Source organism: Melanostigma gelatinosum (genome assembly GCF_949748355.1).
Source record: "Melanostigma gelatinosum genome assembly, chromosome: 12".
Classification (NCBI taxonomy): Eukaryota; Metazoa; Chordata; class Actinopteri; order Perciformes; family Zoarcidae; genus Melanostigma; species Melanostigma gelatinosum.
Genome location: NC_136645.1, coordinates 26,589,378 through 26,661,466, shown reverse-complemented (window position 1 = coordinate 26,661,466; position 72,089 = coordinate 26,589,378). Strand labels below are relative to the sequence as shown.

Genomic DNA, 72,089 nt, shown 5'->3' with positions numbered 1-72,089 from the left:
TTTCACTGTGCGCCTGCATGAACCGTAACACTAACAGTAATTAACATCTAACAGTAGAAACGTAAGTCACAGAACTAGACATTTCACTGAGAACCGTAAACACTAACAGTTTCCGTTCTAACACTAGGGAATTAACAACTACTGGGAGTCGCACTCATTAGAGAGAATGAGCAACGAGAAATCCCCCATTCCTGGAGCTGTAGCTCCAGAAGACACCGCATTACGAGATGCGGTGGCTGATGTCCTCGGACTCACAGCAAAGGAAAGAGAGTACTTTGCAAAATACACTGCTGTCCTATGCGACGAGCAATTAGAGCAGCTGGTGGCTTATGTAAATAACCCAGCAGGTAACAGAGAGCGCCTGATTCAGAACGTAATCGGCGAAATACTGCTCATCTACCATCAGAAAATGCAGCTGCAAGCTGCCCGAACCCGGGCACAGAGCAACGAGCAGCAACGCGAGATCTGGACACTCCGAACAGAGGTTCAGGAGTTGTCACGTGACTGTAGAGCCCTACAGTCAGAAAATAGTAGCCTGCGCAGTGACCTCAGAGAGGTCAACCTAGAACTCTCTAAAGCATCAGAGAGTGATGACAAACTGAAAGCGCTTCAAGGTATTCCAGCAACCCCGGTAGGTACTGCTACCCCCTACCGAGCCTTTCAGCCCAGTCATTTCTTGGTCTCGGCTCCCTCATTCCCCGAGACCCGAACCACCTTGCATTTCTTGAAGGCGACATCCCCAACCAGGAGGAGAGAGGACCAACACCAGGTCCTAGTCGGCCCAGGTGGCTTCAAAACCACCTCAGGCGAACGCAATCCTCCACGCAGTTCACGCGCGCGACAAGAACTGACCCCATCCCCCTCAGGGAGGGAGGATGATAGTCGTTACCACCATCGCGAGTATGGAGACTCAGACGACTCGGACGGCCCAGGCCCCATCAACCTTGGAGGCCTGCATACTCGACAGATTGAGTCTCTGGCAAAAGACGTAGATCGCTTCAATCCCGATAATCACGACTCGAGCATCGATGACTACCTAAGGGAGATCGATCGCTGCCTCCTCGACCTATCGCGCCCCTCATCGCGCGAAAAGCTAAAGCTAGTGTGGAAAACCACAGCGCGAAGCACCCACGCTTTCATTGAAACGCTCCAGCCGAGCATCCACGACCGCTATTCATCCCTTTGTCACGCCCTTAGGGAGGAGTACTCCCTGTACACCGACCCAGCTTCTGCCACCCTCGGCGCCTTTGCCATTTCCCAGGAAAGGCTACAGTCTCCGAGAGACTACTTCAGGCGTTTGAGATCTGCGTACTTCCAAGGACGTAACGCCCCAGGTCTAGAAGAAGACCATGCCTTCAAGTCGCTATTCTTGCACAATCTCCACGACAACGTGAGATACGATGTTACTATGCACTGCAGAACGAGTAACCTCACCATGCCAGAGATTAGGAAATACGCGCAACTTGCATGGGAGACACGCGGACGGCCGACAAATCGGTACGAAGACACCGCCATAGTCTTAGGCATCCAACAGTCGAGCGACTCCGACCTAGCGTCGGAAGACGACGAGAGGACTTGGCCTAGCGAGCCCTGGTCACCCCCGAGGAACAGACGACCCTGGCGGTCGAAAGACCAACGGAACCAGGGGGGTGAAAGACGCCCTCAAGGGCAACCCATCAGGTAACGCTGACTCGCAGCCCACCTGACTAAGCCGAGTGACCTTTCCCCCTGCTGCCAAGTCGACGTGGTAGGGGGGGGGAAGAGAACTCAGCACACTTCCGGAAACGACCACTCCCATTTCGCACCTCGTTCTTCAACCTTCTTGGGCGACCTTGTTCGCAAAGGCAATGCCCGGTATGTATAAATCTATACATATTTTTCAGTCTTACTGGGGGGTCATAACACTCTTGCTCTACCCGACTCCGGGTCAGAAACGAGCCTCATGTGTTCCCCCACCTTTTCGCATACACCTCTAGGGTGCCACAACCTTAGAGGCCCTTCGAGCACCCAAGCTCGTAAGATCTTTCGTCAACTAAGCCTTCTTCTCCTGCTCTGTCAGCATGATCCACCTCCAGCTTGTTCCACGAAGCCACCGCCTTCTTTCAGCCGAGTCATCGCCCGGGCCTGTCAAGTCGCCAGTGCCGTAGGTAACTGAACTTGACCTGTGCGCCGGACCTGTCTCCATCTCTAATTAGGAGGGTGGGGGGAGGGAGATATCACCAGCCCGCCATGACACACTCCAGAGTGAAACTGTTCGCGACGTTTCCCTGAGTGCTGACGGTAACGTGGGATATCCGCCCTCGCCACTTGAACAGCGTGAGGGGGGTGGGATCTCTGACAACAGAAACTTAGAGAGATGCACTTCACAGGAAGTACACTCTAATCTCGCCAGTGCCGAAACCAACCGGCAGAAGGGCAGCTTACTATTGACTACTAACGTTTAACTGCATGCTCCAACTCACCCTGTAGACATGCACTAACCGCTAACACAGCCAACTTCAACCAGAACAGTTGCATGACCTGAAACGTTCATTGCGACTGTAAACTGATGCTCCACTCTCATAGAGAACTCTTTGCATGCTTTATAGACTCTACCAGAAGTAACCAAAGAAGACATAACCTCTGCCGTAGCAGTCAGATTTAATCCAGGACCTCATCCGAGAAGGCTCAGCTGGCAACAGCTGGAGCAGCTAAAGACCAGCCTAGCTAGTCAAACTAGCCGTGCTAATGAAATCTGTAAATCTGCTACCACTACTGTTATGCAACCCTCACAGGTACCTCTGGCCTATAGTCTTGGCAACGCAACTCCAATATCGATAGATTCTAAAACTTAGACACAGGACTCGCTCTAAATCTACCGATCAGAGAGAGATAGACGCACATATCATGTACCAATAGATCCAGAAGCGACAGACTAACTGGATTCCCTCCTATTCATAACACCACGTAGCCAACCTACGACTGCTCCACCGACGGACTCCAGTCCTGTCTAGGAGTTGAACCAGTAACCACTGTTTGCCCCTCACCTGCTTCTTGTCTTTCTATTCTTTCCATCTCTCTCTTTTGTGTTTTGTTTTGTTTTATTTGGGTTGTTACTTTCTTTGACACTATGCCGCAATGCTAGATTATCACAACATCATAATAGCGATTGAATTATTTGGGAATAATGTTTTGCTCACCTATGATTTGAATTGTGTATGATAGTAGATGTAGGTAGAAGTAGTTAAAGTCATCTGCCCAGATGCCACCTTAGTCATCTGCCCAGATGCCAATGAACTCTGAACTTGAACACCATGAACTTGACCAATATGAACCTTGAACTCTGAACTTGAACACCATGAACTTGACCACTATGAACCTTGAACTCTATGAACAATGAACACTGCCTGTTTTAACCACTGCTTTTGGTCTCAGGAACACTTGGACTGTCTCACCTCTTCAGGTTTCCCCACCACATGGATGCACATGCCAGCCCTTGGTTTGCTCTAAAGACCGAAGCCAACATCTCGCTCTTCAGAACAAAGGGGGGATGTTGGGCTCTGACCATGTGGCTTAAACATGTGCTGTGGACAAAGAAAATCAGGCCTTAACTTTTTCAAGCAAAGGTCTCATCCTGATTTGTAGTTTGAGGAGAGCAAAGGGATTTCACACTCAGGTGTGAATTCCCCCCCCCCAAATAACCATGGTAACCGCGGCAATCTCATTGGCCGAAGGCCAAGAGACCCCAGGACCCCTGTGGTTCAACCCCTGTTCTACAAAAGTGCCTGCAGATCACACCTCCTTGCTTTTCCCCTTCGACCTCGGTTGAGTTAGGAGGCACACACCGCTCTCCTCGCCCGGACCCCCCCGCTGTCCAGGCCACAGAGAATCCAGCTTTTTCCAACTCTCCCTCCGGGGTAACAGGAGGCACACAAGGCTCTTCGCTCGGACACCCCCGTCCAGGCCACAGAAGAACCAGCTTTTTTCCAATCGACCTCGGTCGAACAGGGAGCACACCACGCTCTCTTCGCTCGGACACCCCCGTCCAGGCCACGAGGAAGCCCCTCAAACCCTCATCAAACCCTGACAGGTCACGAGCCATTTCGCTGGACGAAACGACAGTGTTCCACGTTGAGTACGGCTCCACTCAGCCCGCGAGACGAACCCGCATCAGCGATCCGTTCTCTGCTTTTTGTTTCTTTTTATTTTGTGCACAAACCGGCACAGAGGAGCCCGACGAAGCCTCGCTCCTCTCCTGACCGATGATTACCGGGAGACCTACGGACCACGTCGTCTCAGCCGAAGTTAAACTGTCCTCCCTGCAGCGAGTACAGATCGGACCTGCGTTTGCCCCAGAGCCACGCCACGACGGACCGAAACAGCGCCAGCTCAACGCCGCGCGACACACAGCGCCCGCTGCAAAGCCGCGCCGACCCGCAAGCTCCCCCCCTGTCCCCCTTCCCGACGAGGAAAACGGACAGCTTTGCCACGGACACTTCCACGTTGCAACGAAGCATCTACAAGTAAGGTTCTTGGCATTTGGGCATAGCTTAGCTTAAATTAACTTAAGTTTAATTCAGGCCATTCATTTATATGTTGATATTCCCACGTTTTTGTGTGTTTAAGACTGTCGCGTGATATTGAGGTATTACGCAATCATTACGGAGCAGAGAAGCTCCGCTGTATGTGTGTATCAACTATGACTGTTTCTTTGGGATTACTTTCATTCATTGTCTTCCCCTCCGGGTGGAAGTTCTCTTTTCATTAACTCGACTCGGTGAGTGAGCTGAGGTGCGTGGTTTATCACGGCATAAGTTACCGGCAGTTCCAAGACGACAGCGGTATATTTATGCATGATAGAGCCAGCAATCAGGCTCCCTACCACATCGCACGCCGAAGCGTGATTCACTTCGAGTTCTCGCTCCTTTTTTCTCTTTCCTCCTTTCACGAAACACACACACACACACAGCTCCTAATTCTACCCCTGGGGAACCTCGTTCAAACGAGCGCCTCACATCACGTGCTGCCCAGGCACACGTGAGTACATACAGCAGCCCCATTCTGCCATTTTGTCCGGGTCCCTCGACTCCGCCATCTTTGTAGTTTTTAGCTGTAGTTCTTAAGGCCCCTCCCCTTTGGCCAGCGTCACTCGACGCCGCCATCTTTGTAGTCTTTAGCGTAGCTGTAAGACTCCTTCCTGTTGACCCACACACACACATACACATACACACACAGACATACACCCTCATCCATTTTATTCATTCTTTAGTTTAGGCATATAAAATTGTATGATAACGTTTGTTGGTTGCAATATTAATTGATTTGATCATTTATTATTTTGATTCAATAAACTCTGTTATACTTTCAGGAGCAGTCGTCTGTGATTACTTGTGCATATGTATTTGATAAGACTGTATGTAGTAGCCGGTGCTCGAACTTAAAAACCTTCACTGTCACTGAATGTGTAGTCATACGCAGACTATTGACATTATGAGTGACTACTAATTATGAGACTTAGTTTTATCGTTTGGTTATTGGTCCCTGTTCGCAGGGTGGTGCCCCGTTTATATTAATAATCATTAATAATTGTTACATACATCAATAATTCTATTGATGTCAAGAATTCAGTTTCTTAAATGCTGATAACCCAAACACGCTCCTTTAGATCCCAACAACACACACACACACACTACTAACAGACAACCTTTTGATTGTGGGAAATAAAATATAATTTTTTGAGAAATATGTTTGTACTCACCGATAGTGGATTGACAACTGATCAAATTCACTGTGCACTGACGGCAAACTGTCGTTTCCCAATCACGTCGAGGTTTTGAGGAGCGCTTGGTATAATCAAAAGGGTCTCCCGCACAGGCAGTGGCATTTGCTGGTGTCCTCCGAAGGATTTCACACGATAGTCTTTACTTTCTTTTACGACTGTGATTGACTAAATAAAAACTAATGGAATAAAACCTAGGTAGATGTGCTATTTTAGAATGTGTATTTAACTGGCAGTTGGTTGGACAAGACAATTGCATTTTGCGAAATGCAGTGGCGGGCCGTCAGGGCTTGCAAGGCCTTCTCTGCTGGCCTAAATAGAATCACAAAGCTACATGTATTATAATTTATAAAAATATTTTCCCCATTATCTTCTTTTCTCATTGCACAGCTCCTGTCTTCCTCAGTTGCTCTGCTTCCAGTGCAACTTGTTTTAAGTAGAGCTCTTATCCAATCAGATCTCACCTCTGTGTCTCCAGGTAAGAAGAGAGGCAGAGGCCTGCAGACTCCATCCATGCAGTGTTGCCAACTTGGCGACTTTCTCGCTAAATCTGGCGACTTTCCAAACCCTCATGGCGTTTTTGTCAAAAACTACTCGCGATAAATCTAGCTACTTTTTCTGGCGTTGTTGGACACTTTTCTGGTGTTTTGACTCTGACGTGAAAGCCCCTCGCACAGCAGTCCCAGCTGCAGAAAGAGGAGACCCACACTCTCCGTGTCCAGACTGCAAATGAATTGCTCTCAAAGCCGCGGTGTTTGATTCCCAGTGATGCCCAGGATGCTACATGCTATAGCTAGCGAGCGACTACCTGAGTAGAATTCCACTCTACGATGACTGATTTCATGATGGAAGCAGAAATGGAAGCACCTGCTACTCCCGCAACAAACTACGGTGGTGACAAAGACGAACACCAGTGGATCGCTAGCGAGTTAGTGAGCTGAGGAAGTGTTGACAGTTGTGACACCATAGGATTGACGGGAGCCGAGAGAGTGCAGCATTAGGCTTAGCATTAGTGTTAGCATTAGAGTTAGCGTTAGCTTTCGTGAAATCCTTCGCAGCTGTGCGCAAGCTGACTGTGACGCTGAACACACCTCTACCTGCCTCAGCGGTCTGTGAAAGGCTATTTAGCATCGCATTATGATGATAAGTTCATAGTAGATGCAAAAGTATACTTATGTACAATATATTATGTTGAACATTGTTGCTCCTGGATGAATCACAGCCAACCCAATTATGTTCAACACAGCTCCATGTCCTTGGTCATGGTGGCCACAGCACTTAAAAGAATAAACTTCATAATTCTCAAAATTCTGACCCTTTGCTTTTTTATTAACAGCATTTACTTGTACTTTTACTTTCAATGAACAGGTTATGATGTTCATTTAATGTTCAGGTTATGATGTACATTTAATATCAGAAAATTACTTTTGATACTTAAGTACAATAAATATCAGATACTTTAAGACTTTTACTCAAGTAGTATTCTAATAGGTGACTTTTTAATTTTACTGGAGTAGTTTTCCAGTAAGGTATCTTTACTTTTACTCAAGTATGGCTTTTGAGTACTTTATACACCACTGGTTGCTGGATTGTTTTGTCATGCTTTGTTGTGAATATATGTGACATTGTGTTAATTACATCAATTTTGACCATATGCATTGTCTGTTAATTACGCAGCATACCGTCCTGCGTGGGTTTAGGGTCCGGATAATTGAATCAGTTTGGGCTGTTTTCTTTGACAAGAATGATGGTCTGGAGAAATGGGGATTGTGTGGCGATTGCTTAGCCCTGTTTGAATCAGTCGGGAACAGCTGTCTAAACGCTGCGGGAGAATGTAGCGTGAGTTTGTGGGTGTTGTTTTCCTTACTAAGCTAGTTTAGCATAGCCTCGCAGAACATACGCGCATCAGTTGTGTTTTGTTTAGTTTCCGGGTCAGACGCTGACCCAGAAACTAAACAGACAGACAGACCGGTGTCTCCACCGAAAACGTTATATTTACCACAATTTGAGCTTCTGCATTTTCCAAATGCACCAGTATTATTGTTCGGTTTGTAAGCCTCGTACCGAACGGTTTGAAATGAATACGTCATCACGTATTCGTGACCCCTAGAAACAAATAACCGTAGCTGTGGCGCCATCATGAGGTTATTAGATGGCGGCGCGCATGTACGCAGCGGCTCGGCACTCTCGGTTTGTTAGCAGCTTTTTCGTCCTGTGTGTTTTGTGCATACTTGTTTGTGCATCAGAGGTTCATATACAATACGAGCGAGCTGAACTCATTTACATCGGAGGACAGCATAAGGTCCACAATCTGAAATATTGGATTCTATCCCACCGGAGATCCTGCGACTGGGAGGGCTCGGGGACGCTACCTTCATCCCACCCAGGAGGCGCCGCGGAGGGAAAGAAGGCAGAAGCGGGTCAAGAGGAGCGGCCTGCGGGCTAGGCTACGAGCTAACCCCAACCGACCAGCTCTACAGAGTCTTTTTCTGGCAAATTCCCAGTCACTCGTCAACAAGATCGACGAAATGAGGCTAAGGATTACGTCGCACAACATGAGCAGCTGTGTGATGGTAATTACAGAGACTTGGCTGGACAGTACCATTCCCAACGAAGCTATCGAGCTAGCGGGTCGAACGGTTTACCGAGGAGACAGGACTGCAGACTCCGGTGAGAGCAGAGGTGGAGGAGTGTGCATCTACGTGAACAATGACTGGTGTACAGCTACGGACATCATTGGGAAACACTGCTCCCTGGACTTAGAATACCTGGCTGTGAAATGCAGACCGTTCTATTTGCCGAGGGAACTTTCTGCCATCCTGATCATAGCTGTTTACATCCCACCACATGCTAACACGAAGCTAGCTCTGGAGGAGCTACACAGCACTGTTAGCAACCAGCTAAACGCTCATCCGGAGGGAGCTGTGATTGTGGCGGGAGACTTCAACCACGCAGAACTAAAGACTGTGCTGCCCAAGTTCCACAGAAATGTAAGCTTCCCCACCAGAGACAAGAACACTTTGGACCAGGTGTACACCAACATCTCGGGAGCTTACAAAGCTGCACCATCTCCACACCTCGGCTTATCAGACCACCTCTCTCTGATGATTACTCCATCATATAAACCAGTAATTTGCAAAACTAGACCAGCTGTCAAAATCATTCAAGTATGGAGCAACGATGCTGCTTCACTTCTGCAGGACTGCTTTGAAAGCACGGACTGGGAAGTGTTTGCACAGGGAGCTGACCTGGAGGAGTACACCTCGGCTGTCCTGGCCTACCTACAGTTTTCCCAAATCAAAAACCTTGGCTGGACAGAAACGTGCGGTTACTGCTTGGAGCAAGAGACGCTGCCTTCAGGTCTGGTGACATACCGGCCTATAAAAGTGCCCGGAGGGACCTGAAGAAGGGCATCAGAGAGGCCAAGCACAGATACATTGAGGGACACTTCTAGAACAACGACCCCCGGAGCATGTGGAGGTATTAAAACCCTGACTGACTACAAGAGCAGCACCACACGGATCAGTCAGGACAGTGAACTCCCCGACACCCTGAACCGCTTCTTTGCCCGCTTTGACAGACAGCACAGCGGAGCAACAGCTGAGAAGACCCAGCCCAAGGAGGAGCAGACACTCTTCCTTGTGGAAGGATCGACATCACCAAGGCAGCGGGACCAGACAGTGTCGGGCCGCACACTGAAGACCTGTGCCGACCAGCTAGCAGAGGTTTTCACTAACATCTTTAACAAGCTGCAGTCCCCACCTGCCTCAAAGCCACCACCATTGTCCCGGTCCCAAAAAAGATGCAGTCACCTGCCTCAACGACTACCGCCCAGTTGCCCTGACCCCTGTCATCATGAAGTGCTTCGAGAGGATGATACTATCGCACATCAAGGACGTCCTCCCAGCAGACCTGGATAGCCACCAGTTTGCGTACCGAACAAACAGGTCTACGGAGGACGCGGTCTCCATCACTCTTCATACGGCCCTGTCTCACCTGGAGCACCCTAACACATACATCAGGATGCTCTTCATTGACTTCAGCTCTGCCTTCAACACCATCATCCCCCATAAACTGGTGAATACACTCAAAAACCTTGGACTTTCTACATCACTCTGTTCATGGATTCTGGACTTTCTCTCTAACAGACCACAGAATGTCAGGATAGGGAACCTGACATCAACAACCACCACCCTGAACACTGGTGCACCGCAGGGCTCCATCCGGCTGTGTGCTCAGCCCGGCCCTCTTCACCCTCTTCACTCAGGACTGCTCCGCCACATATTCCTCCAACACAATCGTGAAGTTTGCTGACGACACCACTGTGGTGGGACTCATCTCCAACAACGACGAGACACACTACAGACAGGAGGTCCAACATCTGGCTGAGTGGTGCTCGGACAACATCCTGGTCCTGAACACCACCAAGACCAAAGAAGTCATTGTGGACTTCAGGAGATCCAGGAAGACCACACCCTCTCCTCTCTACATAAGTGGGGAGGAGGTGGAGAGGGTGGACAGCATCAAATTCCTGGGGCTCCACATCACTAAAGACCTCACTTGGTCCCTGAACACATCACACCTGGTGAAGAAAGCCCAGCAGAGGCTCTTCTTTCTGAGGAAGCTCAAACAAGCTGGCCTGCCCCCTGCACTTCTGGTTAACTTCTACAGAAGTGTGATGCGAAAGCATCCTGTGTATGTGCTTTACTGTGTGGTACGCCAGCTGCACAGCAGGGAACCGGAGGGACCTGGCCCGGGTGGTTAAAACAGCACAGAGGATTGTGGGAGCTACCCTGCCTGACCTGGACGCTGTGTATGCTGGCCGTCTCCAGAAGGCCAGAAACATCTGCACAGACACCACTCACCCGGGTCACTCTCTGTTTGTTCCACTGCCATCAGGAAGGAGATACAGGACCATCAAAACCCAGACTAACAGGCTGAGGAACAGCTTCTTCCCCAGAGCGGTTTCCGCCATCGCCCCCCCCCCCCCACCACAGCTCCCACCAGACAGTGCTGAAACAACCAGTCAATAACACGACACTGTAATCAAGCACATTTTTCACTTTGGAGCCATTGATGCCTGTGCTTTATCTTGTATATATTTATTTTTAATGTCTTGTTTTTAAATAGTCTTGTCTTCATGTTTTTATACTTTTTAACTGTTGCTGCTGTACTGATGAGTCGCCAACTAAATTTCGTAGTATGTTCGTACGATGACAATAAACATCCATATCCTCATCCTTATTAGGTGGTAAGACAGCAGTGAAGGCCCAGGTATAAAATGCACAGCCCCCCACTGGTGAAATGTAGACATGAGTGCGTCAATTCGGGACAGGCTGTAGTTAAAAACAATGTCATCTTCCCTGTTGCACCTTGAAAAAAATGCCAGGTGATGTTGGTGTAATCGGTTCTGGCCCAGCAACGACATGTATACTTCACAGCAAGTTGCATTCAGTCAGTGTTGTGGGCCAAAAACGAACATCATAGTATTGGGCCATGACCTATGTAACAACCTTTGGCCCAGTAATAGCTCTACTATCAAAATATTGTAATGCTACATCCACCTCTGGGTCAATTCTGGCATATACACAGATAATCTGTCCGTCAGTCAGCCGACACTGACAGCCAGAGTCGGCCCAGAACTGACTGCTATCTGGGAACCAACCCCCACCAGACATGTAGTTACATTATAACAAAAAACACACAAACAGCACACACGGCTTAAATACACGGCTTCACTGCAGCGGTTTGCACAAGGCGTAGTCCATGAGGAGCTCCTCTCATTTTAGGCACCGTTAATCGCGATTGAACGCAGCCGCGTCCAATCAGCTGCTGCAGCTGGTATCCGGGACAGGGGGTGGCATCCGGGACACTGTGGGTAAGCAGAGGGAGAGCACAAGCACAACACGCCACGTAACACCCCCTCCCATAAAACCAAACACTTGTTTGGTCACAACCAACCCCCACCAGACATGTATTTACATTATAACAAACAGCACACGGCTTAAGCACACGGCTTCACTACAGCGGTTTGCCCAAGGCGTTATCCATGAGGAGCTCCTCTCCTTTTCGCCACCACTAATTGCGATTGAACGCTGCCGCGTCCAATCAGCCGCTGCAGCTGGTATCCGGGACAGAGGGCGGCATCCGGGACAGAGGGCGGCACCCGAGAGGACACTGAGGGTAAAACCTCAATTGGACTTCGTCATTTCAGGATACAGCTCTGTCAGATGTGATAGAATTGGAAAACAAGGTGGAGGGTGTGTAACATTTATTAAGGAAACCTTAGCATATAGAAAGATTAATATTCCACAACAGTATGAATGTATTATGACAGATAAACGGTCACTAATGGATATCTATAGGGCTGTTATACGAGCATGAATAGATTATGGATGTATGGTTTATGGAGCAGCTGCCAAGAGTACATTACAAACATTAGATAGAATTCAGTTCAGAGCTCTAAGACTTAGTATGGGTGCAATTAAATCCACCCCAAACAACGCACTTCTGGTGGAGGCTGACGAACTGCCATTAAGCTTAAGACGATCAACACTAGCTCTGGCATATTGGGTGAAGTTAAAGGGATCTGCAGAGGAACTTCACGCAACAAATGTGCTGTATGAATGCTGGGAATACACCCAAAGTAAAGGCAAAGGGTTTGGTTGGACAATCACTGCAATAGCCAAAGAATACGGTTTAACTGGGTTATTTTATTTATTGGTTTATTGAACGGGACAGTGCACATGAATAAAAACATTTCTGCAAATGTACCAGAGTTAGCCAAAAGGCTATTTTTCATCTGTAGTCCCAGGTTAGAGTATGGTCCCAATATAATATGGGGAAATGTTCCTCCTTGGATACTACCAGTTCACAATGTGGATTTAACACTCATAGAAGAGATGAAAAAATGGATGGAAAGAAACTTGTATGACATTGGACTCAAGTATACATCAATAATAATTATTATAACTATATGCAGATTTATACAGATGGATCTAAAGATAACGGGAATGGACACGTAGGATCAGGGGTAATCATATCAGAATTTAGGGTGACAATATGCAAACGAATTAATGACAGATTGTCTGTCTTTACAGCCGAAATGATTGCAATAATCTTGGGACAGATTCTGCTGCAGCTTTAATTAAACAGCCTAAAGTCAAAACGAACAATAAGAGAGGATTTAGTGATGGAAACATCTCTGATAATGTTGAGACGTCAAAGACTGGAAATAAATGTTCCATTTAGCTGGTTCCTGCTCATGTAGGTGTGGAGGGCAATGAGAGAGCAGATATGATTGCAAAGAGAGCACCAACACTAAAAGAAGAGGAGATATTGAAAATTCCTTTTGGAAAGGGGGAAGCTAAAGCATTAATAAGAGAGGCAGGACGGGAGGTATGGCAGAAGAAGTGGGACAACGATAACAAAGGAAGACATTATTATAACATTCAGAAATCCATAAATGTGAAGACATACAAAGGGAAGTATAGAAGAGAGGAGGTCATAATATCAAGGTTAAGGTACGGACATACAGGACTTAACTCAACTCTGTATTTAATGGCAAAAATGGACTCAGATAAGTGCACTATTTGTAATGTTACTGAAGACGTGGAGCATGTTATCCTGAAATGTCAAAGATACAATTCAGTCAGGTACATCTTGAAGCAAAAAATGTGTCAGTTGGGACGGAAGTGGAGTTTGGAGGGAGTTCTGGCAGCAGATGAAGAATGGCGCGAGTGCTGCAGGGCACTGTTGCGATTTCTTAAAGAAACGGGATTAGAATCAGAATCAGAAACGTTTATTGCCAAGCAAGTTTTCACCTGCAAGGAATTTGTCATGGCGGAAGGTGCATAACATTCAACAATAAACAATAACATTTAACTATCAAAATAACATTTAACTGTCAAATAACACTTAACTGTCAAATAACATTTAACTATCAAAAAGTTTATTAGACCATAGGATTTAGTTGTTAGTAGGTGTTGTTTAGGTTTATTTATATATATATATATATAATTTTATTTTCAGAACAGTGAAGAAAAGTTTACCCTGAAAATGCACACTCCGGTACAGTAGGTGGCGCTATGCACCAATGCAAGTTGGTTGCGATCCGCCATTGGAATCTAAAGAAGAAGAAGTAGCCTACTTACCAACCGCCTTAAAAGTAGAAGAAGAAGAAGAGAACAGAACAGTAGCCAGCCTACTTAACGAGACTGCAGTACAGCTGCTTTCTTGCAACTCTGTCACTCTCTGTCTGACATTCATAATGGTGAGTACAAAAGAAAAAACATCATAATTCTGCTATATGGTTGTACAGTTTGCTTTATATTTAACAATTAGTTTGTGGTGCTGTTATTGTATTTTTCTGCATTATGTTTCTGTATTATTCCAAGGCAATATATTCATTTAGCCCGCAGAAGTGATTTTTACTGTAAATATTTTGGTTATTGTAGCAATTGTGCATTTGTTAGCATTAAGAGATAAAGGCAATAAGCACATATTTTATTCTCAAAACTATTTAAAATCTCTAGTGAATTTAAATATTAAAATCAACACCATGCTGTATCATGTGGCTGAAAAATGTCATCAAATATAAATATTGCTGATAGTTTGGGAAACTGTGCTGGACTGCAAAGTTACATTTTGTTTCATTTTTTTTAAACAAAAGTCTTTTCACTTATTCAGATACCACATCTTAAAATCTGAGCCTGTGCTCATAATTTTGACAATGGTCCAAGTTTTTTGAACAGTTAATTTTGCTCTCACCTTTGTCTTATTGCACCTTTGCTAAAGAGTGACATTTAGAAAGACCCAGGCAAGGATGAGGTCATCCCAGAGTTTTAAATGTAAAACAACTGGACACATTCTACTTCATAATGCAGCAATGCAGCTCAAAGCAGTTGATATTTGTGGAGCAATGCTGCTTGACAAGCGTGTTATTTGAAGTCTAATGCATCTCAACAACATTGAAAGCTGCAATTAATTTTTACTGCAAATGTAGTTGTGTAATATTGTTACGGTGATAAGACAGAACTTGTTAAAATAAGAAGAATTACAAACATGGAATCATGCAATCCTTCATTACTTACAGTGCTGACACATATTTTACCTTGCATATTGACACCAGTAGTCTGTCATCTCATTTTCCTATGAAATGTAAGTAACGATCTCATGCTGTTTGGTTATTTGTGTTGATTGAAGCCACTTTGCATAATACCCCACAGTTGAATTTGCAAGTGAAAATTACTGCACTTGTTTAAAGGTAAAATTGCGAGGGTGTTATCTCCCAAACGACAACTGAAATCTTCTCTCTATAAAGTTTCCTCTTTATTGCATTAAGGAAAGGGAAAATGTTCAAGCTACAGAGGAATCAAACTGACTCAGGTGTCAAGTCTGGTCACGTTAGAAAAGCAACAAATGCATTGAACATTTTCTGGCATATGACAACGAACAGGGGCGTCGTTAGGCCTATTTTAGGGGGGCTGAAGTTGTTGTTTATATATAATCAGTTAATGCTAGTGAAAACTAAATGTCATAGTGTCCCTCATAACGCTATTGTACCGGTATATCATCCAATTCATTGACCAGTTCCAGGACATAAGAAAATTCTTCGGGATAGGAGGCAGCTCCGGAGAGCAGGAGACTGACCGTTGGACACTGAATGTCACCATACTGCGAGCAGAGAACGTCCTCTCCACAGATTTTGGTACCAATGTCAAATATCCAATATCAAACCTGAAGTTAAGTTGAAGGAAAAAATAAAGTAAAACTGAGCTAATTTGCTTCATTGGATGTGGATTCATCACAAGGTGATGAAAGTGCATGACATCATGTTTTCCCAACAAAACCTTTAACACCAACATTCAGTGCTATTTAGTGACCCAGATGACAACAACAATAAAGCTCATTATATGGGCTGCTAGCATTCTGTCCATATCAATGACTTTATTTACAAATACTTAGGTTAGTTATAAGCAGGGCAAATATTATATGACCTACGCTTGTTGCATGAACCCTGTATAATAATCCTTCTCCTGATTTCAAACACCAGGGTCGAAATCAGACTGCTATGTTACTGTGTGTCTCCCCTCGACATCTGCAACGGTCTACAAGACAAAAGTTGAATCAAACGTCAAAGACCCAAAGTGGAATGAAACTTTTCCTTTCAAGTTCAATGACAATCTCAAGGTAAGACCAGTACAGTAGGCTGCTAGCACATGTACCACACTAATGACTGTTTAAGGAGTGAAATGTGTTTTTTGGATGTTTTTTGCTTTAATCAACAACAACGTTAGTTATTCTGGAAACATTTTATGAAGGATTCTTTTGAGTGGTCACACATTTGTATTACAGGATCTACAAATGAAAAATAAGATTTACAAATGTGTACAACTTGTGCGTACTGTTGGGTATTCATAAATGCATGTTCTAATCTACACACAATGCTCAGCAAATTGATGTGAAATCCTGTGAAACAGTTTTTAAAATGCACACATCACAACCTGAATGAATATAAATATTTTTTAGACCGATTTTTAATTTTAACTTAACAGATCTGATCATGTTCACCTTCGAAACGCTTCCTGTGTATGCAAATGTCCAAAATATTTGTGACATTCTATTGTATTTGTTTATAGATCGTTAAATGTAAACACATGAATCGCCAGATACGCACGGATCAGGTTCCATTTTTGTCTCGAGTTTTCAGACTATTTTCACGTTCTCCAGCACGACACAGATCCACCAGTCCATGCTGCGTTTAAGTGCTGGTGGAAAACTGGGACATCTGGGTTTTTCGGCAAATCCTGTGTTATTTCAAAGAGGGAAACACGTTTTTTAGAACAGAATAGCTCCTCCCCTCTTGATTAGAACAAATACATTTAGGGGGCCACCGTGGCTCACTGGGTTAAGAGGGTCGTCTGGGAACCGGAAGGTCAACGGTTTGATCCCCGACTGGGACGTGTCACATGTTGAAGTGTACCTGAGCAATACACTGAACCCCCGGCTCCCCGTGCGCTGATCAATGGCAGCCCACTGCAGGGATGGGTCAAATGCAGTCGTCAAATTTTGTGTATATGACAATAAAAATGGTTTCTTCTTTCTTCTTCTTTACCAAGGGAAACACATATACTCATCAAACACATATACTCTATACAGTAGCCTATAGATGTAAATATAAGATACTGTGGTTGGAGAGATTAGCGTGTTAGGCCCGAGGGGTTTCTTTTTTCACTATTTCATCATTAAATCCACTTTTTTTTTAATCACAGTTCTGTATGCTCCAGAGCACTGCCAGTGTCCTCTGCCAGTGTACTGCCCAGCTCATTCTGTTTTTCTGGCAAAGGAGCAGAGGAGACTCGAGACTTGTGCACAGCGAGTCAGTATCGTTTACAGCAGGGGTGTCCAAACTTTTTTCACTAAGGGCCACATACAGAAAAATATACCAAGGGCTGGGCCACTCAGGTCCGATCGCCTCACCCCTAGTGTGTTAAAGTGAGCAAAATCAATCAAATTTGGTTCTCAATGTGCTTTTGTTCAGATTTAACAGAGATGTTTGCTCACGTATGTTGAGCCGAACAGACTCATTATTCAAATAGAAGGCAGTTGAGAACAGCTCGATGTCTCTCTCAATGAGAGAAACATATTGAAAGCCATGGCAGCTGGTGGAACATGTTCTAGGTAGGGCTGTGCCACATCCAATCAATTTCAGCAAACATCCCAGTATGATTTAATGCTAAATAAATGAAGGAATCAAACACGTATTGCTACTTTGCAGTTAAATATTTAACATTTATTCCAACATGAAAAAAAGCAGAAAATAACACTTTGACAAACACGTCAGGACATCTTATTTACAGCTAGTAGCTTCATGTACTGCTTCCCTTTCCTGCTAGTCTGCTGTCTGATTGTGAGGTCAGGCTGATCTGATATCAGCGCTGCAGTTTCTCCTCAAAGTTCTCCTCTCAAACGGGTCTTGGAGGAGTAGTGCTCGCGCTGGAGCTCGCGCCCGCCTGTAGAGACTCGTCCGGACGGGAACGCGCAGCTTGGGGCAGAATCGATTCTGCTCCAAGCTGAATCTATTAGAGGGCGCTGATTGGCTAAATTGTATGTCACACATTTATATCTTTAATCAGCAATTGGCTAAACTGCTTCACTGCTCTTTTGGGCAGTTTCTCCAGCGCTGCTGAGACGTGCACACGCAGAGAGGACATGCAGGAAAAGCATATATTTACCGCAGATATCATATTTTACACATATTACTGGGTGATTCCATATTTCAAAAACACGAATATTGAGAATTTGTATAGTTTATTATTATTATTCATTTTATTTTATTTGTTGTGGCTCAAGGTGGGGCGGCGCCCTATCGCCCTCTATTGACCACCCGCCACTAAGCACTGACTGAGTTCTGTCACGAGAGACGTTGTCACGGACACGTATTTCCCCCTTTTAGCAGAAAGGTTGGCCTTTGGAAAAGCACATTTGACTTCGGACTGCGTGGGGAAGTGCACAACATTGAAGTTGCGTAGAGTGCCCTCGTGCTCGAATTATGTTGACAGTTTTCACAACCGTGTTCATCACATCGCCGAGCTGGACTGTGTTAGCACAGAGGGCTTGTTGGTGGGTGATACGCTGCATTTTAATAGCCTCACCTCCGCTCTCATGTCAGAGACCATATCTTTCGGAAAGCGGAGTATTTTGGTATTCTTGCTGCACATCATTCTGACATCTTGTCACCAACAATCAGAGTCTCAGGCCCAGTCATTAGCTTTACCTGCTACCTTTTACTCTCACATTTACTCTCAGTTCTTACCCTGCTTTGAGGAGATAGCTGCTTATCCAGGTCATCAAATTGAGATTTAGGATCCTGCGACAATGGAGCAAATCTGTTTTGAAGTTGTAGGCTTGGTTGTTGTGGAGTTTTTTTGCTGATTTTACTTTTCTTAGCTGTCCTTGGCTTTGTCCGTCTGGGTGCAGGGGTTGAGGAGGAGTTCTGCCCGTGTGCTAGTGCAGGCCAGCCAGTCGCATCACAAACCTCAGTGCGCTGGGCTCTGCCTGTTAGTCGTCCTCCCACATCCTGAGGGTGTGATTTCCTCTTCGGCTTTGCACCGAGAGTTCCAGGGAGGACTACCATTTGAAGATGCATTATCTGCTCTCTCCTCCTGTTTCTTGGTAGGCCTGGTGGTGCTAGTTAGCTGTGTCTTAGCTGCATTTAAGACACAACAGATAGCATTAGCTAACAACCCAAATAGCTCGACGACTTTCTGGATTCGTCTGCACTCAAATGTTGAAGAGTGATATATGTGATATATCTGGCAATTTGAACAGATTTCAAACAAGTTGTAAGTCCACTTACTAGCTTTTTCTAGGGCTTTAACTGCCTACTACGACACCACTCACAAAACATGCACATGCAACACTTCCTCTTTCCTATTTCTGTCAGTGTGGACAGAAATTTAAGTCAAAGTTAAATCAGCAATCACATATTTTTTGGGTTTTAATTTTAGTTTTTCACACTCTACTCTTAGACCCCCAATGTAGTTAATGTAAAACTCCAAATAACTAACTAACTGATTAATAATATGAATGAATATAAAATATTAAGAAAAAAAACTTGAACCTCATAAAACAATGTTTTTCCAAGGACACACATGACAAACTTTTCCAGTGAATCCATGCCGTTATATTTCCAGGGCACTCTCGAGGTGAAACTGTATGATGATAACCCCCTACAGTTTGACCACCTGATGACCTCCCTGAAGCTTGATGTCAGCAGTCTGGTTGTGGGAAAGAAGGAAACCAAGGAGTTCATCATAGACCCTGAGGTAGAAGTATCAAACATACTTTAGACATTTGCATGATCCACCCATCCATTATCTGTAACCGCTAATCCTGTTGGCAGGGGGTCTGGATCATGCCAGACTATCACAGGGCTAACACACACAGACAGACAACCATTGCTCCCGTAGCTGTGCCTACGGTGTGATAGAATTTGAATTGTAAGTCGCTTTGGATAAAAGCGTCTGCGAAATGACTGTAATGTAACCTAAATGCATGTCTTTGGACTGTGGGTGGAAGAACCCAGAGAGAACCCACGCTGACACGGGAGAACATGCCAACTCCCCACAGATGGGATCGAACCCAGGTCCCTCTTGCTGTGAGGCTACAGTGCTAGGCACCACACCACCATGCAACCCCATCTGCATGATGATACACCTTAAAGTGATGATTTATTGGTAGACTACCAGACTACAGCAAAGCAACTTTGAAAAATTTAAAAACAGACAGGACTGTCCAGGATTACCTTATAATTATACATGTATTATAGTTATACATTTTTCACTGGTTAGTGCGTAAGGATCTGTTGTGTCTTAAAGCATGAGTACAAGGTGGTGGGTGCATGGCTTAAGCTCCCATCCACCCCAACAGCACTGCTGCTTTTGTTAACACAACTGGCAGTGTTTATTGGTTGCTTCACTAGTTTGCTAGGGGGGACCTCCATCATCACCATCATTTAGGTGCCCTTGGGCAAGGCACCTAACCAACAAACTATACCTAAAGACAGAGTACATTAATCAGACTGCATACCTGAATACATATACGTTTGATGGATTCATACCTGGATATGATTTATCATTACCTTCTTTTGTAGTAGCAGCAGTGCAGCACTTTTTTGTTTCCATGACATATACAGACACATTTTTCTGCCCTCTTTGTTCAAAGGGTAAACTCTGGATTGCCGTTGAGCTCCTGGATAGGTAAAGTTTGTTTGATTGTATTTAATTTGGCATTTAAGTTTAAAATTAATTTGAAATATCAAAATTAATTTGAAATCATTTGTGTTTGTTTTTTTAGTGAGAGGAAATTTGTCAGTCCCCGCGGAGGTTACTCCACAATGGTAAGGGCTCTACATACACACCCCATGAAAACAGAAATACACAAAAGACAATCTGAACTCCAAAAGGTGATCAGTGAGAGGTTCATAGATCCATATTCAGTACATACTGCAAAAAAATCTCTTAAACCATGGTGTGGGTAAATAATCAATTCTGATTGGCTGCATGCTGTCCATTAAATGGTAAACGGACTGTACTTGTATCACGCTTTTCTCGTCTTCCGACCACTCAAAGCGCTATAACACTACATGTCATCATTCACCCATTCATACACTGATAGCAGGGGCTACCATGCAAGGTGCCACCTGCCCATCAGGACTATCTAACTTTCATACCACACAGACACCGCTGGCACAGCTTTCAAGGGCAATTTGGGGTTCAGTGCCTTCCCCACGGAAACACCGACATGGACTAGCAGAGCCAGGGACCTCTGATTGAAGAACAAATGGTTTCTAAAGTCTGTCCTATTTACTGGAGCACTGTAAAACGTTTCCATTGCAAAATAATCTTATGGGATGGTCGTGATTGTTCCAGGTATAAAAACTGCCTAATGTGTTTGTTGAGGGTTTTAAAACAGGTTTGAGGTGATGGAATGGGTAAGGACTGGAAAAGATACTGCAACCTTGGGAGAATATTCATTTTCACACAGTTTATTCGACCAATTAAAGTAATGGGTAGATTCATCCATCTGCGTAGGTCGTCCTCGATTTTACTCAGCAATGGGAGGTAATTAAGTTTGTACAAATTTTTAAGATCATTATCTATAATTATTCCTAGATATTTAATATTCGGGAGCCACTTAAATGGGGTTGTTTGTTGGTATTCAGTGTGATCGAAGTTTGTGAGTGGAATAATTTCACTTTTTCCAGATTGACCTTGTATCCTGAAATAGCACCATAGGTGTTTAGTAGCGTCTGTAATTTAGTGAGAGAGTTAACCGGGTCTGTTAGATACAAAATTACATCATCTGCCAGGAGATTAATTTTATGATTTATTTGGTCCACTCTGAACCCCTTTATATCTGGATCCCGTCTAATTGCTTCAGCAAGTGGTTCAATAGCCAGGACAAAGAGTCCTGGAGACAGAGGGCAACCCTGTCGACTCCATCTACTCAAGGGAAATGCTGTCGAAGTCTGTCCATTTGTGGTCATTTTGGCTCTGGGTTTATGGTAAAGGGTTTTCACCCAATTGATAAACAAATGGCCAAATCCAAACTTGTCCAAAACTTTGAATAAATACAGCCACTCTAGCCGATCAAAGGCCTTTTCAGCATCTAATGCTACAGCTACACTAGGTTCAGTTTTAGATTTTGTCAGATGGATAATATTAAAGAGTCTGCACAAGTTATTGGCTGATGAGCGTTTCAAAATAAAGCCGCTCTGGTCTGGGTTTATTAATTTTGGCAAATATTGGCCAAGCCTGTTAGCCAGTGCTTTGGAAATTAATTTATAATCTGAATTTAACAAGGAAATGGGTCGAAAAGAGGAACACTTTAATGGATCTCTATTTTTTTTGTGAATCACGGTGATTATGGCAGTGGAAAATGATTCAGGAAGAGTTTGAGTTTTGGATGCTAAGTTAATCACATCCATTATGAGGGGAGTGAGTAAGTCCTTAAATTCTCTGTAGAATTCAGGAGGGAAGCCGTCCTCTCCTGGTGATTTATTGGGTTGTAGTGAACACAAGGCTTTTTCAATTTCTTTCTGGGTGAAGGGCAAATCAAGATTATGTTGGTCTTCGTGGCCGAGTTTCGGCAATTCAACAGTGGACAGAAATTCATCAATCTTAGATCGATCCTCTGGTGATTCGGCTGTATATAGATTTGTATAAAACTGTTTGAATGAGTCGTTAATTTCTGTTGGGTTGTGTGAGATTGCACCCGTTTCAGTTTGAATTGCATTAATTAACCTTGAGCTTTCCTCTGCTCTCAATTGCCAGGACAGAATTTTGTGAGCTTTCTCTCCCAATTCATAATATTTTTGTTTGGTTTGTAAAATGTTTTTTTCAACTTTGTAGGTATGTAATGTATTGTATTTAAATTTTTTGTTAACCAGCCGTTGGTAAAGTTCTTTAGACCCAGATTGTTGAAACTCCTTTTCCAATTTCAAAATATCTGCTTCTAGCTCATTTATCGCTGCCATATATTTCTTCTTGATACCCTTTGTATAAGATATAATTTGTCCTCTTAGATAAACTTTTAGCGTGTCCCATAATATGAAACTATTGGGGGAGGAGTCACAGTCTGTCTCACAAAAAAATGTTATCTGGTCCCTAATAAACTGGCAAAAGTCTGGTCTATAAAGGAGAGTAGGGTTCAGACGCCATCTCTATTGATTTGCTGTTTTTTCTGGCATAAAAATAGATAGGGTCAAAGGTGAATGATCAGACAGCATCCTAGATAAATATTCAGATTCTAGTGTTCTATGAATTAGCTGTGTTGACAATAAGAATAGGTCAATCCTGGTGTGAGAGTTGTGTGGGCAGGAGTAAAAGGAATAGTCTCTAGTTTGAGGGTGCATCTGTCGCCACACATCGGTCAGGTTTAGATCTTTCATAAATGATAAGGTAGTTTTAGCTGCTTTTGTTTTGGATGTTGTTGTGGCTGATTTATCTAATATAGGATCTAAACAAAAATTAAAATCGCCTCCGACAAGTATGTTTTGTTGTCCCCCTGATACCTTCATAAAAATATCTTGAATAAAGGATTCATCATCATAGTTAGGTGCGTATAAGTTTAACAGTGTCCAGGGTTCCGAGTAGATTTGGCAATTAACTAGGACATAGCGGCCTGATGGATCAATTATAGTTTCTCCAATTGTCACTGGAATGTTTTTATTTATTAAAATAGCAACCCCCCTGGCTTTCGAGTTAAATGATGATGATAGTACGTGTCCTACCCATTCTCTTCTCAGCTTTTTATGCTCCTGTGTGGTAAGATGGGTCTCTTGTAAAAAAGCGATATCTGTTTGCAATTTTTTAAGGTGTGTCAAAACTCTCTTCCTTTTAACAGGTCCATTTAGCCCATTCACATTAAAGCTAACAAATTTCACGACCCTACACATTGACGCTAAGTGTGGACATCAGAGTGTCATAGCCTCTTTGTAAATTCACTGTGCAAAAGCCAGTGTATCTCCTGTGATCAAATACAAATTGATAAACTAAAGCACCAACATTAACAAAGAAAACAATCCCCTTTACCCACCCCTCTCCCCCCAAGTGCCGAATCCTAAACATCTGACACTATCTTCCCGATCAAACTGGGTTGTGCACTTTGCACTTGTCAAGTATGACATGTCTGGCTGGTTCAAACAAACCAGCCCAAGCCTCTGTCTAAAAAAAGAGTTTTACAATATGTATAGTATCCAATTTTAAGTGTCACAAGAAATTATAACAAACGCTGAAAACACCCTTTTCTGAAATGATTAGGACGCAAACAGGGTGGATTAACATGAAACCAATCTATCAGAAGTAAACTTAAACTTGAATTGCTGCCATCACTTACTTTATCTCAACATCTATAGCATGAAGAGTGACGCCGATGCTAAAGATAGATAGCTCCTAAGAGCTGCCGCTACGTGTCTGGGTTTCATCCACCTGTTGGTTCTGTCCGCCTGGTCCGTTATGTTTGTCCCGGGAGCCGCGCAGGAATGCCGCCGCTTCTTTTGGTGTTTTGAAGAATTTTCTTCTTCCGTCGGGAAGTGTGATCCTCAGTGTTACAGGATGAAGCAGGGCAAACGGGATGTCCTTGGATCGAAGCTCCCTCTTAACTTGGTCGAACTCCTTTCCGCGTTTCATCAAGCTGGCGCTCAGGTCAGGGAAAAACAACACAGGCTTATCTTCGTACATGACGGGCCGTTGTTCTCTTTGGACCTCTGTGTGGCGATGCGCAGGATTTTTTCCCGGTCTTGATATTTAAACAGGCGTATCAATACATGTCTCGGCCTCTGGTCTGCAGGTGGACGGTGTGTAAGAGTTCGGTGTGCTCGCTCTATGATCAGCGGCTCAGTGAAATGCTCTCGTCCGAGAGTGGCTGGAATCCATTTGGTAAAAATGTTCACAGGATCGTTCCCTCGCAGTTCTCCTTCAGGTTAACGACACGTATATTGTTGAGTCGGCTGTAGTTTTCCAGCTGGTCGACTTTCTCCAGTAAAAAGTAATTTTCTTTACTTAGCTTTTGGACGCGTGAATCTAGGCTCACTAGCTGGTCCTCTGCTGTGCCAATGCGGTCTTCCGCTTCGGTTATGCGGGTGCTCAGTGTATCCAGCATTGTTTTCAGTCCAGAGATAGATTGGTTAATTTCTGCAGTTTTAGAGTCGAGTTTACTGGAGAGAGCTTGGTTACCGTTTCGTATCTCTTGAAGAATGAGTGAGTCTTTCACACCGCCCAGGTGTTCTTGTGCTGCCGCCGCCATGACATGAGCTTCTTCGTCGCTATTCTCAGCAGTTGTTGTATCAGCAGATGAGAGTTTGCTCAACAGTTGACTTTAGTTGTTTGTATCTGGTTCCGCGGACCATATTAAAGCTGTCCAACCCGGTTGGGACTGAGTTTGGGTGTTTTAAAAGGTTTTAAATTGGATTTGTTTGAAGAGCCTCTGGGCCAGCGTCTACCTAGCTTCGCTGCATCACCTGACTCCGCCCCAGATGGATGGTTTCTTACAGGAATCTATACATGCAGATTCATGGAAGTCACTGTCCAGGGCAACATGCTCTATTGCAGGGATTCCCAAAGTGGGGTGGGCGAGCTGCCTCTAGGGGGTGCGCGAGAGGAAAAGTGTAATGGCGGTCTGATGGTGTAATAATATTAAATATTTAAAAAAAATGTAATTTTAATTTAAAAAGTGTCAGGTGGGACATCTGAAGCTATCAGTTGTAAAAGAGGAGAGGGACAGAGAGAGAGAGAGGAATCGGAGGCGAGGGGAACGGAGAGGTGCGTTGGGGAGAGACCGGGAGAAGAAATCGAGTCAGACTCAGTGGGGGGTGAGTCAGGGGGGTGCGCGAACCCGGTCGGGATGTAGAAGGGGGTGCGCGGCCTAAAAAGTTTGGGAACCGCTGCTCTATTGCAATGCCTGAAAGTGCAATATCACGTATTCTTTCATCCATTTCGAACACAGCTCTAACTTTGATCACACAAAGACCCGATGGGTCGTAGCAATGACCTCGGTACCCCGTATTCCTGCAGTACCCTCCACAGGACTCCCAGAGGTACACGGTCGTAAGCCTTCTCCAAGTCTACAAAACACACGTAGACTGTATGGGAATACTCTCATGACCCCATGTCCGCCCCTCCACAGTCACTGTCCCCGATCTCCACGAGACACTGAAGATGCAATGTCCAGAGCCTTCAGCACTGGCGCCTTGCCACTGAGGAGGTTTTTGACTACCTCAACAACCTCTGGCCAACCATACGGATGGGTCTTCCCCCGAGCGTTCAAACTCTGCCTCCTCCACGGAGGACATGTTGTTTGAGTTCAATGTGCTCTTTCCACAACTCGACAATATCCCCAGTCCGGGTCAGCAGTTCTCCTCCCCTGCTTAACACAGCCAGAGCTAGCTGTGTGCAGGGATACCGCTAAATTTGCATTTAGCGGTATCCCCGCAGTATTGGTCTTTGCTGGTCTGAATTAAAATACTGAGTGAAGACAAGATACGATCAATTTCAACGCAGAACCTCGTCACGAGACCAAGACCAATCTCGAGTACTACACTGCAGACTAAAGAAGGCTTTGTTAGGGATAAAGTTACTAAGCAACCGCCAGCTGGTACTGCCAAAATAAATGCTGTTAGAAACTCTGACAAAATTGCCAAAACCCTCATTGCCAGTCAATAAGTAATTTCCTATTGTTATCAATCAATCAAAATGTATTTGTATAGCACATTTTAAAAAACAACAAAGGTTGCCCAAAGTGCTGCACATACAGTAGATAAGCAGTCATACAATCAAAGACTGGATTAATAACAGTAAGTGACATTAAAATCAAGACAAACTGACACAAATCACACAAAACTGCCATGTTAACATCAAAGGTGATAGGCCAGGAAAAATAATTAGGTTTTTAAACGGCTTTTAAACATTGGTAAGGTGGATGACAACCTAATATAAAAGTGAAGGTTGTTTCAGAGCATAGGGGCAGCAATACAGGTAGCCAATGAAGGGATTTTAAGATGGGTGAAATGTGTTCACGCCTGCGTGTACCAGTTAAAAGTCTCGCTGCAGAGTTCTGCACCAACTGAAGGCGTGATAGTAGTTTTTTGCCGATTCCAGCATACAAAGAATTACAATAGTCCAGTCTAGAGGTGATAAAAGCATGAATAACTTTCTCCAGGTCTTTTGAGGATAGAAAGGCTTTGACCTTAGCTCAAAGTCTCAGCTGAAAGAAGCTGATTTTGACCAAGGACGCAACTTGGAGGTCCAATATAAAATATGAGTCCAAAAGGGCAACTTCACGTACATCTCACGTAAAAAATAGAAATAGAAGATGCCGATTTGTATGTTTGTAGAGTGGATCTCTGTGATATATAAGCACCACTTATATGCCAGTTTAATTGATTATGATGGAAGTGTAGTTACACCTTCAACGTATTCTGAGTCTTGTCTTAATTGCTTTTTGGGGGCTTATTCAACAGAAGGAAACTAACTCCTATTTGACCTTGAATGCCACCATAATGAGAGCAGAAAAACTGCCCCGCAAAGATTTATGTAAGTATGGCTTTCACTTTTTTAAGTAATATGTGCTGTGCATGTTTTGTATTGACACTTCATCACTTTTAAAAATAATTTTCTTATTTATTTATTTATTTTAAAACATTTTCACATGAAACTGACCTGTCTTTTTCTGTCTCTGTGTTACAGTGTCTGAATCTGACTGCTACGTTATCCTCTCTCTCCCCACGGCAACGGCAAAAGTCTACCGTACTAAAACTGTGTCGAACAATGCCAACCCAGAGTGGAATGAAACGTTTACCTACAGGGTCTCAACCCATGTGAAAGTGAGTCTACGCAATATTAGCATGACATCAAACACGAGCGTCTGACCGACTGCTGTTGTTCAGTCCACCCTGGAAAGAACCAGTTCAGTTAGTGTAGCAAGTACTTAAATATTCTGATAACGTGTTTTTTTTGCTTCATTATTGCCAGCCAATAGCTCATTTAATTTGTGAAGAGTACAAGTCAAAAGTTGTGTGACTCAGTGAGCTTTTCTACCGTTTCCCCAGAACGTTTTAGAAATGAAGCTATATGATGACGACTCTTTGTCACGTGATCATCTGTATGCCGAGATTCAGTTTGATGTCAGAAGTCTCACAATAGGGAAGAAGGAGACCAAGGTCATCCCTATAAACACAGAGGTAAAGCAACAAGAGAACAACACTTGCTCTGTAGGATTGTAATGCACTTAGGGCTGATCTGTTACGAATAGTCCATTCAGCAAATGTTTATGATTAAAGGATTTTCTCTTGTCCACTTTTCTACAGACAGAGGGCACACTTACGGTAGTATTTGAGCTACTTAAGAGGTAACTGTATATTACTGTTTTTACTTTATTGTCCTCTCTCAAAACAGTTGATTAAAAATTAGCTGGTTAAAAATGAATAACTTTTGTCTTTTTGTAGTGAGGAGGCCTCTTGTGACTATCCCTCTAATGGCATCCTTGTGGTAAGATTTTTAAAATAACATCAGCATTATACACCTAAATGTTACATCAGTTCTCAGATCATTCTCCATATCGACTGGAACCCTAAAAAAGTATGGATGATCACCAACTTGCAACACAAGAAGCCATTTAATTCCCAAACATAATTAAAATGGTGGTTGCTTGATAAATTCAAAATAGCAGCAGAATAAACTTTCATTGTCATTGCCCAGATCACAGGTATCAAGACAACAAAATGTATATTAGCATCTGAACAGATGCAAAAAGCAGAGTAGTGCTGTACTGAATAAAGTACAGAATAAATCAAATATAAAATGAATATAGAATATACAGTTAGGGTATGGATATGCCAGATGAGCAGTATGAACAGTATAAACAGTGTGTAATGAATATGCAAAGACATATACAGAATGAACATGGTAGGAACTGCAGATAAAAGTATGAAATAATTATCGAGTTATTTGGGTTTTCCTCTCCTCAATGTCAACCTGAACTCGAAAGGCTGTAAAACCAAAGAGGACGCATTGGCAACTCAACTCCTTTCCTTTCCTGCAGTTTGATTTAAAATGAGTTTTATCATAGAGTTTTGTCAGGTTGAAGATCTTAGAAAAGAACACAAAAAGACAACATACTACCATTTCTAACAACATATTCATGCTGGATTACATGTTTTCCATCAGCATTTGATTTTGATTTAAATAAATCATTACCAACTTCAGAATTTGTCATGAATCACATTGAAATATGTTTGAATAACCAGCTGATCTAAGAAATGATAAACTTCATTCACAATAAATTATTAATTGCATTTATGTACACAGGCATACATATTAAGAATCCAAATGTCATAACTGTCAATTAATACCCATAAAACTCTATGTTGTTGCATCAAATGCTGCATCAAGAAATCTAGTTTGCAGCACCATCAAATGACGGTGTTTCTCCAACTGGATGACCCAGAAACATGTGTCAGTGCCTCAGATAAATTGACCTCACATGAATTGTTCAGCTCAGCGCTGCTCTCTTGTGCCACATTCCATAAATTACGCATACTCAGAAAAAAGGCAATTGGCTCATTGATATTGTAAAAGCAACTGAAGTTCCAAAATATAAATAAAGAAAAATTAGTTAATTTCAAATATATACGTTTTTTGTCTTTCGCGCACTACCAACTATGTTTATTGCTGACACTGCTGAAAGATCACTGGCACAAGTGATAAAGCACTGGTATTAACAAGCATGTTTTAAATGGATAGACTGAAGACTGTGGTTGTGGTGCAGAGGGGTCCAAACTTCTTACAGCAGAGTGAAGACTTAACCTGCCAGTATGTGTATTCTAACAATCTGACTTGAATCTTAAAAATATTGATAGATTTATGACCATTAAGCTGCCTCATGACACAGAGCAGGTGGATCCTGTAGCTCATGGGAATAATTATTATGAATGCATCTTATTTTGATGACCCTAACCAGAGTAACTGATCTTTGTGTCTTCCAGGCTGCCCCGTTCTCTGTACTGGAGGTTAACATTAACAAGCTACAAAGTGATAACGGTAGGTAGTCTACAATACTGTCTAATTCGTTCAGTCAGGTTGAATGTTTCATTGTCCTGTTCACCAAATATTTTTTCAAAAATTAAAGCGGATTCAGGACAGCTTCACAGATATGACAGGCTGTATTGTTATGGAACTCATAAGAATATAGCGACAATCACCTTATAGGTGGCCGTTATTAAATTCAAAGCTGCTCTAAATAATTTTATAATATTAACAATTTCATATTTCACTATGTGTAGTGTGAAAAAGGTCACTCGTGTATGGGGCTGTAGCTCAGCCTATCATCGGTCGATTTCAGTCAATGAGCCTTCGACGCGTCAGAGTCTCAGGAATACTGGCGTCGAAGCGGGTGTTGATTGACAGAAGTTTCAGCGAGTAAAGTTGCAAGAAGTGTCGCGTCTCCCAGAGCGTAAATTTCCGTTCGCCGGAAGTCTGACCGCTGGCACAGGGTGGATTGACCCCCCTTCCACAGGAAACAGCTCGGCATAAACAGGATGCAGTTGCCACAATGATGGTAGCTTTGAACCGGATAATCTTCGACGTTATTGTACGACTTTTTCATAAAACGTGACCAAAAGCCAACGATTGTTTTTGGCGGAGGGCAGTGCCATGGTACCGTTGACCACTCACAGCTTTCTACTGGTTCCACGGAGAGAAAAACCGAAGGTATTTATGCGTTCGGCGTCGAATGCTAATGCTAAAAAATGCATTGGTTAGCTCGGTAACCGCTAGATTCGGGGTGCAAATATTGATTTGCAGTACACATAACTGCGATTTCTGTCCAGGATTTCATGCTTTTATGCCACATTTTCTAGATGCTTATATTAGTAGTCGGTAACGTTAGTTGTGTTTGGAGTGTGTAAAAAGTGACTTATATGATGGTGTTGCGCATACGTTGCTGTTTAATCCGGTAAAACAAATGTACAAATCCACAATATTATATAACTTTTACTAATGACTTATCAAGCAACAGCAATATTGGTGTTTATCAGTTTCAACAGATTAACATGACATGTGGGTACATTTTTTTCACCAGATTTGTGGAACAAGATTCTGAAACTGAGGGGTGCCCACGAGGAACACATACTTAATGCCCATGAAACCCCAAAACTGCGTTTCCACATGAACAGAGACTTGGAGACAGAACTAGGAGTGATAGTGAGTTTTAATTGTCTTTTAGTTTGACCTGTTTGACAGCGAGATGTCACATATTTTATAAGTGTAAGGTGTTCCTGGTCAACTTTACCTTCTTTAACACAGAAGAAAGGAAGAGGGGAAGTAAATAAGGAAAGAGAAGATAGAAAATAAACTTGTTTTTCGTTTTTAAGGTCTTCAGAGCAAAGGTTTTTTTACAACAACTGCCACAGCATACTTCAAAATCTAGAAAGACAGTACAACATGGCATGCTATTTTTCCCTTTGTCTGTCAGTACTCTACCTGTGGCTCTGCTGCTTCAATGGAAACTTCTACAACTCTCGAGCGACTACCAGCCAAACATGCAAGCAAAGTGTCGCTTGTTGTTGACAAGGTAAGAAGTTTGTATGCAGCTGCATTAACTGGTCCTTTTGTTTTGACCAGCTGAAGATCAGAGGACAGGCCGACCCAAGCGTTTAGGGGGGCCTTTCTGAATGTGATCATATAGGGCTGTAGTTGAAATCATATATGTTGAATAGTAATGTGGCTTTTTCTCATCACAGGACACAGTGCATTTTGACATACAAACACATGAAGGGTAAGGTGTTTCCTACTTCCACTATACAGTATAACCAAAAGTATGTGAGCTCCCAAATATCACACCTATAGCCTATGTGAGTTTTGAGCAGAACCATAGGCAGTTCGCCTCCACTCTATTGGGAAAGTTTTGCATCAGAGTTTGGAACCTGCCTGCAGGGATTTGCTCCCATTTAACCACATTAGTGAGGTCCATCATCAGTTTTTAATGTTGGTCTAGGTCAGGGGTTCTCAACTGGTCTGGCTGCGGGACCCACCATCACCCCTTAATGACAAGCCGCGACCCAAATCGAGGAAAATTTTCAACTTCTCAAATTCATTTTATGAAAAGATGGTGCAGTTTGAACCTGAGCTGAACATGTCCTCTGCAGACGTAGTGTAGGGAGCTCTCTTGTGCAGAGAAATTGTTCCTGTAAGTCCCCGTCCCACACATGTTTCACGTAAACGAGTAAAACTGCTTTGTTTGTGATGTCTGTAGATTCGTCCTTTTGTAATGCAAAATGACCACTTGCCTAAATTCGAGCTGTTTGATGTCATCCGACATGTCTTCAATTCGTCTACTTATAGTGTCATATAGGTATAGTTTTCAGTTTAACCTCTGCTGATATTAGCATTACAAGGCATTACCGGCAAATATTGTTAAGGAGTGTTAAGAACAGAGAACCCCGGATAAACACACACACAGAGGGAGGGAGTGACTTCATTCTCTGCTCAGGTAGACATTACTCCACTATATCTGAATTTCGAATGTAGCACCTTTAAGATTTCCCTTATTGGAGCTAAGGGGCCTCCAGAAAAACGCGTTAAACAGTCCCAAACCAAAAGTATACGGACGGGGGCATTCACCTTGGGGCTGTGAGTGAGCTAAGCAGTGCAAAAAACTTGAAAATGTCAACCAGAAGACGTCAGTGAAACAATGCTTTTTAGCTTTGTGTTATGTTACACTTACTTTAACACTGGAAATCCACAGTGAGGGTCTTGCACTTCGTCTGGACTCTGACATCCCAACTCAAGAGAAAGAGTTTCTGAAGAAGAGGGACGTTGTAGTGGCACAGGCTTTGCAGAAGCTTTTTGGAGCTCCATCTGATCCTAAAAAGGTAGAGTGCAACTTTTTCTGTTACTTTTGCCCTTGTTCCCCTGCCCACCACCTACCTATGTCAATTTGCTAATAATTTAGCTGATCAATAAAAAACACAATGTAATGCCAAAAAGTGTACTAGAAGTCAAGACCAACATATGCTACAACACTATGATGTCATGAACTCTGTCACACACACACAGCGGGCCACCAGGCTTGCAATACACTGACGGACACCATGACAGTGTGTACCAGAGTCACACAGCTGACAATTTCAAAGCTGATGCGCTGAGGTTTTACACAGAAAGTGGGTTGGGTTACATGCGTCCACGATATTGTGTCCACGACAATGCATGCAACATTGTGGTTGCTTACTCTTCTGGACAGGGGTCCTGGGGACTCAGTTGCCTCTTTTGTGTATACACTGCAGCTGTGTTAGATGATGGATTTAACCTGTTTGTGCATCAGGTTATCTTTGCAGCTGGATGGCTTGGCAGTTTACAGTTAATGATCTATTAACAAGGGTTGGCTATGGGGCAGAAATAATTTCTTTATTAGTATCCTGAGTAAAAATGTTAAAATATGTGACCACATTGCAACATACTGTCTTGCATCTCGAGATATAAGACAGCATCATCTAATTTTCAGTTACAGGACACCAGGTACAGGCCTAATTGTTACCCACAGGATCAAATTGAATAACTTTGGTGACTTTTCATCAAGGTCTTTCATCTTTTATCAGTGCAAAATTTCAAAATGTTTCAATACTTATGACCAAATAGCCTCGGCTGTACTGTGCTTATTTTCCTAAAAGCGTGCTGACTTTGGAAGTAAGATGGTGACCAAGGTCAACATTAAACATAAACTGCTAAATATCATTTAACATTTGGTCAAACTGCTAGAGCTACACCTCTGTATTCTCTGTTCAGGTGCCGAAGATAGCAGTGGTGGGTTCAGGGGGAGGGTCCAGAGCAATGACAGGCCTGCTTGGGGGTCTAAGAAGCCTGAAGGATATCGGGGTCCTGGATGCTGTCAGTTACATCACTGGTGTTTCTGGAGCCACATGGTGAGTGAACCATTTGACTAGTCAAGTGTCCTCAGTATCTTCATTTTCATCTTCTCATTTTACATAGATAGGCAAAGACAGGCAATCCCTCACATTGGGCTGTGCCTTATAGAAAGCTTGTAATTAAATACAGGGCAGGGGGGTTTTAAAGAGAGGGCAACCTCCGAGGCTAAAAAATTAAACTGATGTGGAAGTGCCAAAAACTGCAGGTCAACAAATTGTCACTTCAGGCTGGCTCCAAAGAGTCAATCCCCACAGACCTCCATGTCAAAAGGCCCAACTTTAAAGAAGAAACCATTTTTATTGTCATATACATATACACATACACAAAATTTGACGACTGCATTTGACCCATCCCTGTGTATAGGGAGCAGTAATAAGCAGTAATTAAAGCAGAAATAAACATGTTTGTAGCCTGTTACAAAGAACGGTTTGGTCTCTATAGCCAATAAATTGTAAAGCGGCCTTGGGTCCCCTGAAAGGCGCTATATAAATTAAAGTTATTATTATTATTATTATTAATATCCTTGTTCCTGACAACAGAGGTTGAATTTATATCTAACTCACCTGTTTAAATTATATTTAGGCTTAAAGGTATGCAGAATTAAGGGTATGGCCACTTTGAATGAAAGGTGGGGGCCATCACAGCTGCAAGCTGTCTGCTAAGTGTCGCCTCAGCTAATTTGAGTTCACTAAACTTAACCTCCTAGCCAAGTTTGTGCTGTTGGTGCCTTTTTGAGAATTTGTCATTCAAATATCAGAAAAATAATAATACTTGCTGTGGCAGGCTGGGGAAAGACAAAATGTGTGTCAGTAGAGTATTATCTGCATAGTTGTGGTAGAAAAAGTCACAGAAGAAAAAAGAGAAACTTGATGGACCCCGGTAGTAAGACTGCCAGGTTCAGATCATAGGCTTTAAGAAATATGGACGTAGTTTCTGTGATGTCACCAAAAGGCTTCTGACAAACCATTGTGAAGCTCTAAGTGAGTAGCTCTGTCCTCCGTCACCTTGGCAGTGAAGACACAGCCTAAATCTGAAAAAAATAGTGGATTTTCGGTGGAGCTGAGGCAGGCCCGGGTGATGCAACAGTCTAAGTTACCTTGTAATTGTGGTCCTTGAGGTAGGATGTGAAAAAGAAGAGTGCCGAGAGGAGGATCTGTTGCTTCAGTGTGTCAAATGCTGCTGAAAAATCCAGCAGGATGATGGCGGAGGACAGGGAGCTCCAGCAGTTTAGAGTTCCTTTATGGCAGTCATAGTTTAGTGGCCTACCTTGAAACCAAATTGGTGGGGAAGCTGTGGGGAAAGTTGCTGCAGAATGTTTCGTGAAGACAGCAAGCTCAAATGTTTCACAAAGACATGGAAGAAGAGAGACAAGTCTGCTGTTCTTTAGTGTTGAGTTTGGTTTTCTTTCACGGAAATTCACTCAAGCTGCATTTAGAGAGTTAGGAAAACAACCAGTTTTCAAAGAGACATACCTGAAGTGGATGAGGTAAGAGCCATAAAGAAAAAGGTGAGAGGGGATAGGGTCAAGGAGGCAAGTGGGTGGGTGGGGGTACTTAAACCAGTACTTTATTGGAGGAGAGTGTTGAATAGGAAGTTAGAATGGGTGCAGAGTAAGTGGAGAGAAGAGACTGATAGCCAAGTCCTCAGCGTGCTTTGATTTCTACCATTTTCTTACCAGGTAGACTCTATGTCACCATTGGTCTCGCAAAGTTCAGAATTTAATTAAATTAGCAATTATTAAAACAGCAAATGGCATGTAGAGACATTTCCAACCCATTATACACAGATTTCTTTATAAATTTGGTAAGAAATATCAATATTTCGTGCCTGGTTATATGAATCGATTTTCAATCATTGTACCCCTTTAAAGACTATTACTTTCCTTTTCAACAGGGCTATGTCTTCTCTGTATCAGGAAGCTAACTGGTCACATGAGGACATGGACAGTGTTATTTCAGAAAAGAAGGAACAGATGACGAAGTGTATCCTGAGTGCCATCTCTCATGAGAAACTCCATTACTACAGAGAAGAAATTGCTAAGAAAGAGCAAGAGGGTTACATGGTGTCACTCATTGATATGTTTGGCCTGATCATTGAGCATGTTGTCTTTGGGAAGGTGAGCAGCTGATGAACACTTTCTGTTCTCACTTTAATCATACTGTGTATTACTTTGAAAGCTTAAAGATTATGTGTAACTTTCATAAAGTCCTTGTTTTTAAAGACACCGGTGGCAGTTAAGTTAGAGAGTGAACATCGGCCAAAACAGTGACGTGACACACACAAGACTGAATATGATTGAATGATTGGCATCTTGTAAATAGAACCATTGGCTCAGTGAAAGACCGCCACCCACCACAAAACAGATCGGGACTGATGGCTGGTAAATCGGAATAGCTTGCCGTTTGAAAGTTACTTTCAGCTAATACGAGATTTTTAAATCGCAAATATCAAACAAGTTCAATGTTTATAATCCGATATCCATAACAGCTGAGGACACACAATTACAAATTGTTGCCATCCACACACTATACAAACAAAACTGGTAAATGTATCATTATGTGTGTGATCCCTCAAATGTTTGACATCTGTTAAGATTTGAAAAAGTATGGTCAAGCCTTGAAGCAACCAACAGCATATCCATGCATCCATGCAACAGTTAGCAGGCTAACCTTAGCTTAGGTTGTGGTTAGCTTAGTTTGCAGCCCCTGCCTTTCATTGCTGATTGGCATAATACACAAGTTAGTATCTTGGATCATGTTATAGTGAGGCAAGGTAGCGAACTAACATATATCTGCTCACAATTTAGTTAGCAAGCAATCAAGCTACGGTTAGCCAGCTAGTTAGAGTTTTCGTTTCATGGATCTGTGTTGGTTGCTTCGGAACATTAGTTGATTAGGTAATTTGCAAACAGCAAGCTAGCCAATTTATCAGCCAGGTAAGCACTGGGAGTCTGGATGAATCTGCCTCAAGACAGTATTTTGCTAATTTAGCTGGTGAGCAATTTGTCTGCGTTAGCAGGCAAGCTAGTGCTGGGAGACCCCTGGCACTGGGTCTTGCACTGGCGGATTTCAAGTTACTACAGCCGCCACGAAAGGTCCATCTCCAGACCACTGCTGCAAAGTATATAAAATGGAAACACAACATGGCTAGCACTAGTCATATTACAATCAAATGTAAGAATTACAAAATTCGTACATTAAAAAGGTACACACAACCAATCAAATTAGGGCATGTCTTTGAACCCTAATTTTATGTTTTTCAAATGTTATAAATAACATCATTCATAATACAATTATATTTGGTTGGAATTACAGAAAGTCACCAGTCTCCTGTCTGAGCAGCAGAGAACAGTGAATGAAGGCCAAAACCCTTTACCCATATACACTGCCGTCAATATAAAGGACAGGGTAAAGGGCTGTGAATTTGAAGCTGGTAAATATCCTGGATGATATTTTTGGTATTTGTGTTTGTATTGTCATGTCTGTTTCTTGAAAGTATTTTGTGCAAAGTGACTGAAGCCCAATGACTGTAGATAGCATGTAAAATATGTATTGTGTTCAACTCAAGTGACACCTATGAATGCCTAGTTCTCATATCAAATGTATCATTCATTTTGCAACTGAAATGGTTATGGGAATATTCAGCAGGAACAGGCTGATGATATAATAAAGATTCAGGACACAAACAGACCCCTAGAAGAACTTGAACAAACTTGAAAACTGTGAAGGAATGATTGATTTTGTAATAATAACAAATCTTGTTGACAGAGTGGTGTGAGTTTACCCCCTATGAGGTAGGCATCCAGAAGTATGGGGCATTTGTCCGAACTGAGGACTTCGGGAGTCAGTTCTTTCTCGGCAATTTGGTCAAGAAACTCCCAGAAGTCCGCATCCCTTATCTGATCGGTAAGACCACTGCTTCTGTTGTAATGTCAATGCATGGTAATACAATACAAATTTAAGGTAATTCCAATACATTTTTGGCAACATAATCAGGAATATGGAGCAGTGCTGTTTCTGTCAGCATGACCGAGATATTGGCGACTGCGGGGTTCAACCATACTCGGAGCAGCTGGCTCAGCCCAGAAGCCGACGCCATAGGTACAGCTACTTTATTTTATAGTGCAGAAAAACATAAATAGACAACTTCGAATAAGGCTGGCATTTCTACAATACTCTTGTAAACAAATCCTATTAAAAGCCAAATTGAACTATGTTTGGAACTATGTGCCGAGCCCATTTGTTTGACAAATATCTTTAAAAACTGTTCACAAATATACACTTTTTTACGATTCAGCAATTTCCTAAATAAGCTCCCTGTACAGGAAACATTACTCAAACATATTGTCGGGTGAATAGTACATTTTGTGTGGACTTTTTCAAAACTAATGCTGGTTCGAACATTTACTGCCACAAATGACCGTGTTCTTTTTCCTCTCATTAAAAAAGACACAATGCATATTGCCCTTTTATATTAGTCAATGTTATAAGTAGGCTACAATTATCAAAATGATATGAACATTCAGGCTTCCTCATGTGGCTGAAAGGTATACTGTGCATATAAATCTTAAACAAAAGACTATGGAAGAAACTGCTAATTTATTTGGCGATTCTAAGAAAATCTCCTGCGACCCCCCCCCCCCCCCCCCCCGTGGGTCTCGACCCAGTATTTAGGAATAACTGCGTTAGTAAGTTCTTACAATACAACACCATGACCCACTGTATGCGGGAGCGATTAAAAATAAATTACAGTGCCTGCATTCCTCATATTGACAAATCAAGACATCTGAATTTTTTTCTTTTCTTGGTCATTTCATGGGATTGATGACAATAGGAGAAAATATAGAATATTCCCAGCTTGATCATTTAAACTTTAAAGCATTATCTGAGATCATTGGAGATTCAATGTTTACACAACAAACCATGAAACAGAATTTTAAAACCTGTTTAGTGTATTTATTACTATCATGGTACAACAAAGACACTTCCATGTAAGAGCATAATAATGTATGTATTATTGAGATGTTGTGTTCTTTTGACAGACGATGACACTGAACCATCAAATGAGAACGCATACGTCATAAATCAAACCACAGATATCGCCAGCGATGTGATTGATTTCTTCAGAATGCGTCCAGTCATTGCTGAAATGTCCAATTTCATCCGCGGATTCTTCATGCACAGGGACTACAATCAACAGAGCAACTTTGTTTCCTCGAGAAGTATGCACTCACAGAACAGTACACTTTCGCCTACAATTCAAAAAATTCGGAACAATGCTGAGCCTCTAGCCTCTAGCATGTACATTTCAGGAGTGATCACAACTGATCCCTCCTGACTGTTTATTGCACTTAAATGCGGTCAGGAGTGATCACCATGGATCCCTCCTGACTGATACATCAGCATGAGGCATTCCACTGGCCCCAACAAAGAGTTTACTTGTCCTGGGCCAGCGGCCAAGCGTTAATATAGAGCCCTGGGCATTATCATCAGCATACTGAAGCTTCAGCTGTGGAAACCTGGGGCTCGGCCTCAAACTTATTTTAGTGGAAGAGCTGGTCATCTGTTCTTCATTAGAATACAGGTTTAGGCTGATGAAATGAAGAACGACTGCAATGAATAGATAGGGGGCAATAATACACACTACTTGACACCAGTTTTACCTTGAGAGACTGTGTCTCGTTCCCCTTGGTGCTAGGGGGAGTCTCAATGTACAGTGTAGTGTACAGTGTCACTCTGTTGACCCAAGGTCCTGGAGATTGAAGGAGTTGAAAGATTTGGTTAGATCAGCGGTTCCCAAACTTTTTAGGCCACGCACCCCCTTCTACATCCCGACCGGGTTCACGCGGGAGTATTTGTAATACGTCAAACACAAACGTAATCAGGGAGAAAATACGTTTTTAGTCAAACGTAATTGAGAATGCATTTTAGTTTTGGGGGAACGTAATTTTTAGGAGACAGGACTGCACCATGAGACCACCATTACATTTTTCCTCTCGTGCACCCCTAGAGGCAGCTCGCGCACCCCAGGGGTAATCACGCCTGCTTCGACTCAGTATGCTGAATTTCCCAAGCAACAGTGTGGGACACACCACACAAAACAGAGATCTGCCACAGATATTCAATCTCAGCTGCTGGGGCAAGGCAGCATTCCTGCACATGATGGTTGCCTGAAGAGAGAAAAGTTCGACACAGAACACAATTGACAGCATGTGCAAGCCAGTTATTTCATTTTCTGTTTCCTAGTCAACCACATATTCTTGCAACTGAAGTTGAAGATTTGTTTGTTATTTTCTCCTTCTCAATGTTCTGTCCAGAAACACATCCAGATGCCTTCCCAAACCAACTGACACCCAGTGACCCCAATATGTCCCTGATTGATGCTGGTCATGCCATCAATATTGGCTGTGTGCCTGTCCTGCGGCCAGAGAGAGATGTGGATCTCATCATATCTCTGAGTTACTCGTGGGAGCCAGTGCACATCTTCAATGTAAACCAGAATGACCAGAATGTTTCCTGAATGTATTCCATCAACATTAACATTACTCTATGATCATGTTTATCATTTTTATCTATTAGGTCCTGGCGAAGACAGTTGCTTACTGTAAAGACCATGACATCCCCTTTCCCAATGCTGACTTTGCCAGTCTGGAAAAGGAGCCTCACAAGGAGTTCTACATCTTCGAGGATAAGGAGAATCCCAAGGCCCCGATAGTGGTTCATTTACCACTTGTCAATGCCACGTACAAAAACTTCAAACACCCTGGTATGCCCATTTGAACAAGTTGAACTTCACTGCAACAATGTTGCTTCTATTACTTTATTATTTTTTTCTTTGTGCAGTATATCTTGAAACAATAGCAATGCAATAGGAAGAAACCCTTCTCTTCAAGCTAGTCTTGTTATTGAAGAAGTCATGTGAGGATCTTTTACGGGGCAGGGGGATAATGGCAGGACAGGATATCTGTATTGCTATATTCCATACTGAAATGATAAAATACTTTATCAGGGCATTGCAGCATATATTTACAGGGTGACAGACCTGTATTTAACATTGTGCTTCAATTTTGTTTTGTTATTTAGGCAATGTATGCCTTTATTAAATAGCTACAGTAGAGAGATGACAGGAAATAAGGGGCGAGAGACGGGTAATGACATGAAACAAAGGTCCCAAGCCAAATGCATACCAGGGTCATTGTGGTGCCTTTGCCCCAAGGCCAACAGGGCGCCTCACGCTGCCTACTGCAGCGAATCTTAAGCACTACATATTGGGGACTCAACCAGTTGACTTGAACTTCTAAATTATTAATGATCTGCTGAGTTACTAATGAGTAGGTGTGATTTGACTTGAAAGGCAACAAAACTGCCTCATGTATTTCGACACCCAATAAGAACAGGACATACTTGTGTATTATTATTATTGTGCTTTATAGGACATCATTTAACCAATTGTGTCATTATCTTATGAATTTACAGGCGTGAAGCGTGAGACTGAGGAAGAAATAAAAGCTGGGGAGGTGGATGTAAGCAGCAGCCGCTCTCCATACATCACGAAACACCTGACCTACTCAAAAGAGGATTATGAGGCTCTGGTGGATCTGAGCTCTTATAACATCTTAAACAACAAGGAGAACATCCTTGCGGCTTTGCGTAAGGCCCAAGAGAGGAGCGCATCCAAGTGAAAGAAGTAAAGGATAAGATTTGTCAAGCTTCTTTTTACAGACACAGGTTTATCTATGTTGCCTTGACAAGTCACTGATGTTTATTCCCACATCTCTATATTAAAGCTACAGTAATTAGGGCACAGGATATTTACTCAACATTATAAACTACTGTTTAATATAAGGTATAATTGTGTGTGCAGAGTTGTTGCTGTTAGTGCTGGTATTTAATGATCTACTGTTTCTTCTGTTGCTTGACTAAATGCAGAGCTTGGACTGGATGAGGAGACACAGTGAAAGTTTACTTTCTCTCCCCGTATGGCAGTATGAGTGTTGTGAAATCATAGATTTAGATATATGCCTGTGTCTTTGCTAAATATCTAGCTGATACAGATGACTTTTATGCTGTTTATTTCATTTGGTATTGGATGTTTATGGTTTATTTGCCACCTAGTTATGTAGAGCATGTATTTACTTTGTATTGCTATATCATTTCAGAACCACACATATCTACATGGAAGAATTAGAATGTGTTGATTGTTTGGCAATAAATAATTGAAAAATACAGAGACATTTGTTTAATTCTTATTGAACACCCTTCAGTGGAACTGGCTTTAGTTACCACCTTGTCATAGCCTCCTTGTCTTCATCACTATACCCTCCCTATTATTGCACCTTCATCACTGTCACTTTCATCATCATCCCAGCAAGCATTTTTCCATTGAAAAGACGACTATGACCACTGTTAAAAAGACGTTCAAAATTGAAGACGTTGATTGAACGTTCACGTTTAGACCACGTTTAGATCTGTAAATAAAACGTATTTAGTATTAGAAACAAAATTGGTCCAAACATGCTAACACATGCTAACACAAGCTAGCAGCATTCATCGTTAGCAGCATAGAATGATAATGGTGCTAATTTCGGTTTTAATATTTGGACTAACGTAGTTCAAGTACTTACAAAGTATGTAGTTGGCGTGAAACCTCACGTTTAATTACGTCATTTCATTCACTTCCCTCCGCAAGTCTGGTGCTGAGTTTCCAGACCAGTGCATCTTTCAAAGTTGTAGAAGCAGTATCATAACAATAATACATTTTATTTATATAGCGCTTTTCATGACACTCAAAGACACTTTACATTAGAATCATCATACATAAAAACAATACACTAACAACATAAAATACACAATAGTGGTCACACATTTAAAGCAGTTTTGATTTGTGATTTGAATGTGGAAAGGTCATTGCAATCTCGCATGTTTTTGGGGAGAGAGTTCCAGAGGGAGGGGGCCGATATGGAGATAGTATAAGCCAAAGTACCTGCGCATGCGTCAGCAGTAAGCACACACTCGTCCTACTTTACATGAATGTACAAACAGAATGTGCACTGCTCCCGTTACGATGTCCTGGGAGCATCTTGTAGGCAGTATACAGTCTATAGTTCCATATTTTTGACGTTTTATATGAAACATTAAATCGCGTCTTCGCGTGAACCACATTTCACCAACTAGTCAGTGGCGGGCCGTGTATTTTATACCTGGGCCTTCAGTGCTGTCTCACTACAGTTGAATCACCTCCTAATAACCTCATTATGTCGCCAGCATGACGGGATGCTTCGCCGTGGCTGGATTCGCAGATGCGTTTTTTTCAACGTTCTCTTTTTCAACCAATCACATGAGCGCAGCTCCCCCCTCCCCTCCCCACGAGGGTGCTAGCGTTAGAGTTGCGCAATTTGCGGAGGCAACAGGGCAAGCTCAAAGGCACTTCCTGTTGCAAGCTGCCACCGTTTTGGTGCGGATTCCGCGGTAGTTTAGCCTTTATTTGTTGTTATTTGACATTATGTGACAATACATTAAGGTCGTTGAAGGTATGACTGTTGGGAGGGACTAAACATCACCTCTCCAGGTGCAATGGTTCTTTGTTTCAGCAGAATACATATACTTTTTATGCTTACAAACATATTGTGCGTATGTCTTGCCGATGTTTAGTCAGCCACTGTGTGCTAAGAAAGTCTAGTCAAACCCAGGACAGCACTAAATGTGTCACGGGAGTTCACGGGTAGGACCCAAACGCAAGACCACAGGAGACAGAGTCCGATGTAACAGATTTTACTTTCAAGGTGTGTGAAGGTGTGGAGCCCGTGGTCCGACACCGGAGGGCTGGTAGCTCGACGGTGTGATGTCCCGTGGCTCGACACCGGAGAGTACGCAGATCGACCAGTACTCTACACCCGTACCAGTGAGGAGAGAGATTAGTTCGGGAAGATACAACGGGGTTCAACTTACGGACCGGCGGCGGAGGCTAACGAGGCAGAAGACAATACGGACTGACAACCCAGGCCTGCAAGACCAGGGTTGATATGCTGCTGGGGAGCCAGATTGTCCGCAGCTGTGCATCCATCAGGGCAGTGGCAAAGGGAGGAGTCTGGAGGCAGGCCCAAGAAAACAACACCAAGCACATGGCATAACAAAACAGATTTGGACAAAACAGACAAAACGAAACAGGGGAATGACAGACACATGAGGAGAGGAGATTGGGGGGAAACAGAGGTAAACACACAATGGGTCAGAGAGGGATCCTGACAAAATGGGCCTTGTGGGAAGAATGTTTTCCCAACAGTATTCCTGTTTTGGAGTGTTTCTAATGGGACTTCTGGGTCTCGAGTAGAAGGTAACATTTTGAAGTGGCTTTAGCTGTTTGGCACATAGCTCATTCACGTATTTATTTTATCGCCTTCATGAAAAAATTTGGTTTAGTCACAGTCAAGGGCATCACATAAAATGTTCGCAAAGTCTTACACATATTACAACACAAGGCAATACGTTTAAGTGACATGCTGCTTTGCTGTTTATGACTTAACCAATGAGCTCCTGCTCTATGGTTTTCACTTCTGCTAATGTACAATGTATATCATCTTTGTGTCACGCTACATAATATTTGAAGTGAATATTTATCTATCTGTGTAACTGCTGCTGAATATCATGTGGTTTGCTGTGTTTAGATGTATCTGTTATTAGTGTATTCCTCTTGCGCTCTTACTTGCGTAACAAGAGAATGACTAAGGGCTGATGCTTGCATGCAGTACAGTCCACATAATGGCTGATAATAGGCTCTGTCATCAGATGAGTGGTGTTTCTAGGTGGACAAAAATGGTGGGGCAACAAGTACTGTGGACAAATGCAAAACGTACACATACACAATTTTATATTTTTACATGATATGCTCTTTTACATTTACCACACAGTTTAAGATAATTAGGCCTCTCGAGCCAAGTGAAATTAAAGACCCAGTGTGTAAGATTTAGTTGCATCTACTGGTGAGTTGCAGATTGCAACCAACTAAATACCCCTCAGCTCACCCATCCCTTTCCAACCGTGAGAACTACAGTGGCCTTCAGGTAGGGATAGTTATATTTAGGATTTTAACCAGAGTTAGTAATCTGTCATGTACAGTGTAGGAGGCTGACACTCTAAGAGACACTGCCAAACAAGTCACGAAGACTTATTCCAAATTAGAGGGTCTGGCACTGGTCCCAGTCCAAGCAGCTTTCTCAGCTTTGAGTGCAAAGAGAGAGAATAATGTCACTGGAAAATATGTGTCGAACTAAAGGGACGGCACCCCCTTAATTAAGACTTGGAATTAGATTGTGTTAATGGCTTTAGGGCAGGCCATGGGCAAACTACGGCCCGCGGGCCGGATACGGCCCGTTGGGCTTTTTAATCCGGCCCGTCGAATATTGGTACATAATTGTCCAAATTATACTGAAGGCCGCATTCATTTAGCCTTTTTCCTGCAATACCCCGCGTTCCAGTTGATCCCACTAGATGGCGCACTCCAGACACAATTGACCTTTGCTGGAGTCTGGTCTATTCTCTCTATTGGTTCTGACTGATTCGTCACGCCCATATCACGTGACCCGTACCTGGAAGATCACAAACAACAGCCTTGATTATCGATCGACAACCAGGTTAATTCAACATGGACAACTGATTACAGGCGTTGCTGACCGTGTTGTCTTTACGAGCAGCTGTTCAGTTCATTTCTGCGGAGGAAACAGCTGTTATTGTAGCGATCAGTAAGCGGTTTGACCAGTCGCGTGATCAGCCCTACGGAGCGGCCGTCAGAAGCGGCTTTGAGGAGGACGGACACAAGGACTTCAGCCACCAGCAAAGCTACGAGTGAGAACAGACAACAAACGAGTGAGAGACGTGTGTTGACCACATTTATGGACCCATAATCTAGTAAACCATTGTGTGTAAGTGTTAATTTTTAAATACATTTGATGTGTGTGTGAGAGAGACAGACCCACAGCGCTATAACTAAGTCTGAAAAATAAAACTACTACAACTTTCCACAAAATGTGTCTGTTTGAGTTTATAAGTATCAAACACAAGCTTTCATTATTAAAGACTTTATTATTCCGTCTTATTTTGTTTAGCTAATCAACCAATCGACTTCCTGTTTACACGGCACCAACCTCCATGCCCAGTGTCCGTGATATTCACCGTTGACACTGCATTGAGCCCTTCTGTAACAATGAGCGGACCAAAGAAGAGAAAAGTCGACAGTGAGTGCCGAGGGTTTAATGAGGAGTGGACAGCTAAATATTTTTTCACCGAAGTGCGATCAAAGGCTGTATGTCTTATTTGCCAAGAAAACGTCGCGGTTTTCAAAGAATACAATATCAGCCGCCACTTTTCCACCAAGCATGCTAACTATGCTAGCAAACAGTCAACACAAGAACGGGCGGCTACTGCTCAGAGGTTGGCAGCCAATTTAAAGACTCAGCAAGATATCTTTCTCCGACAAACTGCTATTCAAGAGTCAAGCACCAAGGCAAGTTATTTGCTGGCATTCAAATTAGCAAAGGCCAGCAAGCCTTTCTCCGAAGGGGAGTTTTTGAAAGAGTGCATGGTAGCGATAGCAGGTCTCTTGTGTCCAGAGAGCAAAAACAAATTTGAAAAAATGAGTTTATCACGCAGGACAGTGACTCGCCGTGTAGAACTAATTGATGAAGACTTAGCCAGCGAGTTAAACAAAAAAGCTGAGTCATTTAACTTATATTCGTTAGCACTGGACGAAAGTAACGACGTAAAAGACACTGCTCAGCTCTTCATTTTCATCAGAGGGATTAATGACAAGTTTGAGATAACGGAGGAATTTTTGACCATGGAATCTCTGAAGGGGACAACATGAGGAGAGGACTTGTATGACAAGGTGTCATCGAGAGGCTGAAGCTACCTTGGTGTAAACTTGCCAATGTCACCACAGATGGATCGCCAAACTTAACAGGAAAAAATGTCGGGCTGCTGAAAAGAATCCAGGATAAGGTGAAAGAGGAAAACCCTGAGCTGGATGTAATTTTCCTGCACTGCATAATCCATCAGGAAGCTCTGTGTTAATCTGTACTGAAGCTTGATCATGTAGTGAAGCCAGTTGTAAAACTCGTTAACTGTATACGAGCGAGGGGACTTCAGCATCGTCAGTTTATTAAGTTCCTTGAGGAAACTGATGCTGATCACCAGGACTTGCTTTATCACTCGCATGTCCACTGGTTAAGTTTGGGGAAAGTATGTCGACAAGTGTGGGAGCTCAAAGAGGAGATGAGCTCATTTTTGGAGTTAATCGGGAAAGCTGACGATTTTCCCAAGCTGAGCGACGCAGATTGGCTTTGTGACTTTGCTTTTGCTGTGGACATATTGACACACATGAATGAGCTGAACGTGAAGCTACAAGGGAAAGATCAATTTGTGCACGAAATGTACACAAATGTGAGAGCCTTCAAAGCCAAGTTGACTTTCTTCTCAAGACAAATTTCAAACAAATCATTCGCTCATTTCCCCACACTAGCGACACTGAAAGACAGATGAAGAAATACAGCAAATCGCTGGACGACCTGCACGGAGAATTCTGCCGGCGGTTCTCTGATTTTGAAAAAATTGACAAGTCACTTCAGCTGGTGTCATGTCCCCTGTCACAAGACTATGAAACAGCGCCGCAGGAGTTGCAATTGGAACTGATTGACCTTCAATGTGACTCTGTCTTAAAGGAGAAGTTCAACTCCCTTAAACTGGATGAGTTTTATGCTTCACTGAGCGAAGCCAAGTTTCCAAACATCAGGAGGATGGCACAGAGGATGCTGGTGTTGTTTGGCTCTACCTATGTCTGTGAGCAGACGTTCAGCGTGATGAACATCAACAAATCACGTCACAGATCCCAGTTAACGGATGAACACCTCAGATCTCTCCTGAGAATTGTGTTATGAATGAAGATCGAGTGAACAGACTGAGACCGAGGCGTTTAGCTCAATTCAAGCAATAACATTTATTTGTGACAGAAGTATTATGTCGCAGCAACGCCGGAACGGAATGCAGCAACGGCAGAACGCAGCAGCCACGCATCGCAGCCACTGACCGCAGCCACGCAACAATGCAGCAACCGAACGCAGCAGGCAACGGGACGCAGCAACAGGAACAGAACGCAGCACGAATCGCAGCAACGCAGCAACGGACCGCAGCAACGCAGCCACGGAGTGCAATGACGCAGCCACGGAACGACTCAGCCATGCCACGTAACGCAGCAACGCCGGAATGGAACGGAACGCAGCAACGCCGGAATGGAACGGAACGCAGCAACGCCGGAATGGAACGGAACGCAGCAACGCCGGAACGGAATGCAGCAACGGCAGAACGCAGCAGCCACGCATTGCAACGACGGAACACAGCAACGCACCCCAGCAACGTACCCCAGCAATGTACCCCAGCAACGTAACGCAGCAACGTAACGCAGCAACGCAACGACGCAGCAAGCAACAACGTGATGCAGCAACACAGTGCAACGGACGCAGCAACGTAACAACGCAGCAAATAACGACTCAGCAATGCAGCAAGCAACAACGGATCACATCAAGCAACAACGGAACGCAGCAACGGAACGACGCGCAACGCAGCAGGCAACGAGACGCAGCAAGCACGGAACGCAAAGCAACAACGGAACGCAGGACGCCAGTGCCCCCGCCGCCTACTTCAGAAAACACAGCAAGTGACCATAACCGGGACATCTGGCACCGGGATGCAGTGCCCCCACCCCGCCCACTTCCAGCGACGAACTCACACAATTGGCCAACAACGATGCCGCTCCTTCTGCCGTCTTTTGGGGGGTTTTCACGACGGACGACATTGCCGGAGACCAGCCTTGAAGAAAGAGAAGAGAAGAGCCGGTCCCCGTACTATATTTCAAATCCAACTCACACCTGAGCCCCTACGAACCCCTCATGCGCTAACTACAAACCAGGAAAACAGCAAACCGCCCCCCACGAACCACTGTTCAGAGACTGGCCGCATCGCCGACCGATCCTGGTTCCTCTGGCACTTCAGGGAAATCCTAACCATCTCCGGGATCAATCCCGGCTCCTTCCCTGGCCACTCCTCCCGCGTAGGAGCCGCCACCACCGCAGCGAGCAGAGGAGTCCCAGACCACCATCAAAGCCTGGGCCGCTGGCCCTCCCACGCCTACCAACTCTACACTCGCCACAGCGCCACCGACATGCGCAACGGGCAGGCGGCACTGCTCCCGTAGGCAGGCTTTTGGGGGTGTGCAAGGCCCGGGAGCCGCAGTGGACCCTCAAACTAGCCTTTCCCCAAACCGCTTCGCTCAGGCTACCCTCCACCAAAACCCTAAAACTCTCCAGCCGGCCAAATCGCCGAGGTGGGGCCCTAAGCTAGTGAAATATTAGTTCACACAAACACTCTCCATCCATCTGCTACTGGCCCGGCCCGTCTGTCAAATTTTAAAACTCAATGTGGCCCCTGAGCCCAAAAGTTTGCCCACCCCTGATTTAGGGTGTGACGTAAAGCTTGATATGCTATCAAAGCCCTCTGTGGCCAGATGGGATTGAATTACATTTTATTATCATTTTGTTTTTTCTTAAAACTTTCTTTGTGAACTGTGCTTCTGAAAACAACATGAAAAACTAAATCATGTCAGTGGTTTTAAAAAGTGGCCTGTTTGCTATTTGAGTTTCAAAAGCTTTGTGATAAAGCATAAATTGTTCAAATGAAATCCTATGATGAAGAAGCAATAATTCTGTACTGGATTTTGCATGAAACACCACACGGTGTCACAAAAATGTACACCGCTGTGTTAATTAGGACTGCTTGATTATATTTAGGCCTCTCTGTTGCTCACTTTGTACATCATGCCTACTGTTACATTGTGATCTACATATTTAATGTCTTTATCTTCTGTACTGTGAGTTTTCCCCAGTGAAATGGAGTATTTTAAGCGTGCCGAGTACAGGTGTATATATACAAGAGGGATTTTAATCAAAACCCTCTCATTTGAACAGCTCAAAACCGGCAGGCTTAGAATGTAACGCCATCGAGAGCTACAGCGGAATGTGGCTCCACACACACCTCCATTGTCAGTAAAAGCTGCAGATTGATTGATGAATGGATGTCATGATATTATTGGTTGAAATTAGTACGAGCTTACGTAAACACACGGCATATTTTTTTCACCAGAAAAGATGATTGGGTTTTGATATCAAATACGCAGAAATTTGTTTGATGTTTGATCCCCGGCTCCTCCAGTTCGCATGTAGAATTGCCCTTGGGCAAGACACTGAACCCCAAATTGCTGCGGAAGGCTGTGCCATCAATGGGCCATCACTGTGTGAGTGTACATGGATGTGCATTAGTTTAGATGTTGATTGGCAGGTGGCACCTAATCAGTGTGTGAATGGGGAAATGTTGTCATGTAGTGTGCAGCGCTTTGAGTGGTTGGAAGACTAGAAAGGTGCTACGTGAATGCAAGTCCATTTACCAGTCACTGACCTACCGCAACAGACCTTCTACGTTACGGCTTAGCTACAGAGGCTGTGCACGTAGCTAAACTTTGTTGGTTTGCGTACATTTCTCCTATATTCACCAAAAGTTACCATCAGATAATGCCTCGTTTGTATATGAAAGCATAACACATCAGAAAACTTGAAACAAATAAAAGAATTGTCTGAACGTAAGTAATCAACTGGGGAGGTTTTATCGTGATATCTCTAGTTACATCTTTACCCTATTCACCTGTATTGTTTTGAGATTAAAATCCATGGAATTTTACAGTACAAATCGAGGCCGTTTTTCTCAAAATGTTTTTTTTCTCAGACTCTGCACGTTATGTAACATTGTATTCCTTCTGTAAAAACCTTTGACTTTAATATGTCAACAAAATGAAAAAAATGATTTTGAACCTGCCTTTATCTAATGTTCAGATTTCTTCTCTGGAAATGTATGAAAATTAACACATATTCGATAAGAAAATGCTTAATTTTGAACACAAGATTTTTCCCATAAATTGTAATACAAAAAAATTAATGTATTCATATAAGTACTCAACTTTGGAAGTTTCATGGTGATATCTGTAAGCTAAATATTTACACTACTCACCTGTAGTATCTCCCCTTTAATGTGACAAGAGCCCTGCAACCACACTGATTTAAGTTTACATTTACTGTATTTGTTCCACAGCCAGTACACAGCAACATACAGATATACACATAGCAACACATACAGATCAAATATGAACAGAATACAGTATTCATGTATGCACTAGTTTGTCCCAGCTCAGCATTTAGCGTCAACGGTGTCAGTGAGGCAGATTGTTCAGGGCTGTTCTGCAGAAGTAACCGAACTTCTGAAGCAAGCTCGTCTCCATCTAAGTGTTCTGTCTCTCTGAGCAGATGGTAGCAATGTGAAATGTTGGTTTAGTGGGTGATCAGTGTCATTTGATATTGCGAGTGCAAGGCGTGTGATGGCTCCGAGGTTCATACTGTACGATAGCAAGCAGTGTTAGACCACCAGCACATGGCTTTCAGTATGGTCCTATACCATGTTGCATTGCCTTTTTAAATTTTGCCTCAAATACAAACACATTCAACAGTGATTTAGCAATAAGAAGGGCTTCCCCCAAGTTCATCTGAAAATGAGTCACAGTAACACAAACACAGCTGACTTAGTTTGCCTTTAAAAGCTCTGTGGTGTCCAGGGCCAGCATCACTGTGCTTCATCCCTGACTAGCTGCTTTGGTATGGTGTTGCTGTTAATATGATGAGTAGAGGCCAGAGCAGCGTGACTTTCTGCTGGGTGTTTATTTTATCCAGAATGCCAGCCAAAATGTTTATTCCACTGATGCTGAGCAGACATGAGAGCTGTTAAAGTGATTTATTTCAGAGAAAGAGGCCAACATTCCTTGGACCTCCCCTGTGCTGTGGTTCGCCCGTCTTACGCCAGTTATGGTCATTATCACAGTGAACTGAGAAATTGGCCCGCAAGTCAATTAAAAAATATCTTATTTGAATTGTATTTATTCTAACCTCTTCATATTATTTACACTACAGCAGCTTCTAAATGAGTCTACTCCACTGTTTTTGTCAGTGTTGATTCAAAATAACTTACAACTGAAACTATGAATGACTTTGTTGACCCCCAGCTTTTCATGCCACCATGAGAGTGACATTGTTTATTTCTATGACTTTACTGGACAACTATTTGATGGATTGTCATACATTTTGGCTTAGACGTTGATGCACATTTGGTGTATGACCAAATACCTAAAAACGAATGGCATGCCATCAGCCTCAGCTGTGCTTTGTGTTTAGAGTTAATTAGCAAATGTTAGCAGCTGTAGCTTAAATCAGTGCTGTGTCTAACATGGAGCGCCTGGGTGGCTGCAGATCCATGTGGAAATTCTTTAGCATCGAACAACATCACACACAAAATCATGCAAATACATATAAACAAGAGTGAATATGTTTTCCAGATCACGATCACAGTCCCTCAGTGTTTACAGCTTTTCAAGCACCAGGGTGAGTTACAACAATGACAAACCCTGGTTTACAGCGGAGCTCAGACAGCTATGACTGCACAAGGATCAGCCATTTAGGAGTGGGGACAAGGACTAATACAAGAGGCAAAATACAGGTTTAGCAAGGCGGTGAGGACCGCTAAACGTCTGTACTCTGAGAAACTGCAACACCAGCTCTCAGCAAGTGACTCTACTTCTGTCTGGAGAGGCCTGTCAAAGAATACGCCCAACATGTCAAACTAAAGATCTGATTGTTGAACACAATGACAATCAACAATATCGTCCCCGTTCACTTAAACTGCACATGGATTCACTTGTGAGTCTGCAGGCCTCTGGCCTCTCTTCTTACCTAGAGGCAGAGGTGAGATCTGATTGGATAAAAGCTCTACTTAAAACAAGCTGCACTGGAAGCAGAGCAACTGGGGAAGACAGTAGCTGTGCAATGAGAACATAAGATAATGGGGAAAATATGTTTATAATTTATAATACATGTTGTGTATTTAAGAAAAAATATTAAATTATAAAATAGCTATAACTTTGTGATTCTGTTTATGGCAGCAGGCCTTGCAGGCCCTGACGGCCCACCACTGAATAAATCAGAGAGTGTTGGTTCAATTATGGTGATTGTTGTAGCTGTGGTTAGATCACACCCTCTAATGGGTTGGGCCAGTGTCCCATTGAAAAAGTGCCAGTTCCCTCCATCATTAAACTCATAATGTAGTGTCAGACCACAAAATCAAGCCAAAATGATAAATGGCCTTTGCAGAAATTCCACCTCCTAAGTCCACCTCCTACAGATGAATATTTAATAAACTCAGTGTGATTCCCTTCACAATAAACTGGGTGACTTTACCAATTGTCAGATAGAACTTAAAAGTAGCTAGTAGCATCTCAACTAGAATGCCTCGGCACATTCAATGGTCTCAAAATATTTACATAAAGGGACCCAGTTGTTCTCTGACCCACAGTTGGTCCTCACATGGTTCACTAAATATAGAAATCCTGCAGCACCTGTTGTCCCTGGTGCTTAATTGAAAAGGGCAAGACTATTTGTTTTGAGAGATTAAAGGGACATAATTGCTGTTGCAGAGAGTGGGACTTCATAAGAAAAATGGATCAAGCTGAATTAAGGCATATTATTTTTCATGGTTGTAGACTATTAGTCCTTTACTAATTGTAAAGGAATTGATTGGGCTTTTTCCACTACTGGCTATCAATCAGGGTGTTGGATGGATGGAATAAACTGGAAGAATGATGTAAGTTGATGTACCTCAATGAGAAGCCAACAAAAGTAAAACATAAGGAATTGTATGGATTTTAGTATATAATAAAATCCATTTTACTTTTGTTGACTTGACTGCTATATTTGTAATAAGAATGTCTAGGTTATGGATGCAGCTGTATTTCAGTTTAGTGTTAACAAAAAACAAAAAACGTATCACAATAAGCGTGGTCTAATGACGCTGGGGGTGTAAATGTTTGTCAGGCTCAGTCAGAGGATGTAATAATGGACTTGAGTCAATAACGCACTCCCCGGAGGCTTCATCGCAGTGATTGAAATGCATGTATGGATGGTGTGCTGTCCACTGCCTCAGCAGCCTCTGCGCACAGTACTGGAACATAAAGCCAAGCTGCCGGACGCACAGCCGCTCTCCACACGGACTGAAAGGACTGCGGTGCATCTGGAGGAGGAATAAGAAGACGATGTCAGTGGCAGTGAAGAGAGGAATCAGCGCTAAAGCCGAGTCCAGAAAATGCGCAGGGCGTTTCTGGAGGCTCTTTCCTCACCTCCTGCTGTGTCTGTCCCTGGTTGCATACGCAGCGCTGGGTGCGCTCATGTTCGAGCACATTGAGGGAAAGAGCGAGTTATATTCACCGGACGAATACCATGACTTCCTTCGTCAGATTGTCAGTACCGTCCAGAACCTCTCCAGTAAGTGACCACAAATATCTGATAACACTGGGCAACCAAACTTTTAAAACTAACCTATAACATCAATGGACTTTTTGATGATTACTGATTAAATATGTGGCTGTTTCTTATGTTGTCTTCCCATTCTAGAATGATTTTGGACCTAGGCATGCATGAAGCACATAATTTGCTCTAGACTGAACATCTTAATATTTCTCTTGCTTCAGAAAACGCCTCCTCCACACCTCCAGACATAGTGGAGGAAGTGGAGACTAAGATGCGTGAGTTCAAGTCCATATGGTTTCAGAGACCTGACAGATGGGATTTTTTTGGCTCTATGTTCTTCTGCTGCACTGTATTCACAACAGTTGGTAAGTCAACATGATTGTCATAGCTACTGCAAGTTATGTATGCGTATATGATATATTTCTCCTCAAATGACGATTGCCTGTGAAAGTGATATCTCCTGTGGCTCTGAGGCAGAAAGTAACCCTGATGGTGTCCTAGTGAAGTCATCATGGTTAGGTATTTCAACTTGCTCTAATATATTGGCTCAAGCTTTTGGTGTCACCATTAAATGTGGCCACCTTCACAAACACCCTAAAACCGAATGAAGTACACTAAAGAATCATGTTTCTTTATTTAGGCCATGGCCTGCGCTGTATGTTTCTCAGACGTACAGCATTTGGAACCTCGATAATGTTTGTCGCCCTTCAGTTGTCAATAGTTAGTATTCACATATTTCCAACAGCATAAAGTCTGATTGTCTGTGGTGGAATGAAACTAAGTACATTTACTCATTATATGAATATAAAATATAATAATATAAATATTACATATTTTAAAGCTTTAGTTCCACGTTTTTTTACTTATTTGTATTTTGTGTTGATATATAACATATTATTATAGGATCAGCCACCCTATAATGTCTTGCTCCCTCTCTTTCCACTCTCTACCGGCTGGTTTTCTGACAGATTTTATGACCTAACATTTTTTGCCTTCTGCATGCATACGGTGCAGTTAACACACCCTCGTGGTCTGCGTCGCATCAGTGACTTAAAACACCCTCTGACGCTCAGAGAGGCCAGGGAGACTTGCTATTGAATTGGTTGGGCTCAGTAAGGAGCAGAGACCAGTAGACTGCCATGACCCTGTGCTTGAGAATCACTGAGTCTAACCTGACCAACTCGGGAAAGAAGGCTCCAGGATAGTAATATTTTCATGACCTGACCACTATGATATGATAATAATCATTAAAGGTCTGTGTGGGAAGCACACTCCCTCATACACATGAAATGTGATCAGTTGATTTCCTCACACGCAGTTATTTCTCACCATGTATTATTATTTTCCCTCCTGTTGGCTATTGCTTTTCTTTTCATGGAGGCTAATTCTGTTGAATAACGCATCTCTTAGAGCTTTCATACAGAATAGATGGTATAATGAGTAAATTGAAGGCTGTCTCCGTCAAGCGTCTCGCTACCTCAATCTCGAATTAACTGGCTGTATTGGTGTTTTACAAAAAGCTTTAGCATAGTATTTGCATGACCTGATCATCATGATGTGATTATAATATAGTGATAATCATTTAAAGTCGCCTCTGCTCTGTGTGGGAGGCACATCCCTCACACACATCAAAGATGATGAAAACAGCTGATTTCAGGCTGCAGTACAGCTTCAGCTTCGATAATCACTGCTCTACCTGGTGGATAGATAAACAATTGCAATCGATCTCCATATATGGTGGCACAGGGGCATCGCCAGTCGGCCCCTCATTCATGACATCATTGCAGGGATCTTCTTTCAGCCAAAGACCCAGGAAGGTCTCAGCGGTCTGTGCCCTGCAGGGAGGGGAAATTATATGTGGCTGCATGTGTAACCAGTTAACAATTCAATACAATTTCATTACTACTTTGATACAGTAGCTGAGTACAGGTGGTCTTCGCTAGAAGGTCTTAGCTAGCGATGTTAATTTATTTGTCCACTGAAGTCCACTGTCATCTCCACAGTTTTGAGCTTGTTCAGCTCCAGGTTGTTCTGACCACACCAGAGGACCAGCTGTTCAACCTCCCCTCTGCACGCAGAGACTCATCACCGTCCCTGATGAGGCCGATGACTGTTGTGTCGTCTGCGAACTTCAGGAGTTTAACAGTTGGGTCCTCTGAGGTGCAGTCGTTTGTGTAGAGCAGTGGTTCTCAAACTTTTTCTGTCACGCCCCACTTTGGAGGAAGAAAAATGTTTATGCCCCACCGCCCCAACAAAATTGTAACAAAATGGTCCATGTTGAACTTTTATTGAAATAACATTTTGTGACTCCTCCATCTGTGCTTTTTCAAATAATAGAATAAAGAAAATTGCAATCACTTTCAAGTAAACCAGATTTCTCCATCAGACAAAAACAAAAACAATGTGCAATCACTTTGCTAGAACAATGCAAATAAAGTTCTACCTGTGCAAAAAATAACTAATATTTGGCAAACAATACACTACAAATCTTTTTAGAATGGGGTTGCAGACTTGATACGGCCACTCTCAATTCATGCTCAATGTTAAGCTTAGATCTGTATTTTGTTTTGAGAGGCAACAGCAGAAAAGCCAATCTCACAGAGGTAGGATGTGGCGAAGGGAAGCACTCTAAGCTACACATGTGAGTCGCCAAGGATCTTGGACACAAGCGTAACCTGTTAACGGCGTAACGTAAACATTTACATGAAAGTACAGGCATTTCGGCATGTATTTATGAATGACTTCGTTTTATGTCCGTGTACTTTGTACTTTTGTAATATGTGAAGTTCTCAATAAAGTTCTTGAAATAAAAACATTCTGCATTTCCCGCTGCGCCCCACCTGTAATACCACTGCGCCCCACTAGATGGGCGCGCCCCACAGTTTGAGAAAGACTGGTGTAGAGGGAGTAGAGCAGTGGGGCGAGCACACATCCCTGAGGGGCGCCAGTGCTGATAGTCCGGGTGATGGATGTGATTTTTCCCAGCCTCACCTGCTGTGTCCTGTCTGTCAGGAAGTTTGTGATCCACTGACAGGTGGAGGCTGGCACAGTGAGCTGGGAGAGTTTGGGTTGAAGTATTTCCGGGATGATGGTGTTGAACGCTGAGCTGAAGTCCACAAACACAACCCGTGCGTATGTTATACATTATTCACATATTTCTAACGGCATAAAATCTGATAGTCTGTGGGGAAACAGAATGAAACTAAGTACATTAACTCATTATATGAATATAAAATGTAATATTACATACTTTAAAGCTTTAGTTACTTTACTTATATATATGCCATATATATATATTGTATCAATATACTTCAATCAGGAGAGACTTGTTTTATAATTTAACAATGATGTATTATACATGCATCAAAAATGAAAAGCGCAAAGTCTTTGGCGATTGGACTCCATGCTGAAGTACTATCACCGAGGGTATGGATAGGCCTAATCCCCCCGGGAGTCCAGACACTGGTGGTGGTGGTGAAAGGAGTTGTTGCCATCTGATGATGAATCAGGAGCCTGACTGTGATGCTGACTGAAGGTGACTGGGGTGGAGGCGGGTCGCATCTTGCTTAATGCTGAAATGACAACTGACAGCAGCAGAGAGGAGAACACGTTAAAGTTTGACAGCAACGATCTGATTGGCTGAAGGAAACTGTGTGACGAATCTGGTTGGTTACTTAAAAGTGCACACTCCCAATCAGCTGATAGAGTGAATATAAGGAGAGGAGAGACAGGGAATAGGAGTGAGTGTCTTCCTGACTGAACTTGCGTTTGAGCTACATAATATATTATAGGTTAAGCCACCCAGCAGTTTCACCTTCACCAGCTGCAAAATTAAAGAGATGAACACATTAATTGGGTTCAGTTCAATTTTGGTTTTAGTCCCATTTCATTATTTCATTTTCATGGTCTCTCTCACACGGACAACTGTCTGTCTCGCTCTTGTTTTCTTAACAATATAGCCGTATCTAAGACTCTTGTATCGAACTTGTGTTGTTTAATATTTATTCCCGAGCTAAATAATTAATTCAAAACCGTGACAATGCTGTCAGGTAATGAATGCATTTGAAAAAAGAAAAGTACCCCTAAAGCAGGCATAGGCCCGTTGGGCCTTTTAATCCGGCCCATCAGATATTGGTACAAAATTGCCCAAAGTATAATAAAGACTAGGGCTGGGCAGTATACCGGTTTTTATGATATGAATTCTTCACACACCATTATACCGGTGCATAGCCGAAACAACTGCTGTCTGCTTTCAACAGGCAGCTAAATGTATTCTTTGCTGCTGTCAGCGCTAGTTGTCTTATATGTATTGAGAGGGAACTCTATTCATGGTCATAACTTTATAACACAACAATTACCAACCCACCACTAACGCTCTTTAACAGAGAAAAATACCACAGCACACAACAGTCTGTGACACAGAAACTATTTGTAACACTAATAATTGTACATTTATAAAATTTCACCGCCGAACTGCACGCTGGGCGTTGGTGCAAAGAGGGTGATAACAAGCTGTACAGGGAGGGGCTTAGGACCCAGGGGAATGTAGGCGAAGGAAACGGGAAGAGACGGAAGACACGCCACACAAACAGCTGTTCACCGCTCGTCAAGATCCTGCAGACCAGTGATTCTCAACTGGTGGTTCGTCGCGGACCCGTTTTCAGTGGCCTTTGCTTTATGCAGCGGAGTTATTCACGCTCCTTTCCAGCATTTACGGCACTTTGTTCAGCTGTGCAGGAAAAACACCGACCAATGCGTTGTAAATCACGTCACGTGATGCAGTTTAACCAATAAAATAAGGGTATTCTGATACGTTTCCTGACGCCAGTGAGATGTACCCACACCGTGACACAGGGAGGAGAGACAAGGAAAGACTTTACAGAGCAGAGCTCTGATAATGTTCGATGTGACAGTTAAATATTTGTATGATCCCTTCAAAGAATCAAGCTGCTAAAAAGACCACAGTCATTAACCTGTACACTAAAAACTCTGTGTCAAAAATGACTGCTTCATAAGTAAGTGCATGATAAAATATGCATTTATGCAATAAAACAATACGGTGTAAGATCCCAGTTAACTGATGAACACCTCAGATCTGTTCTGAGAATTGCCACAACCAAACTGACACCAAACGTTGACGCACTGGTTAAAAAGGGTGACCAACAACACTGTTCCCACTGAAATTAAATGCAAGTTACTTTTTAGGTAATTTTTACTTGTAATTGTTGGAATGCTGTTAAGCATTCCAACAATTACATTCAATTTATTCAACTTCTATTTCTTTCGTCCCACCTCTTCTTCTCCTTCATATTTTAAGCTACAGAAACCGTTAAACTATTAAAATGTTCAGCTCTTTCACCAGAGGGGTGCTATGACTTTTCATATTTCTAACCTTTAAACTTTTTGAATTATTAAGCTTTTTATTTTCAATGGGATCGCTATGGAGAATATTTTCAAATGGCTTCAGGCACACAGGTGTTCACGATTGAGCCAATTAGTGATGTTGATAAACAGACTCACACGCACATACACTCCTCTCCCTCTATCTCCCTGTGTGCCTCTCTCATACAGTCATTCAGGTCTTAGGGATCTTTAGAGGTCTTTCCCCACACACACACGCCATTTTAAAATAAAAGCCCCACAGAATGAATCCTAACTGAACTGCTTGTGATGAAGCCTGTCATTTAATAACCTCTGTTTATGTGTGTCAAACATTATGATTATGTCTCCTCTCCCCCTCCCTCCCCCACCCAGCCCCACCCTTTCAAAATAAAAGCCCCATGGATTAACTGTATGTAAACATTAAGCTCAAAATTAGGCTTTTTTGTTGAAATCATGAATACTCTTACTAATACTGCGACAACTACTACTGCTGCTAATATTTCTAGTATTACTACTACTACTGCTGCTACTACTTCTACTACAACTTTTGCTGTTGCTACTGTTACTAGTGCTATTACTGCTACCATCAATATTATTATTACAACTGCTGCTATTACTACCACAACTACTATTACTTATACTACAACTGCTACTACTGCTATTCATACTACTACCAGTACTAATACTACTACAACTATTAGTACGACTGCTACTAGTACTACTACTACTGCTACTTTAAATACTGCCATTACTTTTACTCCTACTACGACTACTACTGCTGTTATATTAAATACTACGACCACTACTACAGCTATTACTACTACTACTGATACTAGGCTACTACTTCTTCTAAATACTAATACTTCTAAATACTAATACTTCTACTACTAATGATACTTCACCTACAACTATGAGTTATACTACTACTATTACAAATATCACTACTGCTACTACTACTACTTATTCTAATGCTACTAATACTTCTACTACTAATAACACTTCTACTTCAACAACAACTTCTACGACTATTACTACAAATATCACTACTTCTGAAATTTGTTTAAGCTACAGAAATTGTTCAAATATCAAAATGTTCAGCTCTTTCAGGAGAGGGGTGCTTTGACTTTTCATATTTGTAATCTTTAAACTTTTTGAATTCAGCTTTTTGCAATTTTCTTTTGAATGGGATCTCTATGGAGAAAATCTTCAAATCCTGTTATACTTCAACTTTCAAAGCCTTCTTCCTCATACTTTCAGCTACAGACACCATAGTTAGACATTTCAACTAGAAGGTTTTTCAGCAGTGCAGTTTAAATGCTTTCGGGCTTCAACATTTTTCAGACAGATAGTCTCCCATTTCTTAATTTTCAGCAATTTTTTCACAATTAATTTCAGCTTTCAGCATTCCAATGCATTTTCAGCAGGAAATGCATTTTCTAGTTCAAATTATTTTCCCCATTAGCTTATTATCTCATTGCACAGCTACTGTCTTCCTCAGTTGCTCTGCTTCCAGTGCAGCTTGTTTTAAGTAGAGCTTATATCCAATCAGATTTCACCTCTATGTCTCTAGGTAAGAAGAGAGGCCCGAGGCCCTCTAGGTAGACTTTGCAGTTTAAGTAAATGGGGACGATATTGTTGATTGTCATGGTGTTCAACCAATCAGATTTTTTGTATGACATGTTGGGCGTATTCGTTGACGTGCCAGAGCCTGCTAGGTGGCCTACAAGTACGTCAGCATTAACGTGCAGCTCAGCATTAACGTGCGGTGTGATTGGTCATTGGGCTAGCGCCACTGTTGTGAAGCTGAAGCTAGCTAGCAGAAGTTAGTAGTAGTAAGAGTTCAAGTTCAAAGATATGTAAGGAGTTATGATATCGACATGACATTTTTAGCATTTTGCTTGGTGTAGCTTTATTTTTTTAACACTCAATGGCTGAAAGAGGAGGAGAAACGGATTTGTGAGTTACTGGCAACGCCTTTCTGGAAACGGACATGGTAAGAATGGGTCGGCCAACCCCACAGCTTGCAGCCCTGACCCAGCCAGGAAAAGGATTTGTACGAACGGTATTCCTGGATAACAGCGTCGGAGAAGCGTCGCACATTTTATGGCTGGCAATGTGTTTTATTTGCTGAGCGTCTTGGTTTTTGGAGCTACGCTAGATTTGCTACCCAAGGCAGCAACAAGACACCATTACAGCACACTTACAAGCTACGGTGCTTTTGAAAACCTTTGCTGAGACCCGAGTGGATCTACAACTCAACGAACACATTCGCAGGAGGATCTCTGGCTGTAACTGAAACTCACGGATGTTCTGTACAACCGCGTCATTAAACTCTTTGTAATCAAAGAAAGGAGGATGGACTTTGTCTTGAAGTGAACAGCAGATTTGGTGCTTTGGCCAGTGAAGTCCTTTTGTGTTTTTACATCTGCAGTAGCGTTACTACTGTGTTCATTTGTCTATGGTGTCATTTTTATGATATGGTTAATATTGTTCCCTCTGATGTGAGTAATATTTGAATGGCTCGTGCTCTTCAGTGTGGGGTGGAATACGTGCTCTTGCGTTGCAGTGTTGCTGGATTGATTTGTCATGCTTTGTTGTCATATAAATATATGTGATTGGCTCTTGTGAGTTTGTTCTTGTCATTGTGTTAATTACATTGATTTTGACTTTATGCAATGTCCGATAATGACGAAGCATCCCGTCATGCGCATGTTCATCTGTTTTATTTTACAAAGTAGGACTTATGGTTTGGAGAAATGGGGATTGTTTGACGATTGCTTTAGCCCTGTTTGAATCAGTAGGAACAGCTAAACGCTGCAGGGAGAGTTTGTAGCGTGTGTGCTGCTGTTGGTTTCCTGCTAAGCTAGTTTAGCATAGGCTCCCAGAACACACGCGCCTCAGCAGAGTACAATGTTTTTCTTCCGTAGTGGGCGTGTCAGGCAGCACGTTGTCTGTTATGTTGGGTCGGTTGCCAGGTTGAGCGCAGTGGCTCCACCGAAAACATTATATTTCCCACAATTTAAGCTTCTGCATTTTCCAAATGCACTAGTATTATTCAAACGCCACCGGAAGAAAACAAGCAACAGCAGCCTTGATTATCGATCAACGCCCAGTGATTGGCCCAATCCCAATCTCCACACTCACAGACTCACGCACTTTGATGCTGATGCATTCCCACAAAGTTTGTGAGGGTTTAGGGCTGTGCCACTTGTCAAATCATCGAGTGTTTGAGTCTCTCGCAGACATTTTGAGCCCTTAATGAATCCTTACCTTAAGTCTGCATTTCTGCAGACTTTGTCTGAGGGAATTACCCACAATTCATAGCAATGTGACATCAAACACAGGTTTACCAGTGAAAGTGAAACAATAACAAAAAACAGCTGAAGCACCGCACGTGTCTTCAGGGAGGCTACGCTAAACTAGCTTAGCGGGGAAACAACAGCAGCTACTGATTCAAACAGGGCTAACGCAATCGCCACACAACCCCCATTTCTCCAGACCATCATTCTTGCTTTGTAAAAGAAAACAACAGCCCAAACAGAGAATCAAATGTCCGACCCTAACCCCGCGATGACGGGATGCTTCGTCATTAACGGACAAGTCAGAATCAATGTAATTAACACAATGACAAGACAAACTCACAAGAACCAGTCACATACCGTATATTTATATGACAACAAAGCAACAAATCAACCCAGCAACACTGCAGCGCTAGAGCACGAGCCATTCATATTATTCATGAAACGGCATGATAGACAAATGAACACAGTAGTAATGCTACTGCAGATGTAAAAAAAAACTAAAGCAGTTCACTTACTGCTGCCTTCACTTAAAGACAAAGTCCATCCTCCTTTCTTTGTTAACAAAGTCAGTAACACCCAAAAAAAACAAAAACAAAGCTAGGTAAAAAAGAAGAAGAATCTACACCAAGCAAAACGCTAAAAATGTCATAACTTCTCTTACATATGTTTCAACCTGAACTCTTACTAAACACTAAGATCTGCTAGCTAGCTTTCCGTCACGCTGGTCCACTGACCAATCACGGATCACGTTAATGCGGACGTACTTAGCAGGCTACCTGGGTAGCAGTGGCACGTCAAAGAATACGCCCAACATGTCAAACTAAAGATCTGATTGGTTGAATATGACAATCAACGATATCGTCCCCATTTACTTAAACTGCAAAGGCTCTCTACTGGGCATCGGGCCTCTCTCCTTACATAGAGACATAGGGGCTGAATCTGATTGGATAAAATCTCTCTTTAAAACAAGCTGCACTGGAAGCAGCGTTGCAGGCTGGAAGCAGAGCAACTGAGGAAGACAGGAGCTGTGCAATGAAAAAATAAGATAATGGGAAAAAAAATTATAACACAGTCGTGTATTTGTGAAAAATTATTAAATTATAAAATAGCGATAACTTTATGATTCTGTTTAGGCCAGCAGAGAAGGCTTAGCTGGCCCTGACGGCCCACCACTGAGTAAAAGAAAGCTAAGATAAAAATGTGAAAATGTTCTTTCATTCGGCCCATTGTTGGTTGCTGGATTGCTCGTCCTCTCCGGCTCAACGAGCAATGGAGAGAGATAGAGAGAGCTCAGATGTGGCCGAGCGTGGTGTATCGTGAATGACTAGATGGGCCGACGTTAGTGAGAAACAAAGCTGGGAATCAGAAGAACAAAACGTTATTTTCGGATTATTTCACGACAGTTACATTATAAAGCACAAAGAAACACATCCGCATGTCTGTGTCTAAAGAGTTCACAACTGTTTCAATTCCCAATAGCAAGCCCAGATGGGGCTTTGATGTTTGATGGATTGTCGGGAAATTGTGTACAGATATTCATGTCCCCCTCAAGATGAACGTAATGCAAACATCAGCATGATAGTATTTAGCTCAAGATCCCACTATGTTTAAGTGCAGTCTCACAGACAGGCTGTTGTATTAGCTTGGAATCACCATGAGCTAACAATGTATCTTAAGAATTTTAAGAAAAAAGTTTCCTTTTGCTAATATTAGTTTCAGTTATCAGTGATCCATTTGTAAATTATCTTCCTTATGTTTAATATAATTTGTCAACTAAATTATTATCTTTCTGGAGCTATCTTTTTTCATGAGAACTTTGATGCGTAAGAACCTTGTGAAGATACATTAGTTTGTCTGTTACTTTCAGATACATGATAAGTGGTGAAGGGAAGCCAACTAATGGCCTAGCGGCTTAGCCCACAACTCGCTGGAGAGAGGGCACTCTCAGAGGAGAATGCTTTTTGCATCACCACAAAAAGCTTATTAGAGGTTGTTCGAGGTTAGAGGGGAATTGTCTTCTGTGTTGTCCTGTTATTTGGGAACATTATCCTTCTCTTCATTGTCTGCATATTTAGGGTTTAAGACAAGGCTCCAATAGTTCCATTGCTGTCTTACATTGTGTCATTGTATGAATGTTCATTTTTTTGAAAAAGTAGCATTTCTTGATTGATTGCAAGGTGTGTATTTTAAGACCTAACTGGCATGCATCATGAGGCCATGCAGGGTTATCAGGCTGAGACATAATACATCTTCTGAGACCTCTAACAGGCAACAACATTCTCTAACCCTGGACTAACATACCTTTAACCTGTCATCCTACTCTCACCCAAGCAAAGAGCAGATACTCTGCAGCTTCAACCTGCCTTATATCTACATTATATCTGCTTACACTAAACTTCTGTCTTTGATGGCAGTTTCATTTGCATGCCATGGCCCACTCAACTGTCACTGTGTGACTGTGGCCTATACCTGGTTCAAGTAAACTTACCAATGGAAACTCTGCTGTTAATATGTTCCCTAACCTGTCTCACCAAAGAAAAGAACATGGTTTTAATATGAATTTGTGTGTGAGTGTAAAGCGTACAGGCAGGGTGGAGTTCGGTCCATTGCCCTGTTGAATACTTTGGAAGAAATGTGGCTGTGGGCTTTAGAGAACCTGTCACTCTGGGCCGTCCTCTCCAGGCTTAGATGGGGCCCTCTGGTGAGGGGGGCCCATTGCAGTTACGCCCTCAACCATGTTTGCAAGAATTATATACTTAACAGACAAAACATTATTTGTGCTTGTAGATCGATAATAGATTGATAAAATACTATTTCAATCAGGAGAGACTTGTTTCATAAGTTTAACAATGATTTATTATACAAGCGTCAAATATGCAAAAGTGCAAAGTCTTTGGCGATTGGACTCCATCCTGAAGTACTATCACCGAGGGTAGGGATACTGAGGTCCAACAGGCCTAATCCCCCCTGGAGTCCAGACACTGGTGGTGGTGATGAAAGGAGTTGCTGCACTGATGATGCATCAGGAGCCTGACTGTGATGCTGACTGGAGGTGACTGGGGTGGAGGAGGGTTGCATCTGCTTAGCTGAAATGACACTTGACAGCAGCAGAGAGGAGAACGCTATTTAAAGATTGACAGCAACGATATGATTGGCTTGAGGACCCGGTGTGCCGAATCTGGTTGGTTACTTCACAGTGCACGCCCCCAATCAGCTGATAGAGTACTTACAAGGAGAGGAAAGACAGCGATTACTAGTGAGTGTCTTCCTGATTGAACTTGCGCTTGAGCTACATTTCAATCAGGAGAGACTTGTTTCATAAGTTTAACAATGATTTATTATACAAGCGTCAAATATGCAAAAGTGCAAAGTCTTTGGCGATTGGACTCCATCCTGAAGTACTATCACCGAGGGTAGGGATACTGAGGTCCAACAGGCCTAATCCCCAAAAAGACATTTATTTATATGAATAAATAAATAAAATAAATACAGACATTCATACCTTACTGCTGTGGTGAATTTCCTAAGAAAATAGACAATTAGTCATGAGAGAACTCTAAGGGTAGAATGTGAACAAGTAGAGGTTAGACCAGAGGTAAGATGACCGGTTGAGTCAAAGCAAAGGATAGAGGAATGTCACGACGGACTGCAGACTAGGATACGGGGGTCTGGAAGACCGCAGACACAGGATAGGGCGGGTCTAGATAGCCCCTAGGGGAGTATGGTAGGATTTCAACAGATCCTGAAACATATGGCGGGGTCGGCCCTGCAGAGGGTCCGAGCGCAGGACTGGATAGGTGAGGGTCAAGCTAGACCGCAGACAAGGATAGGTGGGGTCATATTGAGACCGCAGCGTAGGATAGTAATGGGTCACGTTTAGACCGAAGAGCTGAATAGGGGGGTTCAAGAGAGAACGTAGAACAGCACGGTTGGGGGTTTTACGGCCCCCACAGGTTTGGGGTCTGACTGCCTCAGGACAACCAGACCGGGTGAGCTCACCCGGGAAACTAGAACGTATGTCATACTTTGACAGGTCTCGCATCATTCGGACCGCGAAACAGAAATTTTGTCATATCTGACTGCGAAATTAGAAATTTGTCAACTCTGGACGGGTCTCTTATCATACGGACCAGGAAATTAGAAACGGGGCACCTCAGACCCACCTTTTCTTTTAGGAAAGTAAAACAGTCCCGTCGGACCAGGAAACAGACACGTTAAGCCAGGTCACGGTCACCTAGGAAACACAGATACATTAAACCAGGTCACGTTCACCTAGGAAAACAGTCACGATAAGCCAGGTCACGTGAGACCAGGAGATTGGGAAACAGTGTTAGACCAATCAGATGGAGAAAACGGCCGAGTCACACCAGAGGAATAGAGCAAGATAAATGCAGAGCACAGTAATATACAGTGCTGATAGGATATCCATTTGCACAATATAATGTGAACCATACCTTAGTGTTACTATACGGAACATTTCAAGAAGGGTATAATGCTATCCCCTGCTATGAACCAATACCAAGAATGTGACCTACCAACGATACACCAATCGATGTAAACATGTCACCACCACCAGTTATATGCATTCCTTACCGGATTTTAAGGCGTCAATGATCTTTGATTATCGAGGACGGTGTTGAGATCGGGCCGAATGTAAGATGTGAAGGTAGAGGATGACCAACGTCCCAATTGTTGTAGGGTAGTAGCAGAGATGCCTTAGTTAGCTGCCGAAGTAGCAGCCCCTATTCTAAAAGAGTGCCCCGAGTATAGCTGGAGTAAGAATAGTAGAGTCTATCCAAGCCCTCCGCATTTGGAGTGTTTAGGCCATGAGTTACCAGCCAAGTCACGTACCCATTAGACGAGAATAGTGGGAGTCCAACAGACTGTAGTGCAATGGCCTTATACCATGATGTGCGAAGATCCACTTCAACAACAGCATGCGAGAGGTAGCTCTAGAGATAATACATTTTGCATGAATGAGATAATGCTATTAGACAAATTGCATGACGAGCCACAATGCCAGAAACAATGTCAACATGACGCATGAATTATGCATGACTTACCGTACACATTGTTAAGGCTTTAAAGCGCTTGAGTTACCCTTTGAGTCTAGCATACCACTGGCCTTAACAGAATCCCCCAAAACCCACGGATGGGCTGCATCCATGGCGACGTTTTAGTGAATCAGCGAAACTCAGCAGCTTGTTACACCATACAAGTGATCGCGCAGCGACCTGATACGCAGGTCAGCGCAGCACCCAACATCAAGGTAGATTGTGCATCTTAGGCCAAAGAAGATGCCATGTCCAACGAGCAGGAGAGGAAAAGCGCGTCCCTAGGAGATGAGCCTGAATGGAGCTGATCTACTTTATGTATAACTGTCCATGTATGGTTTTGCCACTTAACCGTCCCCGTCAGGAGTCACAATAGCGCCGTTGTGGCAGATTACTGGCTGCAGAGCCCCTGGTCCTGGAGCTCTGAGGAGTAACAGCCCTACTCCATTGCCCTTCTGTGCACCTGAACTCCTCTCTGCCAGTGCTGCCCGTTTAAAGATGTGGTCTTTTACTTCCGCTGACCATGCCCCACACTTCAACAGGCATGCATTCTCGTTACCTTACTGATGTTACTGACTGTCACACCTCACCATTGGTAGCCGCTTTTTAGTATGGTATCATAACTACCTTTAAATCCCATCCTGCCTCGTGTCCTTCCGTATTTGTCATAGCTTGGGAGCCGGGTTACGACATTACACATGGCCGCCTCCCAAACACAGAATGTGGACATTTATAAATCAGCCTTAACCACTATGGACAGACTCCTAAAAGTTCATTCCTCCCATGCAGTTTAACCCAGTGTGTTTCATATGTCCCGAGACCATTATGATTATTCCAAGCAGCCAGGTGAAGCGCCACTAAGCAAAACATTTTGAGCAAACTCACCCGCTCAATCCAAAATAATAGAGGCACCGATATGAGCCCAATAATCAGAATCCTATCACATGATTTCACTGCCCAACTATGATGTCACAAGAGGAATAGAGCTGACCCAAATGTTTAATAACAACAAATAATGTTGCTGCACACAATCTTCTTCAACGTACGATGTAATACTTACATTTACATCGCTTCACCCTGACTGTACTGAATTTAAAGCTGCATGACGATACAGTTGCCTTAATTTACTCAAATTAGGTACTTTATATTTTTAAGATGAAAGTTCTTAAAAGCTTATGTTATGTAATTTAATCTATGAATGCATCCCTTACTTACACGACATATCCCTTCAACTTCTTGATTTAATAATCAGCTGTTGACTACGAACCAACCAACATTGATACAACTGTTAGGCTGCTTCAATTTAGATGGGACTAAATCATCCCGCACGTTAGACCGACCGTGATGTTCCGGCCCTTTGCATGAGGAACCTCTCTCAAACTGGGCTTGTTGAAGTTCATTTGAACACCCTGCTCTATGCGTTGTCATTCTCTGAAACACCAGAGGCGTACCACCAACATGGCTGTGAAGAATAACAGAGGCGTGTTACTCATAGAACGTTGGCATAGCTGACACAAGCCATGGCCTACCTCCCCAATGCCGAGGAGGGATTGTAGTCATCTGTAACCTCATATTCATAAACTACTGATCGCCTTAGCCAAGCCCTGTAAGGGAAAAAATAAAGTATTAAATGTATCATACAAAACACAGGTTAACTATCCTGTAAACTACTGTATGTGGCTGCCAAAGCTTTACTCAAAATGAAAACCCTGCTGTTCTGAAGCCTCTCAAAATAATTGGCCCATCTCCTATACTCCCCAGCCATTCCAATAGTGTTCTATCAGTGCACTATTTGTGATATACAATTGATCATGAGAACCGTCCGTGCCAGATTGAATTCGGAGGTGCATGACCGAACCGTGATCACTTGCGGGCTGCTGCTTAGTTATGTTTATTTCGGCTCATAATGATTTGTAGTCTCATGAATGCGCTCCACGTCCACTACTGGGACAGGTGCTTTCAACTAATTAAATGAGAGCGATGCTCCGGAGCTCCAGACGTGTGTCAGCCCCATGACTTCCTCATTCGCCGGAAAATGACCCGGAGCGGAAACAAAGTCTCCGCTTCAACAGCGAGGAGCCCTCACTAAGACCAGGAGGGTGGATCACATCACTCCAGTTCTGAGGTCTTTGCACTGGCTTCCTGTCCAACAAAGAATTGACTTTAAAATCCTGCTGTTGGTTTACAAAGCACTGAATGGTTTAGGGCCAAAATACATCTCTGATCTGCTGCTACCTTATGAACCATCCCGACCCCTCAGGTCGTCTGGGACCGGTCTACTTTCTGTTCCCAGAGTCAGAACTAAACATGGAGAAGCAGCGTTCAGTTTTTCTGCTCCACATATCTGGAACAAAGTCCCAGAAAGCTGCAGGTCTGCTGAGACCCTCAGCTCATTTAAATCAAGATTGAAGACCTTTCTGTTTGCTGCTGCCTTTAATTGAACCACATTCAATTCATATATTCATCAATTTCCTGCATTTCTGCATTTTACTTCTGCATTTTATTTCTTATACCGTTTTTTTATTTTTATTATTGTTTTTGAAATCTCCTTTTCTTTTGCCTTGCGTTTTGATGCTTTTAATAGTTTTTTGTGAAGCACTGTGAATTACCTTGTTGTTGAAATGTGCTATACAAATAACTTGCCTTGCGTTGCCTTGAACTGTCCCGTGGAGCTGATTTACCATGGCGGCTGGTGGCACCGCTGTTAACAGTATAACAGAAGCTGCATCGTTTACCAGAGATTGAAGACCAGTATCGATGGAGCGGATGGAGCGGATGGAGCTACCCGGTGGAAATGACGGCTTTGTCTGCAATGGAGGCCAGGAGTGCTGGTGGAGAGAGTACGGGACGTCGCCTGCGGAGCTCGGATGAGCCCAGCGATGGATCGACTGATCGCGAGTAACTGTTAGACTTACTAGGACACCACCGCGAACTACTAGCCGAGCCAAGAGGCTTCTTGCTCGTCTGAGGGGAGCCGCTGCGCCGCGATGGGCGAGTGCTCCTGCGCCGCGCTGGGCGAGTGCTCCTGCGCCGCGCTGGGCGAGTGCTCCTGCGCCGCGCTGGGCGAGTGCTCCTGCGCCGGCCACCTGGTGAGCTGAATGCCGGCTCCGGCTAAACACGATGTTGAGACCCGACTCTTCCTGACACAATCAAAGTCGGAATCCGTCATTGTCTCAGTTACGCACAACTAGTTGTTTAAAATGTAAGGGAAATAGTATCGCTTTGCATCTGCTTAGCTGAAATGACACCTGACAGCAGCAGAGAGGAGAACGCTATTTAAAGATTGACAGCAACGATATGATTGGCTTGAGGACCCGGTGTGCCGAATCTGGTTGGTTACTTCACAGTGCACGCCCCCAATCAGCTGATAGAGTACTTACAAGGAGAGGAAAGACAGCGATTACTAGTGAGTGTCTTCCTGATTGAACTTGCGCTTGAGCTACATTTAGATTGTACTGAATATTTGAACTTGAACCAGCCTGCAACCTCCGGGTCTAAAAGGTGAAGCCAATGCGAAACACACACATACATTCTTTCATATGGCCAGCAGGGGGCGGTGACTCTTGTTTCAAAAATAATTCAGATTGTATAGAAGTCTATGAGAAAATGAATATACTTCTCACTTGATTTATTACCTCAGTAAACATTGCAAACAGAGTTTATGGTCTTAATTTCCAGTTTCAAGTCTTCTTCAACATGATTAGTCAATTATGGTCCATTTAGATTAAATAGACAATAAAGCAAGGTATGCTTTAGGCCAGTGGTCGCCAACCCGTCGATCGCGATCGACCGGTCGATCTCGGAGACTTTCCCTGTCACTCTCCAAAATAAAATAAAAATAAATTCAGAAACACATTGGGCCTCATTCTCGAACATGTCCTGAAATGTTTTCTTACAGACTTCGGAAGACCAACATCAGAAAAGATCTCCGCCTGAAAATGGGTTCTTAGACAGCCGAAGTGCACTTCCTCATTCCCCCGAATGAGGATTTTTAAAATCGCGTGCACCTGGATTTGCATGCAGAAACGCCCCGCCAGCTCCTTATAAGGGCATGCAACTGAAGATATGTGTGCACAATCGACAGGCAACGCGAAAGCAACTTCAGACTGATTAAAATCATGTCAAAGCGGAAAGTCCTGTCCGGATCTAGTCCTATAGGGTTTTTCTCTGTAC

General features: G+C 43.0%; 2 protein-coding genes across 2 annotated transcripts in view; both read left to right on the top strand.

The window, feature by feature from the left end:
• Window positions 1-13,952: 13,952 nt before the first annotated feature.
• On the top strand, window positions 13,953-41,957 carry pla2g4f.1 (phospholipase A2, group IVF, tandem duplicate 1). The gene is made up of 25 exons (XM_079280725.1): window positions 13,953-14,030; window positions 15,350-15,467; window positions 15,813-15,949; window positions 19,456-19,587; window positions 20,486-20,520; window positions 20,618-20,660; window positions 27,282-27,354; window positions 27,508-27,644; window positions 27,870-28,001; window positions 28,128-28,168; window positions 28,266-28,308; window positions 29,805-29,859; window positions 30,899-31,020; window positions 31,292-31,390; window positions 31,560-31,594; window positions 32,564-32,690; window positions 33,601-33,737; window positions 35,635-35,857; window positions 37,056-37,173; window positions 37,509-37,646; window positions 37,737-37,841; window positions 38,783-38,962; window positions 40,058-40,230; window positions 40,320-40,506; window positions 41,217-41,957. Exons 1-25 carry the CDS (start codon window positions 14,028-14,030, stop codon window positions 41,420-41,422), a joined length of 2,799 nt encoding a protein of 932 aa, XP_079136851.1. The 5' UTR covers window positions 13,953-14,027; the 3' UTR covers window positions 41,423-41,957.
• Window positions 41,958-53,964: 12,007 nt separating this feature from the next.
• The window catches only part of kcnk18 (potassium channel, subfamily K, member 18), a gene marked incomplete at both ends in the record, with an annotated part of 22,345 nt that continues 4,220 nt past the window's right edge, over window positions 53,965-72,089 (top strand). The window contains 2 exons of the mRNA XM_079280660.1: window positions 53,965-54,193; window positions 54,400-54,543. Of these exons, the coding sequence (XP_079136786.1) occupies window positions 53,965-54,193; window positions 54,400-54,543 (373 nt within the window). The remainder of the gene's footprint in view (window positions 54,194-54,399; window positions 54,544-72,089) is intronic.

Coding starts and splice junctions, on each gene's coding strand:
- pla2g4f.1 (XM_079280725.1), top strand. Junction 28,309..29,804: donor CCTCTAATGGCATCCTTGTG/GTAAGATTTTTA, acceptor TGTGTCTTCCAG/GCTGCCCCGTTCTCTGTACT. Junction 37,174..37,508: donor GGGCTGTGAATTTGAAGCTG/GTAAATATCCTG, acceptor TCTTGTTGACAG/AGTGGTGTGAGTTTACCCCC.